The 65,237-nt window shown below is 36.1% G+C and overlaps 4 protein-coding genes and 1 pseudogene across 4 annotated transcripts; 4 read left to right on the plus strand and 1 right to left on the minus strand.

The window, feature by feature from the left end:
* Nucleotides 1-811: 811 nt before the first annotated feature.
* Nucleotides 812-2,814, plus strand: LOC143548846 (putative serine/threonine-protein kinase PBL7). Its single transcript, XM_077039912.1, has 4 exons — nucleotides 812-1,726; nucleotides 1,848-1,939; nucleotides 2,013-2,149; nucleotides 2,702-2,814. Exons 1-4 carry the CDS (start codon nucleotides 812-814, stop codon nucleotides 2,812-2,814), a joined length of 1,257 nt encoding a protein of 418 aa, XP_076896027.1.
* Nucleotides 2,811-3,626, plus strand: LOC143548847 (uncharacterized). The gene has a single exon (XM_077039913.1). It carries the CDS (start codon nucleotides 2,811-2,813, stop codon nucleotides 3,624-3,626), a length of 816 nt encoding a protein of 271 aa, XP_076896028.1.
* Nucleotides 3,627-9,142: 5,516 nt separating this feature from the next.
* On the plus strand, nucleotides 9,143-11,295 carry LOC143548848 (uncharacterized). The gene is made up of 3 exons (XM_077039914.1): nucleotides 9,143-9,151; nucleotides 9,195-10,395; nucleotides 10,973-11,295. The coding sequence occupies exons 1-3, from the start codon at nucleotides 9,143-9,145 to the stop codon at nucleotides 11,293-11,295; spliced, it is 1,533 nt and encodes a 510-aa protein (XP_076896029.1).
* Nucleotides 11,296-32,118: 20,823 nt separating this feature from the next.
* LOC143548850 (4-coumarate--CoA ligase-like 6) lies at nucleotides 32,119-35,522 on the plus strand (annotated as a pseudogene).
* Nucleotides 35,523-37,941: 2,419 nt separating this feature from the next.
* Nucleotides 37,942-55,257, minus strand: LOC143548827 (phosphoribulokinase, chloroplastic-like). The gene is made up of 6 exons (XM_077039898.1): nucleotides 54,660-55,257; nucleotides 52,402-52,486; nucleotides 52,128-52,212; nucleotides 51,605-51,849; nucleotides 50,498-50,533; nucleotides 37,942-38,333 (listed from the first exon to the last, which is right to left on the minus strand). Exons 1-6 carry the CDS (start codon nucleotides 55,202-55,204, stop codon nucleotides 38,133-38,135), a joined length of 1,197 nt encoding a protein of 398 aa, XP_076896013.1. The 5' UTR covers nucleotides 55,205-55,257; the 3' UTR covers nucleotides 37,942-38,132.
* Nucleotides 55,258-65,237: the final 9,980 nt, after the last annotated feature.

Genomic DNA, 65,237 nt, shown 5'->3' on the forward strand with positions numbered 1-65,237 from the left:
TTAACATATCCATAACTCACAATATCACATTGTATTCTCATATTTATTTAACACAATCATTTAAGACTGTTAATCGTTTCTCTCTTCATTTTAAAATATAATATATTTATATTTATCTTCTTACAAGAAAGCCTTAGTCTTTGTAAATTTAGTTTTTAAATATGTGACAACGTTTTGCTATAAGTATCATTTTTATACACACAATATTTAATATAACAATATTTATATGAATGTTTTATTTTAAATAAATCAAACATCAAGATTTGGTTTTCAACTTAAAATTACAGTGCATAATATATAAAAACATAATAAAAAAAGTCATAAATAAAAATTATTATATGAAACAATTGAATTTACGTATTACATATAATAACTTTTTATTTTTTATATTTTTCACATGTATGAAACACGGTTTAGTTAATAAAAAAGTTCAAGTTGTCGGACAGATGGTTGTCCCACGGTGCACCCAGTTTTTGTCTTCCCTACAACGTGAGTCATGTGGTCTTATGTGATAACGTGGGCCTCCATTCGTGTGAATTAACGTGTGGGTCAGTCGGTCTCTTGGCTGTGTGACAACCCCTTTCATGTGTCTTTCCATAACATTACTTGGCTCTTTCAAGCCCGATTTAAATATACAAGGTTAGCATTGCCTCCATCATCGTATTTTCTAAATTAGTTTCGTTGATTTTGACTATTGGAAATTTCCATTCAAGAAAGAGATGTACGAAGTTGAGTTGACCTTCCGAAGTGGTTTCTGAATCCAGTCCAACTCAGTCAGATATTCTTGTTATCCTGCCCTGATTAGCATTCCATGTCTTTCATGAAAGATTTTAATCACCTCAAAATTCAAATGAAAGATATCGTGTTGGCCACCAACAGCTTTGAAACAGCCAAGGTGATGGGAAGTGGTGGATTTGGGAGAGTGTATAAAGGAGAACTCTCATCTCCGGAGGGACTAAAGACTTTTGCTTTTAAGAAATTAGATCGTAGGCTAGGGCAAGGGAACATTGAGTTTTGGAAGGAGGTCATGATGCTTTCCAAATACAAACATGAAAATCTCATCTCCCTTATGCACTTCTGCATCGAGGGTGATGAAATGATCCTTGTATATGAGTATGCTTCTCGCGGAAGCCTTGATCGATATCTTAGTGATGCTAATACTCTCACTTGGATCCAACGCCTGAGGGTATGTGTCGGGGCTGCACGTGGATTGCATTTCTTAAGCGATCCTAAGGAGACGCAACAAAGGGTACTTCACCGGGACATTAAAAGCGCCAACATTCTTTTAGATGAGAACTGGATAGCTAAAGTTTCTGATTTTGGACTGTCAAAACTTGGCCCTGCTAACCAAGCACACACGTACCTTGTCTCACATGGTGTTGGCACACCTGGGTATTGTGATCCGTTATATATGGAGTTGGGTTACCTGTCAAAAGAGTCTGACGTTTACTCTTTTGGAGTGGTGTTGTTTGAAATTTTGTGTGGGAGATTATGCTACAAGTTTTGTAATCGTGAGCACACTAAAATTTTCGTTCCTAAGTGGAGACTGTGCTATGATGAGAAAAGGTTAGATGAGATTGTTCTCCCTGGTTTAGAAGAACAAATGGGTCCAGGATCTTTGAAATTATTTTCAGCCATTGCCTATCAATGTGTGAAGAAAACTCGTGAAGAGCGACCCACGATGGCTAAGATCATGAAAACACTTGTGTATTTACTCAAACAACAGGTAAGTTTAATATTCTTTTGTTTTTGAAAGCTTCCAAAGTTGCAACTCGCTAGTCTAAAACCAATTATTTAATGTTAATGAGATCATAATAAAATGGAGTTGACATAAAACATATTTACAGGAGAGTTTTGAAAACAGCCACAGAGAAAGGACTAGCTTGAGGCACAGAGGTCAAACGGTCGATGATGATCATCGCCAAATGTTTAAATCAAGGTCGATCTGTTATGTTTGATAATGAATCTCAAATGTATCTTTAATTTCTGATTTGTTAATTTTTTTTATTTAGTCAATTTGTTATGTTACTAGTCGCAAAGCAAGTTTATGACTATAGTATGGTGAATAATAGATTTCATGACCTGGATGATGGCGATTGCTCTCAATCATCGCCCGTCAGTGATAGCGAGGAATCTGATGACTCCGAAGGTAACACATGATTATTGGAAGTTATTTATCTATCCCATAAATTTTTTGATGTAAAAGAATAGAGGGTGACGGGATGAACTCGTTACGAGTAGAGGTGAAACTTATAACATGTTAACTAAAAGGTCATAATTGTGTTAGTGGATATGCCGGCAAAGACAATTCTTTGAAGGAACACCTCAACAGCGTCTTGTTTCTCAACCGTGGGTAGGGTCGTCTCGTGGGTAAGATAAATGAGGCATCCAGTTTTTTAGGCCTCGATCGTAAATAGGGGTTATGTATTATGGGTTTTTAAAAGTAGAGTTTTTTTAGAATTAGTAACTTATTGATGGGTCACAATTTTAGGAGGATTGTGTGACATCCATTATCATTGTGTTTCATCCATATTACATAATTCTTGGATACTCTCTAGTATAGACGCATAAAGAAAAGAAAAAAAAAAGTTCTCAACATTTTTGTTAGTTTTAGGCCTCCAAGGATGTTTAGCCGGCTCTAATTATGGAGACACCCAATTGAAATTTTAATATACTAATTTGAGTTTTGTGTCAAAAATAGAGGATTCGGAAAGGAGACAACGGAGAAGATCAATATTGTTGCCAAAGAAGCGATGGGACTATTACAATAGCCACACATGTCCAGAAGATCAGTTTAGAAAAGTTTTCGAATGAGTAAACCGACGTTTAATATGATCTGCGACGACTTAGATTCTGCTCTCACTGAAAAGGACACCATTTCCCGTTTGGCGATTCCAGTTCCTCAACAGGTTGCAGTCTGCTTATACCGTTTAGCAAACGGCCATCCTTGGCACACCATATCGTATTTATTTCAATTAAGTATCTCTGAAGGTCGCAAGCTAGTCCTTGAAGTCTGTGATGCAATCCGAACAGTCCTAATGCCCGAATTGTTCCAATGGCAAGAACGTCAAATCAAAACCGAATTCGGGTCAACCTCATGTATTTCTAGATCAATATACACTGCCCGCATCGGCATAATCCAACCGAACACCTACCTGGCTGCATACTTTAACAAAAAGGACTCCAAGCAATATAAAAGAGGATCTCACGTCCAAGGCGTGGTTGACTTCCGAGGCCGCTTCACAGACGTGTGCATTTTCAATGATGGTTCAATGACCATGGACATGCTTAGTCCCAAATTATGGATTCAACGTCCATTTAATGAGAAAATTGGTGAGATGCAAAAGATAGCAGACAATGCAGGTATGAGATTAAAAACAAGATGGGCATGTTTACAAAACATCGCTGAAACCCGGCGTCGAGATTTGCATGTGGTGGTAGAGGCATGCTGTGTTTTGCATAACATTTGTGAGATCAACGATGAGGCCATGGACACGGCCGACCCAATAGTAATGTGGGATAAAGCAAAGACCCCCGTTTTGTCAAAACACAGTTTGCATAAGCTTATGCGATTGAATTATCGTCTCGTTGATTCTGGTGAATATCACGATTTATTATATGCATGACTTCTTCCTATTAAGTTAAATTGATAATTTGTTTTTTTTTATTGATTTATGAATTAGCTTTTCCTCTTTTTTGAGTTATGTTTGTTGATTTGTTTTGTAAGTTTGTTAATTGGGTGACAAACTAAATTTACAAATGAATTGCAACAGGCTTTTTTATTCACTTTAATTTGATTACGAAATTAAAAAATTCCATCATGATGTTCCTTTTTAAATTCAATACAGTACTCCATAGATAGAACTAGTAAAAGTTTGTTTTAACATGAATTTGTGCTTGTTCAAACTTCAATTGGAGTTGATTCTGTTTTCTAGTTATTTTTACCTTTGTTTTTAATTTAGAAAGGATTTGTTTATAATCCTAGTTTCTTATTTAATACATTTGTTTATTGTGTTTCTTGTAAAAAGTGTATTAGTTTTGTTGGATAAGGAACTTATACATAACATGATATACACAACCAAAAATAATTTATTTGCCATGCTGACCCTACATAAGGAAACCTCAATTGATTCCACAAAATTCTATTTCAAAACAGGACAGAAATTGAAGAATTATGATCAAATGGGACATTAATTTATCTACTTAACCATGCCGGAAACAATCAATGGAATAATTGGAAGTTTGGTTGCATTTATCTCCTACACCTCCACACCGCTAATTCAGAATTGAAACTTGTTGGCGTGAGTTCAATTGATATCAGTGCCTTGCTATAGCAACCGAAAGAAAAAATCCATAAAATATAGTTATTATATGTCAAAAGGTACCAACACGTGTTCAGTTTTTGGTTTAACAAGTTTTAGAAGCAAATTCATCTTTTTAAGAAGCAAATTGTATATCCTCAGTTGACTTTAATGGCGACTTATGCGGAATTTGTCCAGCCAAAGCTAATTAAAGTGAATCGTTCAGACTCGTCTAATTTGCATCCATCTGGCTTGTACTTTGATGATGCATCTGTGAATATCTTGAATCTGTTACCATAAAAATCCAGATTCGCCATATTAACCAATCATGCTCATCAAATCATCATTAACAAACTTTTTGTCAGTTTTTCTTATTTTATACATTATTAATGCATCCAGTATGATAATTAATAACCCTAGTGTGTTGTTATTCAAGAGCTTGTATATGTAGCATTCCTCAAATTTCAAGTGATTTAAACTTTTATATTGTTGATAGGTAGCTATGTGATTATTGGTTAGTTAGGATCAATACACTTGACTAGGGTTTGAAGTTTATTTTGGCCCATCAAAAACTAAATGTCCAATCCAGCATAATTAAGCCTAACACAACCAATTAAGCCTAATTAAATTTAGTTGGCCCGGTAGCCAAGTTAGCCCAAACTAATTTAAACCAAACCCAAAAACACTAGCTGAATCCAAAATCATAATTAAACCCATCATCTCTACAACCTATTAATGTGCATAAAAAGTTAAAGGGAAGATAGTCTAAGATATGTTTTGGACTCTGATGCATAATTTGTTATGGTTTCTTCTCAATATACCGATCATCTTCTTATGTTTGTTATCAGAATTCAAAAATTGCCTGATTACCGAATTTGTGTCAAAAGTTGCACATGATTGGACTAAAACCTCAAACTTCAACTACAATTTAAAAATGTACGTTACCAGAATAATAGAAGTTAAGGCATTATAGCATTGTATGCCCTAGATTTGGAAGCAGTAGAATGTAGCAGTAATCACTAATCATCAAAAAGTACAAGGGTCATATTGTAATTAGTTAAAACTTTGTATAGCTATGTTTTAAACAAGTATGTAAAGTCTAGGGTTTAGAGTGTCATAATATAAAGTTTATAACAGGTCAAAACACGTGTCTGTATATGTACTGTCACACCCCAATTTAACGGCAGAACAGGCTGGGGCGCGACAATATCTGTATCATAACTCAAAAACACTAAAATAATATGAGTGTCAATATCTAATTTATTTCATTATATCAAAGCACACAAAGTATTTAAAATAAAAGAAATTACAACAATTGTTTTATTCTTGTTAATTATCTTAACGTCTAATCTAAGTTCTCCACTTCAAATCATCTGAAATAACAACCTATAATATGCATAAAAATAATTTGTCAACAACACATGTTGAGCGAGTAATTCACATTTTGCTGTAATATTAATAATAATATTGAGAAATAAAATAATTCCTTGCGTTAGTGAATAGCATCAATTAACACACTACTAGAAAATAAGCCTAATGCAACATTTTAGTAGCAACTTTTTTCGAATGACTTGCATTTGAATCTAATGCAACCTTGTTAAACATAAAGGTTGCACTAGATATTCTAATGCAACCTTTTTCATAAACAGTTGCAAAATTATACTGAATTTGCAACCTTTTTATTAAAAGGTTGCAAGTTTAACTAAGAATTGCAACTTTTTTTTTTTTGAAAAGTTGCAAATTTTATAAAAATTGCAAATTTTGTTAGAAAGGTTGCATTGAGAAATTTAAACGCAACTCTTATTTTCAAAAAGTTTTATTATTAAAATTAAACAAAAGTGGTTAAATTGATCTCATGAACCAAGCTTTGACTAATATGCTTTAAGAAGACAATATCAAGCATATTAACAAAGTGATGCAATTCCTGTGGCACCGCAGCATGGGTATGCTCTAGTTTTATAGGTTTTTTGACCTTTTTTTATCCCGGACATTGCTCATAGTATTTTGGCAAAGGCTGGTGACCATTACTGATGATTGGCTTAATTTCGATTTAAAAAAAGCTGCATTAACCTCACCGGTTACGGAAACGATTAACCTTTTTTGTTAAAATTTTTACAAAAAAGTAAAAGAACCCATGGGCCCAAGAATATATTCAAACTTGAATTTCCAAATTGATTAATAATTCACCAAACTGACACTTTCGAACCAGAATTTAGCTTTGCTATGCTTAATCAACCGGTAGTCTTTAAAATTACAACAAATATATAAAACTAATTGCATTAATTTATTGATACAATCACACATTCCTTTAATGACTTTTGGTTAACTCAGATCAAAATAGTTAATGTACACACAGAAAGTCAACATTCTTCAATTGAAAGTCAAAATTGACTAAAAAGTCAAATCTTGTACAAATCAACTAACATTTACGAATCCAACTAGTCAACTATGAACAAAAATTTTATGCATAACCATCCAATACACATCAACTATCTTTATTTCTTTTAACGCTTAGTAAAAAAAATAATATATATATATATATATGGTAAGGTTAAAATGAAAACCCACTTGAATTGTGACAACTCTAGAAATTCATTCTCAACCACATGTTTTTAATTAAAGTTTAAAATTGTGGTCCACAATTAAAGTGAATAAAAAATGTAAATATAAATATAACATTTTCTCTCTTCTGAAAACATATATTAAAATTAGTAAAAAAATGTTAAAAAATAGCAAAACATTTTTTTTATGTTTCGATGTTTTGTATTAAATGTTACAACATATATTACATGTAACAACTCTAGAAATTCATATATTACATATATTACATATATTACAACTCTAGAAATTCATTCTCAACCACATGTTTTTAATTAAAGTTTAAATCTTGTGGTCCACAATTAAAGTGAATAAAAAATGTAAATATAAATATAACATTTTCTCTCTTCTGAAAACATATATTAAAATTAGTAAAAAAATGTTAAAAAATAGCAAAACATTTTTTTTTATGTTTCGATGTTTTGTATTAAATGTTACAACATATATTACATGTAACAAAAAAAACGATGTTACATAGGGTTTTTACGGGTTTTCACAACTCAAGTGGGTTTTCATTTTATACTTTACCTATATATATATATATATATATATATATATATATATATATACCTTAGAAAGCACATCCATGTGGTTAAAGTAAAAGGAGTAATACTTAAAAAAAATAATAGGTAACAACAAGATTTGAACTCAAGACTTGAGGGTTTAATAGATAAAATGCAAACCAACATGCCAACAACTTTTTCTTCTTATTCTCAACCAGCATAAATAAATTCAATTCCAAGATTTTGTAACAGTTAGTTTTATTATTTACTAATCAAATGCATCATTCATATCGCTCTAGAGTTTCAGTTAAGGAGATAAAAGAAAAGATTAGAAGGAAATAAACAAATATGGTGTTAGACTTACAAACCAGGTTCGTATATCAATTCCATATTAAACCGTATCTAAAAGATGGCGGGTGTTTCTCCCACATCCCGCCATGTCTTCAACCACCTTCCATCATCATTCTTTCACAAATCATCATGTATCAAGAGAATTCAAGAAGTCGTGTCAACAATTTCATGCCTGAGTAATTGCTGAGGTAACACCAGCATTCGGATTCGTTTTAATTTGATGTTAATTTATACAATAATTAGTGTAATTTGATGTTTATTTTGTTGTTTGGTCACTGAGTTCATTTGAATTCAATCAATATGTTGTTGCAAATTTAATGATTCACCATCATGTACCTGTATCATCTAGTTCGGTTTTCGGATGATAATAGCACAACTGTACTAGTATACTTTGTTGGATCCTACGGTCCATATTTTGATATGATTATCTTGTAGAAGTGAAATAATTAAAACATTTCTAGTAGATTTGTTAATTGTTGTATTTATGAAATCGAATTACCTAAAGCCCGTATTGGAGTACTTCTACTTGTGTGTTCCTCCCAACTCGGGAACACATAAGATGTTTAATTTCCATTCTTTTTCTTTCCTTTCCATTAAACTTGGGAACATTAAATAAAATCAGGTACATAATTAAGTTCGATTAGTGATATGCTAGTATTGATCAATGGTTCATGATATAAGTTATGATTAATCTTCAAATCAAATTGATTGTTCCAACATTTTATTTGAAGTGTATAACTATCTGAATCTTGCCATTTTAATTTTAATTACCTTAAATCATAGCGTTTAGTAGTTTAGTTAATTGTTTTTGTATGTGAATCAAATTATTTTCTTATTGCATTCTAAAATTGATTATCAATAAAGTAGTGTTTGGTTCAACGCTTCTTCTGAATTCTATTAATGTTTTTTATATAGTACGTGAATGGTGGCCTCTTAATTACACGCTTTAGTTATTTTAGCTTATAATGGATCAATTCAATTTAAGGTTCCATAGCAGGTCAAATGGCCATTGTAATATATCGTCGGTTGGTTTAACATATATTATCATGATTGATCTTTATACTAATGATTTTGAATTTTTACCTCCTTGTTTCTATTAAATTCAGGATACAAGAGACATGGAAAATGTTAGAGATTGGATGTATGTGCCTAGACGATGACCTGAATTTGAAGCCGGAGTTATTGATTTCCTTAATGCTTCATTTGCTAAAGTAGCAAAAGGATCTCAAATTTGTTGTCCTTGCAAACGATGTAAAAACCATTATTGGTATCGAAGAGATGAAGTATTTGATCATTTAAAAGGACACGGATTTGTAGAAGATTACTATGTGTGGGTTTTTCATGGAGAAAGTCAATCACAAACAAGATTTAATGCTGGTATAGATGATAATGGGGATGGTATGCATGACAATTTTGATGAATTATTGCATGATAGGTTTAGAGATATTGTAAGGGAAACAAGTATGGTACAAGAGGGTTTAGTAAAGATGCCAATAAGTTCTATAAACTGGTAGAAGATGGAAAGGAAGAGTTGTACCCTGGGTGTAAAAGTTTTTTGAAACTATCTTCCATTGTCACACTTCTTCAGTACAAGAACCTTCACGGGCTTAGTAATGTGGCATTTGATGATCTTCTACAACTTTTAAAAAAGATGTTTCCAGAGGCAAAACTTCCAGCTAGTTTTACTAAAGCTAAAAAAGTAATAAAAGATTTAGGGCTGGATTATAAGAAAATTCCTGCATGCCCAAATGATTGTATGCTTTATTGGAAAGAGTATAAAGATGCTGAAGTGTGCCACATTTGCCATACCTCTAAGTGGAAACAACAAGATATTGAAAAACAACAGAATAAGAATAATATCGAGCATTCTAAAACATGTTCAAAAGTTCCGGCTAAAGTGGTGTGGCATTTTCCATTAAAACCAAGGCTCGAAAGTCTTTTCATGTGTACAGCTAAACATATGACATGGCATGATGAAGGACGTCCTAAAGATGGAAATTTACGACATCCTGCAGATGGGCAAAGCTGGAAGGAATTTGATTCTTTATATCCTCATTTTGCAAAAGAAACTAGAAATGTGAGGTTAGGGTTATCAAGTGATGGATTTAATCCGTTTGGAACAATGAGCATTACTCATCGCACTTGGCCTGTGGTGTTAATTAATTACAATTTGCCTTCATGGATGTCACTGAAACTCGAATACTTTATGTTATCTTTGTTAATTCCTAGACCCGAATCTACAGGTAATAACATAGATATTTACTTACAACCATTTGTTGAGGAGCTTAAAGATTTGTGGGTTAATGGGTTGGAGACATACGATAAATCTAAAGATGAGACCTTTAAATTGTATGCAGCTTTAATATGGACAATTAGTGATTTTCCAGGTTACTCAATGTTATCGGGGTGGAAAACTAAGGAAAATTTTGCATGTCCAAGTTGTAATCATGAGACTAGCTCACTTTACTTGAAGCATAGTAAGAAAACATGCTACATGGATCACCGCAGATTTTTAGATGGTGAAAACCCATGGCGACTTAACAAGAATGCCTTTAATGGGAAGACTGAGTCAAGGCTTTCTCTAAAACCTTTATCAGGTGTTGAAGCTCTGAGTGATCTATTTGGTTTTAACAATCTATTTGGTAAGACACACAAAAAAAAAGAAAAATGATAGTTCTTGCCCATGGAAGAAAAGGTCAATATTTTTTGACTTGCCGTACTGGCAATTCAATAAATGTTGGCATAATCTTGACGTGATGCACATTGAAAAAAAATATATGTGACAACGTGATTAGAACTTTGTTGGATATTGGCGGGAAGTCAAAAGATCACCCGAAAGCACGATTTGACCTTTTAGATCTTCGCATCAAAGAAAGTCTTCAGCCAAAACTTTTTGAAGATGGTGAGCATGTTATCATGCAAAAAGCATGCTTCTCAATGTCTTCAGAAGAGAAAGTTAAGTTTTGTCGTGTTCTGAAGGAAACAAAATTACCTTACGCGTGCGCGTCTAATATTGCGCGTTGTGTACATTCTTCGAAAAAGAAATTTTCAGATTACAAGAGTCATGATGCTCACATCTTTTTGCATTACTTGCTTCAAGTTGCTATCCGAAAATCTTTACCAAAGCATGTGCTATCCCTTTAATTAGGTTGGGTGTCTTTTTTCGGAGCTTGTGTGGCAAAGTAATTAAGCCTGGTGACCTTGACATATTACAACTAGAGATTACAGAAACGTTATGTGAATTTGAGAAAATATTCGTGCCAGCATTTTTTGACATAATGGTGCATTTACCTATCCACTTAGTAAATGAAGTTAGGCTTGGCGGACCTGTTCAGTATAGATGGATGTTTTTTATGGAGAGATACTTGTGCAAGTTGAAGTCATATGTGCGGAACAAGAGCCGGCCAGAAGGATCCATAGCAGAAGGATATTTGATTGAAGAATGCTTGAATTTTTGCTCACGTTATATGCAAGGAGACAATGAAACACCTAATAACGGTGCAGATGATACCGATGATTTAATGAAGGAAGGTGCCACATAAAGATAAAATATGGGAGTATGTTTTGGTAAGTTTTTAAGTAAGTTCATTTTATTTATTTGCTATACTTTATTTTTCATAACTAAATTATAACTTTTTTAAAGGAAAAATACGACGTGCCAGATGCTGCTAAAACTTGGGTTTTAATGACTATTGGACACTCGTATAAAGTACACAAATTCAGGTTTAAGAATAAACACTTCTATCAGTATAAGGACAACAAAACAAGATGGAAGAACATGCCTAAAAATATTCCAGGAGACGATTTCTCACAGTTGATGAGGTTATGGAATAATAAAGATGAGGCAGTAATTTTATAAACAATTTATTTATTACCAATATTTGTTATTTAGAGTTTTCTATTAGCTGAGGTGTTTATATAAATGCATATCCAGAAACGTTGTTTACGGGCTAAGGAAATACGCATGACTCAAAAGAACATGCACACAGCTGGCCCAAAAAGTTTTGCTAGAATTCGTGAACAGATGGTAAACATGTCTTTGTTTTTCTCATAATTTATGTTTTTTAACGTTCAAGATGCTAATTCTATTTTACTTATGTATGTTTTCATGAATGTAGAGAAATAAAGACCCAAACAAGGAATAACCCGGTTTAGCTAAATTATTTGAACACACACGTAAAAGAACGGAAGGGCGTGTATATCGTGATTCATATGATGACACTGCAATGAAAGTTGTAAGTTCTTTCTATTGTAGTACTTGTAGAAAAAAATAAGTAAAAACATCTTTGTAGTCATATTAAAACGTTTTCACAAATTCTGTAATTTTGACTCAAAACTAATGTTGACCTTTAGAAATCAATTTCCTTTAACCTCAAACAACAATAAATGCCATGTTATTGGAACCAAATTTCTCTAATCTTTATAAAATGTAATTAATACCATCAGTTAACAATATTCTAACCAAAATGCCCTTTGAGTTGATTAATTTGATGTGCGACTGATGCATAACAGTTTGACCTACCAGCTTGACTTTCAACCCCAAATTCTACAAAATTTTGATAAATCTAAACTTGTGTCTATTGTAAAAACATTTTATTTATTAATCATAATTCATAAGAAACTAATACTTCAAATTAGTACTCTAGTTGTAATTTGTGATATGCAATTTAATGACATGTAGCTTTAATTTTATTATTCCACATAACATGTTGCTAGTTTCTTTTGCATTTCATTGCACGGATGGTTCACCTTTATTTGGTTTTTTTACTGTACTTCATTATATATTATATGTGTGTATATATAATATTTTCTTATTATCTTTCCAAGGAAAAAATGAAGAACCACACAACCGCAAAAGATGGAAGTGCTTTGGTCGATCCTTATACGGTTGTAGAACAAGGAGCATGATGGCTACCTTCGACTTTATGGCAAAGGTGTGACTAAAAAAATGGTGACAAAGATAAATGCTGGTGAGGAATCATATACGATTCCGGGGGGGCTTACAGAATCATTAAAAGCAAACGTTGAAGTTGATAAAACACAATTGCTTGATATGCGAAAAGAAATGGAAGAGGACCATCAAAAGAAAGAAGATGAGCTAGAAGCTATGCGGAAAGACCTTGACCGCCAAAGAGCAAACTTGGAAGCCATGATGCAGAATATTATGGAAAAGCTACCTACTGGAGTTCAGGATCGTAGAGATGAGTAGGATTTTTTTAGTTACTTTTTTTATATTTTAGGTGACAACTTTATTTTGATTACGTTGTTATTTTGAGATTAAACATATGGTAAATTATGATATATTATTGTCTATTATATTTATGTTATTATTATATTGGTGTAAATGAGATACCATTGCATATTAATAGAATTTAGTATTTCAAACAAAGTTGCATTAGCTTTTAAAAAAAGGTTGCATTATTTGTAACTAAAAATCATAAAAAAGTGTTGCATTTGATGTAAAAAAAAGTTGCATTAAAGTGTGGCAAAGGTTGCTTTTGACATTGCAAATGTTGCGTTTGTGTGTTAGAAAAGTTACATTGAAAGTAAAAAAGTTGCATTAGCATATCAAAAAGGTTGCATACTAAAAAGGTTGCATTTGAGTAATAAATGCAACACTTTAAGAAAAAGTTGTGTTATCTAATAAAAATGTTGTATTAAATCTAATGCACTTCACCTAATGCAGCCCTTGATAAAAAGTTGCATTAGGCCTAATATAACTTTTTTTAAGCCTAGTGCAACTTTTTACTAGGGTTGCAATAGCTTCATTTTCTTGTAGTGTGTATATACAACAAATAGATGTATCTTTCAACACGCCACTAGATTCGGACATGATTACTCGGATAAGTTCGCAACCAATAAACAAATGTGTCTTTTCAAACATGCCACTAGATTCAGGCATGTTTACTCGAACGGCGTATGATCATACTATGAGGAAACGAATGAGGATGAGATACCAACCATAAATGCAGTAAACACATAAATCGTATAGCAATCAACAATTAATCGACCGATAATTACTTAGATCGTCGGATGGTCCGCATAATTCATCCCATCGTATGGGTTACAAAACGTTGCAAAACATAATTATGAGAGATAGCAAAAATTTTGATAAATTTAAATATAAAACCAGAAGACCATCAATGTATAAAACATTTCTAAAAATGAGCGTTTGAGTTGATTAATAAGACAATGAAATTTCTAAAACATCTTTTGTTTGTAAAAGTATAAATCTTAAAAATTGAAAAAGAATGGATTTCTTAAAGCATATATTGAAATGGATCGTGATGAACGAGAAAAGAAAATAAGTTAAGAGTAGAATATTATAAGAAATTAACCTTGATAAATAAAAGAAACTTTATTCATGAGATAAAATCACGCAAAGGATAAATAATCCAAATTGGAATTGCTCTTAATGCCGGCGATTGGTGGACCTATAGCGGTGGAGATGGCTTGGCGGGTGTGTCGGTGGCGGTGAAGGTGGAGATCGTTGGGCATATTAGTGATTTAGGTTTTCTTTAGATCAGAGGTTGTGGGAGTCGCATACATTAATGCACGATAGGGATTATTGTTTTCATTTTATACTTAGCCTATATATATATATATATATATATATATAGGCTAAGTATAAAATAAAAACTCACTTGAGTTGTGAAAACTCTAGAAACCCATTCTCAACCACATGTTTTTAATTAATATTTAAATCTTGTGGTACACAATTAAAGTGAATAAAAAATGTAAATATAAATATAACTTTTTCTCTCTCATGAAAACATATATAAAAATTAGTAAAAAAATGTTTAAAAATAGCAAAACATTTTTTTTTATGTTTTGATGTTTTGTATTAAATGTTACAACATATATTACATGTAACAAAAAAAACGATATTACATAGGATTTTCACGGGTTTTCACAACTCAAGTGAGTTTTCATTTTAACCTTACCCTATATCAATATATATATATAGGGTGGGTTCTAGTGAAAACTCCTCTTAAAGAGAAAATAAAAAAAACTCCTAAAAACTATTTTTAATTTTTTTTAAAACTTTTTTTTGAAGTTTCTTTTTTTTCTATTATTCTTATATGTTGTTATTGGTTCAAAAAAAAACTTGTCGGTAACCTCGTCGGTATAGTGCGCATGTGTAATAGTGTGCATTGCATATATGCAAAAGCATTTGTATTGCATAGAATACAACACTATTGCACATATTTGATACACACTATTGTATATATGCAATATAAGACTAATACACACATCGAATACACATTAGTATGTATGTGTAATACAACATACGCGCATGTGCACCACATCGACTTTTATTTTATTATTTTTTTCCATATAATACAACACTACTACACATATACAATTATTGAATATATGCAATAAAACATTATTAAACTCAAAAATACATAGTAATACACGTGTGTAATACAACGGTATCAAACAGTAATACGTATGTGCATTACAGCGGGGTTTTTTCTTATTTTTTTTATTTTATTTTTTATTTTTTTATATTTTTCGAGTGAAATATAAGAATAATGGCTAAAACAGAATTTTGAAAATATTTTTTTTATTTTTAATTAAAAATAATTCTTTAGGAGTTTTTAAGTTTTCTCTCTAAAGGTGAGTTTTCTCTTGATCCTATCCCTATTTTTAATTAAAAATATTTTTTTTATTTTTTTAAGTTTTCTATCTAAAGGTGAGTTTTCCTCGAAAAATATAAAAAATAAATAAAAAATAAAAAAAACGGACCCGCTGTAATGCACATACGTATTACTGTTCGATACCGTTGTATTACACATGTGTATTACTATGTATTTTTGAGTTTAATAGTGTTTTATTGCATATATTCAAGAATTGTATATGTGTAGTAGTGTTGTATTATATGGAAAAATAATAATAATAAAATAAAAGTTGATGTGGTGCACATGCGCGTTAATGTTGTATTACACATACGTACTAATGTGTATTTGATGTGTGTATTAGTCTTATATTGCATATATACAATAGTGTGTATCAAATATGTACACTAGTGTTGTATTCTATGCAATACAAATGCTTTTGCATATATGCAATGCACACTATTACACATGCGCACTATACCGACGAGGTTACCGACAAGTTTTTTTTTTTTTTTTTGAACCAATAACAACATATAAGAATAATGGGAAAAAAAAAAGAAACTTCAAAAAAAAAGTTAAAAATAGTTTTTTGAAGTTTTTAGGAGTTTTTAAGTTTTCTCTTTAAGAAAAGTTTTCACTAGAACCCACCCCTATATATATATAGGTGATGGATCTTGCGAGAAGTGAATCTGAACTATTGATTTGTTTAATCAATGGTCAACAAAAGAAATACAAATTCGTAAATACAAACACATGTTTATGACATATTTTTAATTAAAAAGGATGCATATGTCTTTTGTGATGTAGCCCTTTTTAAGCTAGATATTAATGCATTTAGCGGTTTCATTTTTTATACTTAATAAATGGTCAAGTGTCATATATAATTTTTACTATTTTATTTCTTTCATTAAGCTAGACATTAATGTATGTGAAAATTTTATAATTGTAGATTATTAGCATGATACGCTATTTATTATATATAGTTTAATATATATAAAAAAGAGTTTATTTTGTACTGTGTAAGTGGTATTTAACAGTTTCGTTTTTTTATGCTTAATCAATGGTCATAGTGTCATATATAATTTTTACTATTATATTTCTTTCATTAAGCTAGACATTGTTGTATGTGAAAATTTTGTAATTATAAGTTATTAGCATAATCCGCTATTTATTATATGTAGTTTAATATAAATAAAAGTTTAATTTGTACTGTGTAAGTGGTATTTTGAAATGTGTATGTGTAAACTTTATTGTGTGTAGCTTCATATATATACTGTGGAGGTGGTATTTCGAATTGTGTACGTGTAAATTTTGTCGTGTGTAAGTTCATATGTGTACTGTGTATGTGGTATTTCGAACTTTGTATGTGTAAATTTTATAACATATAGGATCATTTATATGTTATGTAGGCTTATATGTGGGTTGTGTAGATAACATTTTGAATTGTGTATTTGTAATTTTTATCCTCTGTAGGTTCATATATACTGTGTAAATGGTATTTTAAATTGTGTATGTGTAAATTTTAGCGTGTGTGGGTTCATATATGTACTGGGTATGTGGTATCTCAAATTATAAATACGTGTAAATTTTATCGTGTGTAGGATCATTTTATCTAATATGTAGGTGGTTTTACGAATTCGGTATAAATTTGAAAATATTTCTAGATATGGTTAAATTTGAAATATTATAACGAACGAATTAATCATAGATTAAAAAACAATTTAAAACATAACGTAGTTTGTTACTTGGTTATATTAGTTGATAAACTGGTATTCGAAATGCATCAATTATTTCATGGTAAATGGAACTAGTAAAAAAAGAAACAAAAATAAATTCATACTAACTAAAGGACATCTAGTGGTATAAATAAATTGTAACTTACAAATCATAAAGTCTGGATATTAATTATTTAAACTTTTATTTAGGGATAAATTAAAAAAATTAAATGATGAATTATTTTAATCTACCTATACTACCCTTTTATTTATTTTATTTTTTCTTAAATTTCATTAATTGCAATAAATGCAATACATTTTCGACCATTGATTAATAATCTAATGGTTGAGATCAATTCTCGCACTTCTCGCTATAAGAATTAGTTCTGAAATGAACCTAATCATATATATATATATATATATGTTGAAAATGGTAAATATACAAATATTTATATATTTTTAAACTTCATAGAATACATTTATATCCTTTTATAATACCAATTTAATAAAATTTAACAGTTTGTAAAATCTAAGAATTTATAATACCAATATATATATATATATATATATATATATATAAACTTCATAGATACATTTATATCCTTTTTATAACACCAATTTAAATCTAAAATATTTAGTACAGTAAATAATTTGGTTATAAGAAAAAATAAACGTAAAAGTTGGTATATGGGAAAAAGTGAAAATGCTTATGATGGATGATTACTAAAGAAAAGTTTGTGAGGGTGTTTACGTGTTTTTGTTTATGGATCTCAAGTAACTAGAATACTAGATACATTTATAAGGGTGTGTCTACCTTCTTAGATTGGAAGAGTGAAAAGGATCGATAAGGGACATTATCAATGGCTGATGAAGATTATGTTAGCACTCCTAATTTATAAAAGAAAAATTGAAAATAAATAATCTCATCTTTTGTGTATTGGCTGATAATCATCCCATCTTTAAAAATCATTAGCAAAGGTCTCAACTTTTAACTATTTTTGTCTCACTGGTCCTCCGTTAAAAAATACTTAGCGTCGTTATGTTTTTTTCCTAATTTCAAACCGATGTTTTAGGACTTTTGATCGGAAGAACGATATAAGTCGACTGATGTAAAACTTATCTCGAAACGGTGATTCAAATTGCTTAATTTTTGTTAATTGGAAATTCAAGCACCCGAATTGAAATGTTGTTTCGTCGTTTGGATCACCATTTCGAGATAAGTTTTACATCGGTCGACCCGTATCCTTCTTCCGATCAAAAGCCCTAAAACATCGGTTTGAAACTAGGGAAAAAACATAACGACGTTAAGTAAACGGAGAACCAGTGAGACAAAAATAGTTAAAAGGTGGGACCATTGCTAGCGATTTTCAAATGTGAGATTATTATCGGACAATAAACAAAAGGTGGGATTATTTATTTCCAATTTTTCTTTATAAAAAAATACTCTTAATGATATTCCTCAAAACTACCATTGCAATTAAAACAAATAATGAATGAATTCAATCAAAACTATTTACTTAATAAAATAAAAGTTAAAAGTTTTATATGTTTTTCTACAAGGCACATAATCTATCTTAACTAATATTGTAAAATTCAATATTTTTGTAAGAAGAATACTTTTTATCACCCGGATATCCTTGTGAGTTTGATTGATTTGATTATGTTTTTATTTTCCAATTCAAAGGGAAATTAATTGCTTTCACAAATTCATTTCTTCTCAACAATCCATGAATAATCAATTGTGTAGCTCATCTTTTGCTTTCTTATGCTTTTTGTATCGAGTAATGAAACCAAAAAAATCATAGCTTCTTTGGCTAGCGTAAGAGACCAACCTTTTTGGTTTTATGACCAAACTAAAAAATGTGACATGCCAACTCAAAATTGAGGAGCTTAGTATGCCAACTTTGGATTGTAAATGAACTCGATTCAGCTCGAGACTCATCAAATCAACTTGTTTTTCTTTCTTTCTTTCTTTTTTCTTTTTTTTTTAATTTTGTACTTTTTTTTACAAATTAAAGCACACAAAATATTTAACACACAAAGATTAGTTCACCGGTTTGATAGAGTAAATACAAGTCACAATGTGCTTATGTAAAATTATGGCCCAATGATAATTTTATAAATTTGAGTTATAATTTATATATATTAAACTTTGCTCTTTAATTTAAAGGAGCCAAACGAGTCAACTAATGAGTGATCCTACCTTGCTTCGCTCGGGAACAACTCGCTTACAACCTGTCACACCCCAATCTACGGCAGAAATGTCGGGGCGTGATCCAATTGCTCACAGCTCGAAGATACTATCAAGAATACAAATGACAATATCTATTTAATTATTTTATTTCAAGTGTACACACAATATCCAAGTATAACAAAATAATTCAAATAAATATATATAACAAATTTAAATCTATGTTTGTCTTCATTAAAATCTTAAGGTCTTTCTACATGTCCATACTTCAACTTCAATTCAATGACAACCTGCATATGCATAGAAAACAGAGTTTGTCAACAACACATGTTGAGTGAGAATATCACCAGTTTTGCATGTCAATATAAATAAGCATAACGTGATAAAAGCGGTAAATATAATCAAACCATAAACAAGTATGTAGACTGTTGCCAAGCGAATCGAGCGTTGGTTAATAGCATGAGAACCCAATACATGGGAGTGTGATGGACCCCTCCGAATATACGAATGAATGAATATTAACACAATATACGAATGAATGAATATTAACACAAGTAAGCATGTAGCACGTATATTTTATTAAGTCACTCACAATTACACGTATGCATTTGTTTGAATGTATATATAGTACAAAATATGGATAGGTACGCATATGTCCCCAAAACGTTTAGAAAATTTGGAAAAATAGGGGAATGATAAACTCACCTTTAGATTAATGACAAACGAATATAAACACGATTAAGCGAGTTAATGAATAAGTTAGTCGTCCACTACATGTCAAATGATATAAACAATTCAGAATCTGAGATTTTAGGATATTATAATATAAATAAAAACGAACTCGTTGCCACTAGAATCAATCCAAACAGACTTTTAGAATTCAAGTTATGTTTGTTTTAAGATTTAAGCGAGCTGGTACTGACCAGAATCCGAACAGCGAATTGGAAGTCGGGTTTTGGTAAATAGCCTTAAAATTACGTTACGAGAATAAAATTCTTCTGGGCCGAACGCTGAATCCGACCAGAAGTATGAGAAAATATTAAGTCAAACTTGTTGACTGATTTGTCCTTTAACGAGTTTTAGACGAATTGACCAGTCAACACCCTTCAACCACCGAAGTTGATTGAAGGTTATTGACTAGGGAATATATATATGAATGATTTATATGTTTACAAGTTACTCGGAAAGTGAAATAATCAACAGAAACGATGAGTCAAAGGTCCACGCGTAAGCAAAATCAAACGAACAAGCTTGTATCGTCAACAATAATGCAAAAACCGAAGGATTTTATGAGGCATAGAGAGAGGTGATGGCTGAGAATGCTTCTTAGGGTTTAGGTAAAGTTTGTGGCAGAGATTATGAGTCTTGTTTATATAAGAATATAAAAAACGAACAATATTTGGAAGATTTACTCGTTTAAGTAACTAAATACGATATTAATGACCAAATCAATGAAATAAGTTGTAGATTTCGTGCATGATCAATAATTTATAAATATGGACTTGTATTTTAGTTATAATCATTTTCTTTGACCTTAATTTACTCGATTTATGCCAAAAATAAGCGATTTGGATGCCAAAAACAAATTAGGAAACAAAATAAGCTATTTAATGAGAAAATCTAGTAAAATAACTAACAAAATTTGGTTTTGACACCAGGAAAACGAAATTGGACCAGCTATAACATTTCTTGGAGTTTAAGTTTCGTTAATTTAATCGAAAATAGGAAAGAATTGACAAAATTAGTCCCTGTAGTTCCCGAAAATGCGATTTTTAGCCGTTTTAAGCGATTTTAAATGTTTCTAAGGATTATTTGGCATTATTGAAAGTTATGGAATTATAAAATAAGTTAAACCAAGTTAAATACAAGTTTTAATCAATTCAAAAGATCCGAATTACATTCTCGAATCAGTTTAAACAAATACGAAAAATCCAAGATGTTACACAACCGAGCCGATTTCGCCCAATTTTTCAAATAGTCCTGTTCCCGCCATAACTTGAAAAAAATAGAGAATTAAATCAAATCTTGTTGTAAACCCCACTTTCTAGTGAGTAAATAATTAACCTTTCTCATGTTAGTTACAATTTACAGGTGAGGATATCCAAATATATATGACATTCTGTTACCGTTAAATTAGAAAATTAAACGTCACACGACTTTTTAAACTTTTTAAAATTAGGAATATAAGAATTCACCGATATTATTTTGTTAAAACAACAATATCCTTTCTTATAGTCAATTCGTTATACCGTCCCAACCCGACCCGTGTCATGTTCTTTTATATACCGTAGTATGGTGTGAACAATGAGCATGTGACTTGTACGAGGTACGGAAGTATCTGGTCCTATGTTAAACCTTTCTTCAACAAGTATTCAAAATCTTGCATTTTTCACGCCTAATGGCTGACTATCATTCTTCATCAAATATTATTATTTTGTTAAAACAATAGTATCCTTTTTTTATAGTCAATCAGTTACATCAACCCGATTCGACTCAAGCATGTTCTTTTTATACCACAGTGTGGAGGGAACATTAACAATGAGCGTGTTACTTGTACGAGGTACGGAATTATCTGGTCCTACTTTAAACCATTCTTCAACAACTATTCAAAATCTTGCATTTGTCACACCCAATGGCAGACTATCACTCTTCATCAAATATTTCCAATTTCAAACTTCAGACAAACCAAAACATGTCACATAATCTTTACTCCAACGAAACTGGAATCTACATCTGCAAACACCCATCAATTACCTTCCCACACGACCCAATTCTCGACATTGTTTCGTGCATATTCTCGCACAAACACGATGGCCAAACCGCACTCGTTAACGCCACATCCGGGGCCTCCATACCGTACACGGAACTCTAACCGTTAGTGAAGTCTGTTGCCAGTGGTTTCTAGGAGAGTGAAAGGTTGATGATGGTTTATGGGGGTTCCGACATTTGAAATGGCAGATCTCAGATAATATATAGACCTTATCATTTATTGTCTGGTAAGTTGGACAATGAGCTGGTGTTCCAACATTTGAAATGGCGGATATGATACATTTTTTGTGGGTTCCGCCATTTGCAATGGCGGATGTCAGTTTTTATGATCCGTCGGTTTAACTAGCAGTTGACGATTACCAAAGTAGCTTACCCCCTATATGTCAAAATACCTTTTGACAAACATCTGCCATTTGAAATGACAAGTATCTTCTTGGCATCCGTCATTTCAAATAGAAAGTGTGAATAGTGACAAGACTGATAGATCTGACTGATTAACAACTCAGTCTCATTTTTAATTAAAATTAAAATTGAAAACATATTAATGTTTTCAATAATACAAATTATTTTCTGATAATTATTAATTTCTTTTTATAAGCCGAGTACTATTACTTGTATAAATATATAAATCATATTATCTAATATGTATAAAACATAATTTTGATGCCACTAGGCAAACTGCTTGGCGGTTCGGTATATTAGGCCACACCAATATTATGTTTTTTTTTTGTTTTTTAGTTTCGATACCGTAGAAAACGAAAATGAAACTGATTAAATTCGCGTTGACTCACCACCATAATGCCCGAGACTGACAACACTCAGATTTTACCAGCTCACTACCGCAACACCCAGGTTTTACCGACCCTATTGTTTTGTTCAAATATCGTAACGAACATAACCGATACCGACAGGATTCGCGCCGACTTGCCGCCGCAACGCTCGGGACCAACAACGCTCCGAACTTTTTGTTTTAGTGCCGGTATCGTAATGAACGTAACTGAGACTGACCAAATTTGCGTTAACGTGAACCGCAACGCGCATGCTCTAAATGTTAACAGCTTATCCTAGATGTTTTGTTGTATGCATATCCAGATGTTGTATGCATATTAGCATACATTGTATCATCTTATGAAAAACATTGTAATAGTAATGTGTCTTTCATCTATACATAAACTTAAGCCGAAGATATGTATGGCCAGTATGAGTGAATTAAGAGTATACAATGAGTCATTCTAGAAAATAAAAATAGCGAAGTAAATATGTTGTATAACATATTATTCATGTTTTTGGTTGCAATCATGTTTCTATAACTAACTTGATTCTTTGAAAAAAAAAACAAAAAAATTTTGTCAGGATGGAACACCTAAAGTACTACATACATAACCTCCAATTCTAAAAAAGCTGCAGGGTACGGCACATGCTAGAATTGCTCAATCACCTACTTCACAATAATGTTAGCCAAAATATTTTCAACCATTTTGAGCCCTTGCTTCCAGTTAATGAACTTGACGGAAACCTGCAGAATTTTCATAAACTCAAGCCTCAAAACCTGGGTTCGACACGCCGGGTTTTACCAACGCTCAAGTTTTATTAACCGACGCCACCTGTTGGTCCACCTCAATTGTTATAATTTTTTATTTTATTTTTTGTTTTAGTTTGAGTACAATAACGCACGTAACCAAAGCCGACCCAATTCTCGTCACCGCCTCAACGCTTTGGGTCGACAATGCTTTGGTTTTACCAACGCTCGGGTTTTACTGACTTGCCCCGGCGCAACGTGCCGCGTGTAACACTAGTTAGTTAACATAAGTGGATCTCGAATACAATAGCTTTGTTATTGGTGGATTTACTGAGTACGATGATTATGATCATTATTAGTTAATATAAGAAATATGTAATTGCATAAAAATGTATATGTTATAATTATTTTTCTTTGAAATAATCCAATAATATGTTATAATTAAATTAAATTATTTTGCTTTGAAATAATCCAATAATTAAAAATTTTAATTATCCTATAACAAATAAGTACATATATTTGGTGTGTATTAATTATTTGTGGACACCTTCACACCCCTTAATACACCGTGTATAGGTCTATACGCGGCGTATAGTGTACTATCTAACATCTAGCCTGAACGACAGTCATAGGCTTGTTGTTGGTTGAATGGAGAGGGTGAGGTAGAAAAAAAAGAAAAAAAAAAGGATGGACAGGGAGGGGAGGGAGCCGGGCTCCAATAATATACAAACCCAATACGCCGCGTATAGACCTATACGCGACGTATAGGGTTTGTATATTATTGGAGCCCGGCTCCCTCCCCTCCCTGTCCATCCTTTTTTTTTTCTTTTTTTTCTACCTCACCCTCTCCATTCAACCAACAACAACAACCATTTATTTCCATAGTCGGACGAGGAGGAGCCGGGGTACGCCGCTAACGGTCATTCGGACTTAAACCAGGTTTCGTTTTATCTTTATTTAGTACATGTTACATGTTAGGACAGATATTTGGTGACTGGTTTAGTTTTGTTATGTGACTTTTGAAAAAGTAAACTATATTTTTAGGCACCGACCGTTATATTACACAATGCCTACTTACTATATAAACACCACGTATATGTTTTACGGTAACACTAGTTCGTCGGGCCGCTTAAACTAGGTCTCTCGTACTGTTATCGTTATTGTTTAAATTTTTATTATATTATTTCTATTAAAATATTAATATTATTATTAAAATGTTATTGGTATTAAATTTTATTGTTAATAAAATAAAATATTATTATTGTATTTATTAAAATATTATTATTATGATTATTAAAATAGTATCATTCTAGAGATATAATTATTATTAAAATAATAATTTTTATATTATTATTAGTATTAAAATATTCTTATTATTAGGTACCTGGTGTACGCCAGAGATTCAGATGCGGGTGTCAGGTCCCGACGCAAGACGTTCGGAAGTACGTTCTTATAGTGTAATGTAGAATATAAATAATAACATAAAAATATGTTATTATTATATTATATTATATCATATTATACTATGTTATATTATATTATTTAGGTTATATTATATTATATCAAACAGGTGCGGGTTATGTTGGGTGGGTGCTGGGTTTTCTAGAAAAGTCCACAAGTTTTGTCTTGTTATGGTTTTTTTTCTTTTCTTTTTTTTTTTTCTTTTCTTTTCTTTGAACTCCAACTGTCTTGACCGTCGGTCACCACTGACAACCGTAGTTGTGTTCACTCAAACACATATCAGTCGTCACTAAGCTTAAGCTTAGGCTTTTTATTGCTTTAATGTTTAGTTGTGGGTATTGTAAGTTGATCATGTCGTGTATGCTAAAAGAATTGTTGGCTTATATATACACATACATATATATAGTAGACGTGCGGTATAAGAACTCATTGCTCGGATAAAATCAGCACCATATCGAGATATTAGTTTGATGAGTTTGAATCTCTCGGATCTGCGGTATCCGCTAATGGCAGCGATAACCGGAGCCCATACTTTGGACAAGGAAGTGGAATTCGGTCATTGCTCTAACATAACGAGCAACGGATTGAGATATTAGTTAGGACTTACCTGAACAGGTTGGCACATATGCTGGCGTGGGTTTAGGTTCGGTGTTGACGATGACATTAACACGCTTGCTTAAAGCTTTCGTTATCTCCGGCATAATACACAATGAAGGCACAAACTCAAACAATAATCCATACAATAGAATTGTTGTTGTATGGATTGTTGTTTGAGTTTGTGCTTTTATTGTGTATTATGCCGGCAATAATGAAACCTGTAAGCAAACGTGTTAATGTCAGCGTCAACACCGAACCTAAATCAATGTCATCGTACGTGTCAACTGGTTCAGGTAAGTCTGGGATAATATCTCAATCCGTTGCTCGTTACGTTCTTAAAATGTATTGTATTGTTTAGTATAACGTTATATTATATTATATTATATTATATTATATTATATTATATTATATTATATTATATTACACATGTACCTACACAGGCTGATTGGATGTTCATCGCGGGTCGCAACCAGGGCGCGGAGCACTGCAGCTTGCGCAACCTGTTTTGTTTTAGGTGTCTGCTGACTCACACGCACTGCAACCTCGCTAGGGAGTTTGCAGACTATTTTGTCGGTTACCAGTTCAGGCAGGGACGAGGGTCCTTGATGGGTGGCGGGTACATCACCCAGCTTGCGATATCTCTGGGCCATGGAGCCCTGGTGGACGGCTTGCGTATCGCTCCGACCCCTCCGAGCGAGTTGGACCGCATCCGTTGCGGCGGCATGCACATTGTGCGTTCGTTCCCCCGGCCCAATGGCCCGTACGACCGACTGGTGTCCGGGGCGGGGGCACTTGTGCCTTACGTCCCGGCGCCTTTAGTCGAGCCTCCCCCAGTCGCAGCACCGGAGGTGGAGCTTGTCCATGAGCCTGTCGACGCGGGGGAGGGGGCCGACGGGGATTCGGACGACGGTGGTGACGGACGTGAGGATCCGGGCGCATCTCAGGTACATTTTAATATATTATCGTTTTATCGTTTCTTATAATTCGTCTTCGTATTAAACATATTTCTGTTGTTTTGTTGTTAGGGGCCGACGCAGCACGTTCCACGCACATATCGCGCGGTGCGTCTGGGTCCCGCCACCGACGCTAGGTTGCAGGCCCTTGAGTTGGGGATGAGGCAGATGTCGCGCCAGATCGACTGGCTTGTTAGCAATCGGGTAGCGGAGCTGTCTGGACAGCGGTACACCGTGCCACCGCCACCCTCTTCCAGTTTTGACCACGAGGCAAGCACGTCTGGCGTGAGACGCGGGCGGGGCGATGACGTAAATGCCGTGGACGGTTCGGGGGTGAGGCGCAGGGGAGAGGACGACTCCGATGTTGGCTACGCGTTCCGGGGCCTCGGGGGCCACGACAAGGGCATGGGCATGAGCATGGAGGACTTCCTGTAGATTTTTATGTTCTAGTTGTCGTATTTTCTTTCATTTGTACAGATTATCAATATGACAATGATTTTTGGTATATATATGTGGTAACTGTTTTTCACCGAAATAATATTAAATATTAAATAAATAATTAATATATAATGATAATAATAATAATAATAACAAAATAACAAAGAAAAAATAAAATAAAAAAAAACATAATAAGACTAAATTGGTGGTGTTTTCTAGAAACACCGATTCATACGTCGCGTTTAGGTCTATATAGGGTGGTGTTTTAGCAATTGGGGCGGTGTCTCTAAAATATCCGAATATTAACTTGTTAAGTATAATTATAGCTCACGTGGATGAATAGTAATCTCTATTCACTCTAACATAAAAGGTCTTCTATACATTATAAATATAAGAAAATGTAAAATATGTATTCGATAAAATATGAACTCTTGGCAAACAAATAAAAATCAAAATTGAGCCACTAGTTTTTTCTTAAATTTGATATTTATGAAAAAGAACGAAAAGTAGTGAACCCAATGATGTGAATTAAAATGATAGGTAATATAGTTGTCGAGATTTTTGATAGAAAGTTGGGTGCAATGGTTCTAGCAAACAAATCTACTTGAGTTCCAAACATTTATCTTTTTTGTTATTTTAAGGTTTCCCACATTCTTGTCTTCAAGTAGTTTGTGATCATACAATTTCTTTATAAACTATAGTATGATATTTATTTCACATGTATTATTATTGCAATTTTTATAAGGTCGTCATATACAGGCATATAGCATAACATTGTATACCATTTGTTATGCTTAGAGCACTGGGGGTGGTCCGTTATACACGGCCATCACCCGTGATGGCATCACGAACACCGCCGTCGGTCCTCCCATCACGCGTGATGGGGGGCCGGTCGTGATGGCCATCACGCATTCAAATCCAATGTTAACGTTAATGTGACCGTTGAGGAGATAAAAAAAAACTTAATTAACCTATATAAATATAATCAAATCCATCTTCAAATCCAACTTAAATCAAACTCAAATCTAACTCAAATCCTCTACTACAAACAACATTCTAACATCACACAAATAGAGGGTTCAAAGAAACGTGGCTCGGGTTTAAAGAAAACCCAATCCCGACCAAAGGTTTGACAAAATCTTGGCGAGTCGGCGAGATTCCGATTACAAGATGAACCCGATACAACCCAACCATTCCAACAACAACCTTTTTAACCACAACCTTTTCAACCACAACCGTTCCAAAACCAACCATTTCAATCTCAAACATTTAATTCACCGTTTTCATCGACACCGTATCAAAACCAACCGTTTATTCCACCTTTTTCTAGCCAAATATTTCAAAATAATCCTTTTGAAACGTTTCAATCTCAACCGTCACAAACGTCCATCGATTCTTTAGAGGATAACAATGTTATACATCAATTTGCACGTGCTTTTCGTGATGAAGACGACGATGTGGATGAAGATGAACCCGCGGAGGAGCCCGCAGAGGAGGATGCCATCGTCCGTAGACCTTGGTCGTCCGCGGAGGAGGTCGCCTTGACCAAGGCTTATTTACACACCTCTGAAACAAAAAAACACGGAAACCAACAAAAACGAGACTTGTTATAGAGACGTGTTATTGCACATTTCGAAAAATTTCCCGGTGCAACCGATCGAAACATGGATAAAATGACTTAAAAGTGGGGAGATTTGAATAGAAAAATATCAAAATTTAATGCTTGCTACATCTAATTGGTAATTATTTTTTTAAATTTATTAGTTAAATTTTTTTAATAATTTATTACTTTATTTTTACAATTTTGATATATATATATTTTTCGAAATGTTTTGTAGAGCCAAGATCCACAAAGCGGAGCGAGCGAGGCGACTATCATAAAGAACGCCTTGAGCAATTATATCAAGATTTTCCGATATAAATCTTTTCCCCACTTGGATGCGTGGGAGATTGCGAGACACCACCCGAAGTGGGAACCGGTTCCCGTGGTGGACATGGACGGACCGACGGCTCCAAGGAAAAAAGGATATTCTTCAAAAAGATCAAAAACTTCCGATTCCGGGAACTACACAACGTCTACCGACGGCTTGTCAAGCAACACGCCGAACATGAACTTGAACGATCAACCCGGAGACGATCCCGACGAAGACACACCCACACCCACACGGCCACATCGCAAGAAAAGTGGGGAATCGTCAAGATTAGGAAAGGAAACGGTGGCCGAGGACTTCAACTAATACAAGTCGGCTAAGTTGGCGGAAATGGTCGAGACGAAGGAGCGAAAGCAACTAGCTGTTGCTTCAAAATTAAAACGTGACGAGGCGTATATCAACCATTTGAATGAAAACCAAAAAAACGCTGATTTAACATTCATCGTACAACCGCACGAACATCTTAACGAACCCTTTAGATCGATCCTACTTCAATGCAAACGTGAGCTATGCGAGAAGTGGGGTTGGGAAGCGCCGTAGGTTTTTTTTTTGTCGGTTTTTTTAATTTATTTATCTTTGTAATATTTATTTAATCTTGTTTTATTTTTTATTTAATTTAACATTGTTTTAGTATTTATTGTAAAAAAAATAAAAAAATAAAAAAAAATTCCATCACACCACCACCCCCACCAAAATTCAATCATTAGTGATGGAAAGTGATAGGATGAGATAACACACCATGATTGATGAAAGCAAGTGATGGTTTTTAAACCACCCCCACCTCCTTATAATTTGAGTCTTTGACCCTTTGTGGTGGGTCTTCTTTTATTCAATTAAAATTGAGTTTTGTTAGGATACCCGACATTTTAATTTAATTTAGGTTCACCTTTTTACCTTAATATTTTTATCATTTAATTTCTTTGCACCAAAAGAAAAATGAGACCGAGTTGTCAATCAGTCAGATCTGGCCGTACTACTACTATTCATATATGTCATTTGATATGACGGAAGTCAAAAAGACACTTGTCATTTCAAATAGTAGATGTCTGTCAAAAGATATTTTGACATGTAGGGGTAAGCTACTTTGGTAAACGTCAACTGCCAGTCAAACTGGCGGATCATAAAAACTGGAATCCGTTATTTCAAACGACAGAACACTAAATTATTATCCAACTCACTAGACAAGAACTGACAAGCTTTATATATTATCCGAGATTCGCCATGTCAATTGGCAAAACTCCTATAAACCATCACCAACCTTTCACTATGATATAAACCATATCACTCTTCTATAATTTACCACTTCAAAAAAATTTCTTCCATACTACCATGCCCATTTCATATTACCATTTTTGGAATGTTTGGTTAGTTAATAAAATGGAATCACATATTACCATGTCCATTACATTCTATACACTTCAAATTCATTTCATTCTTTCCCTTATTTTTATTTCATTCCATTTATCCCCTTGTTTTTATTTCATTACATTCTCTCTTTCACACATCACCTCCACCACCCAGTTACTAGCACCACCACTATCATCGCCACCACCACCACCACCACCAACCAACCATCACTCAAGACCATTACCACAATCTTTCGCCGCCCACTAGCCCCCCCCCCCTTCCACAAGCACCCACCACACCACGAACCCCCCCCCCTACCGCCACCACCCATCCCCGCCGCCCACCACCGTTGTCGCCCGTCACCACCAGATATCCGCCCATCACCGTCACCCACCACCGCCACCACTACCCACGACCACCGACTATCATTACCGCCCACCACCACCATCGCCACTCACTACCATTTTTATTTTATTCTGTCATTTTCTACCTATCAAACAACACAATGTAATAATTTATTCAATTACCAAATGGTAAACAAACATCTTAATGGAATGATAATTACTGATTCATTCAATTAACTCGTCCATTTCGTTTAGTCATCCATTCTTTTCTCTCACCCATTTAATTACCAAATACCAAACAGAACCTAAATCGCCATTGATGTTAAACATAATACATTTTAATATCTTTTTTATTAATTTAAAACTTAAAAAATACTATTATTTTGGGCATAAACTGTAAGTACAATTTCATTGATTGTGAGAGTGAAGAAAATAAAGATAATTAACCGTGAATTTCTCTTTAACCAAACCAACAAAAAGTCAGGAACCTTCGCACGAGGGAAAACTGCTAAAGAACAAAACTACATCAAAGCATGCTTACACCATTTAGACCAACATCTCGAAAATCTTTTAGACCTATGTTTAAGTCACAACAAGCCCAACGATTGCATTCTTACTCCTTTTACACCACATCACCTCCATTTGTTAATATAAGGAAGATTATTGCTAATGAATAATGATATTCCTCAAAGCTGTTATTTCTACATTAAATTAATTCATATCATTACAAAATAAATTTAAAACATAGAATGAGACCACTCCCAACTATTGACTTAGTAACTTCAAATCAAGAAGTTTTATATGTTGATATAACTTGTTTATGGTATTAAGCATTTTATTTGATATATTTAGATTAGGTTGTTCTTTCCTATTCAAGGGGGAATTAGTTGCCCCACAAGTCGAATTCTTCTTAACAATTCAATTCCACGAAATATTCTTAAACATTTTACAAAGAAATCGTTAACTCAGTTATTTAAACTCATATATTCTTTTTCTTTTTTTTTTAATCTTTTTTTTAACTATGCTATATTAAAAAAATGTGACTTGCCAATTCAAAATTGAGGAGTTTAGCATGCCAACTTTGGATTTTAAATGAACTCGATTAAGCTCGAGACTCATTGAATCAACTCGTTTTTCTTTCTTTCTTTCTTTTTTCTTTTTTTTTTATTTTGTACTTTTTTACAAATTAAAGCACACAAAATTTTTAACACACAAAGATTAGTTCACCGGTTTGATAGAGTAAATATAAGTCATAATGTGCTGATGTAAAATTATGGCCTGATGATAATTTTATAAACTCGAGTTATAATTTATATATATTACATCAAATCAAATCTTGTTGTAAAAATAGGGAATTAAATAGTTCAAATAGTTCTATTTCGGCCATAACTTGAAAAAATTAGATAATTAAATAAAATCTTGTTGTAAACCCCGTTTTCTGGTGAGTAAATAACTCACCTCTCTCATGCTAAATATATATGATATTCTTCAATAACTATTCAAAATCTAGCATTTTTCATTCTTCATTCAAAACCTCACACAACAAAAGCATGGTCACACAATCTTTACTCCATCGAAACTGGAATCTACATCAGCAAACACCCACCAATCACCCTCCCACCCGACCCGATTCTCGACGTCGTTTCGCGCACAAACACGACGGCCGAACCGCACTCGTTGACGCGTCATCCGGGGCCTCCATACCGTACTCTGAACTCCAATCGCTAGTGAAGTCAGTTGCCGGTGGACTCCACCAAATGGGTGTGTCCAAAGGTGACGTCGTTTTGATCCTCTTACCAAATTCAATCTACTACCCCATTATTTTTTTAGCTGTTTTATACCTTGGTGCCATTGTCACAACAATGAATCCGCTAAGTAGTTTCTCCGAGGTTAAGAAACAAACACTCGGTTTGAATACACGTCTCGCCTTCACTGTTATCGATCGAGCCGACGAATTAAACATTATTGATATCCCATCCATCGTAGTACCCGAAAACCTGGGAAATACTGATTCAAACAAGGTTCAGTTTGCTACTTTTTATAACCTTTTTTCGGGTAATCGCGAATTTGTTTGTGAAACTACAATTATGCAAGATGACACTGCTGCTATACTTTATTCATCTGGTACCACTGGCTCTAGTAAAGGTGTGGTATTGAGTCATAGGAATTTAATATGTGGGGTGGAGTTATTTGTAAGATTTGAAGCTTCACAATATAAGTTGGAGCATCCTGAAGAGAATGTGTATTTGGGTGTGGTCCCATGTTTCATATTTATGGGCTTGTATTATTAAGCTTAGGGGTTTTGTCATTAGGGACTAAAATTGTGGTTATGAACAAGTTTAGTGTTGATGAGATGGTTCGGTGTATCGATAGGTTCGCGGTGACTCATTTTGCCGGTGTGCCGCCGTTGGTGACCGCGTTGATTAGGGCGGGTAAGGGTGGTGCTGGTGAGAGGTTGAAGAGCTTGAAGCAGGTTTCTTGTGGTGCTGCACCTGTGAGCACAAGGATTATAGATGACTTTGTGCATTATTTTCCTCATGTTGATTTTATTCAGGTATGGAAATGACTATTTTACCCTTGGTTGTTAAAGAGTCATCAAAAGTGGTTTGAGCTATTGATACGGCACTAAAACAACACAAATTCGCAGGTTTGCGTTTTTGTATCAACATGTTCGGATCAAAAATGTCTAGCTAAGTTGGTTGTGTCGGGGTCAACCCACCCGGTAAACCTGTTTAACTAAGTTGGTTGTCAACCTGGTGGTTCATGGGCTTACTTGTTGAAACTATTTTTTTCAAAAAAATATGTTTTATGTCATCACTTAAATTAGTTGGTATTTTATGTCAACAAATAAAACTTAAAATAGAAACTAATTAATGTAGACGTAAGATTTTAAAATTTTGTTTTATTTACATTTGTATTTTTTTTAAATTTGTAGTTTTAAAGGACTAGTATGTGAAAAAAAAAATGGTTTAAATGGGCAGTGTTCCTTTCAACCCACGAATATCCGTGCCGTGTTTGGGTTATGCGCATGTCCTATTTTTTGGTTCATGTCAATTTTTAAGGATTGTGACGGGTTAACTTGCTTAACCAATTTATTTTTTGTTTCATCTTTTGAAACATGGTTTATTTTTGTGTAACTTAAATTACTTGGTATTTTATGCAGAACAATAAAATGTCATATACATTTGTATTTTATGTTGTAAAATTTTAATTTTGAAATGCTAAAATGCGAAAAAATTAAAAACAAAATTAGCCCAAGCACTTCGAGTTCATATGTCAGACGTGATCTTCATGCTTGTGTTGGGATGCTCATTTAACACCCCGATTGAAAACGGTCATTTTTGCACAAGTTATACCGTTAAGTGCTTGTTTTCAGGGTTATGGCATGAGTGAATCAACAGCTGTGGGCACTCGAGGATTCAACACTCGCGAAGTGCATAATTACGGGTCGGTTGGACTATTGGCTCCAAATATGCAAGCCAAAGTGATAGACTGGGTTACCGGTTCACATCTCCCTCCAGGGAAAACTGGTGAACTTTGGTTGCGCGGGCCTGCTATAATGAAAGGTAGTTATAGCAGACATTTTTCTTTAAGATTCAAATACCCCACATATAATAATTTATAAAAGATTCTTTTTTTTGTAGTTTTAGTAGTTATAAATATTTCTTGATGTCTAACATACGTTTTGGGGCTAAATTTGGCAGAATATTTGAACAATGTGGAGGCGACATTAGCGACTGTTGATAAGGACGGTTGGCTGCATACAGGAGACATTGTTTATTTTGACAAGACGGGTATTTGTATATTGTTGATCGTGTTAAGGAGATAATAAAGTACAAAGGGTTTCAGGTAATCATATAAATGATTAAAGCTGGTTATTTAGATGAATATTATGATTGAATTTTGAATGATTGTAATGTAGATTGCTCCTGCTGATTTAGAGGATGTGTTCACATCTCATCCATCCATTCTTGATGCTGCATTGACATGGTGAGTTTAACTAATTTGTTCATAGCATTTTATTGTCTTGGTGACAATAATCTCATTACATATATAATAAGAATTTAAAGTTTATTTTTTTGTTTTTCATTTGGATTTGTGTATTACACAGAGTGAAGGATGAGGAAGCAGGAGAGGTTCCAGTGGCATTTGTTGCGATGAAGCCAAGAGTTGACGCTTCTGAGTCTAGCATCATTGACTTTGTAGCTAAACAGGTTTGAATCATTATCATCAATCTGAACAATCTTATAATGCTGAGGTCGCAAACAGGCAAGTTAGGCGGATGGGTGTTTTTGAGCCGGTTCAAGCCGACCCACAATCACTTTTTATCCATATTTTGATATTTTTAATGTTACTTATGTGTAAAATATGATTTCTAAAAGCTATATATTCGCCATCCCAAAAATCTCATAATGTTGGTGGCTGCAAGTCGAAATGGGCGGATCGTGCGGATGGGTAAACGGGTATGGTGTTTTTGGTGCGGGTCAAGCCGACCCAGAATCAACTTTATCCACTTTTTGATATATATTTTTAATGTATATTGCATAATATGATTGTAAAAACATTTTACAAAAATTATAACTTTTTCTTGAAAAAGATATGTAAGAGGTTTCTTATTGGCATATGAATGTCTTTCAACCCGTTTGACCCGCTTGATCTACATTTCATTTTCAGTCAAATCATTTAGCTTAACCTATTTATTCGCTTCGACGTCTAAATCATTAAAGTTTTTCTAGTCATTTGATTCTCATGATCCATAATGTGACAGGTGGCACCTTATAAGAAAGTGAGAAGAATAATGTTCACTAACATGATACCAAGATCTGTCGCAGGAAAGATTCTGAGGAGGAAATTGAAGGACCAAATAGATTCAAGACTTTAATGTTCCCACATATCTCTTGCATCAACAACGCGATGCTCATTTCAAGAAGCAATAAACAAACAATTAACTGGTATCTGATTCTGGCTTGTGCGGAATATTTTTTATTTTACCTAATACATTTTGTAAGAGCTCATTAGAGGCTTTAATTTTTTGTAATTTATTGGATCGGGGCGTGCCTGTTATTCGTGCAATTATGATTATTCTTATAGATTGTTTATGTTACTATGAAAGTTAATTGCAAAGATAGTTCTACAAGATCATTAAACACAAACGAAATGTGTCCATTAATTAATGTCTAATACGTACGTTTAAGAAAAATAGCGATCAACACCCAAATTTTATAAATCAAAAGGGTTTTTATAGAAATGGAACATATAAGAACAAAATAAATTTCACAAACATTATTATAAAGTTACAAGTTAAAGTTTATAAAATAGTTGCCTAAGTATTCAAATTCATTGGATGGGGAAATTTTTCTATAAGTGAGAGTGCTTTTGGTTCAATTTTAAGTAAATGAAAATTTTGCTAACGGATTTTAATTTGGAAAGAGTTTGGGTAACATAAACAATCATAAAGGAATCAGAGTCTATCACCAAAGTCATTGTCACGGACCTAGCACCCCTACACTGGCTTCTGCAACTCTGACACAACCACCTACTCCACCGTTGACGGTGGCAGTTCTAATGAGGGTGGTCATGATGGAGGGTGGGGGAAGGGGTTGGACAGGCGAAGTGGCGATGATGTGAGGATCACGGAGGTGGGAGAGGATCGCTATGGTGGGCTGAGCGGTGATGATAGTGAACATGAGCAGGGCCGTCTCCAAGAATTTATATGCCTAGGTTGAGCCGAAATAAAAAGACCCATAGACCCTAACGAGTAACGAAAAATAAGCAAAAAAAAAAAACAGGCTTTATGTAAATGGTTTTTTGTTTGGTTTAAACAATTAATTTTTTTAAATAGGCTTACTTGGTTATTATTAAGGTTGTGTAAAAAACTTTTTGTATAAAAATAAGCTTAAAAATATCTCAAGTGAGACTAGAACCTACAACCTTTTGGTTATGAGTCATATCCATTTGCTACTATACCAAACTAGTTATTGTATAGGGTAAAACATTAAATATACATATTTTTTTTCATAAAAATATTTTATATATGAAAAATATATATGTGTGTGTGTATAATATTCTCAATATTCGTTTCATGTAACATTCGTTAATTTCTGTTTTTATTCGAATTTGCATTCGCATTCGTTAAACATACCCGATTTGTCGTTTCAATGTATTCCTGTTTATCGTGCATCATTAATATTTCAATCTTGATGATTTACGCTTATCGATAGTTCATTTTCTATTCGTTTGTTCAATTCACGAAACTCCGAGATTAATTTCTTAATTAAACGATCTTCAAACAATACGAGTATAGTATAACAAAATATCCAAGTTTATAACTTATTATTACATTTTTATAATATTTCAAAGTGCACGGTTTAAATTGTAATTTTACTTTAATTTTCTTTCTTAAAACAATTTGATTTTGCAAGGGCCTTAAATGTAAAATATTTAAAATAATATATATATTTGTCTTTTACCCAGCCCAAACCCACCCGTCACCCCCTACCTCGATTTTCCGGCTCGCCGGAATCCGGCGAGAAAACTCCGGCGAACGTCAAAAACGTCGTAAAACGTAAGTTATAAATCAATTAAATCTCATAAAGCATTTAGACTATAACGGAGAAACATTAATCATCGTTCATTACGCGTTATAACAACATATTATGTGCGTTTCGATCCCGAACCCGTCAGAATTTTTATAAAATCACAATAATGATTTTAAAACTTATACGTTTCAATTAATTTTGTGCCCCTGAAAATTAAGTGACCCGGTCGGTTGCCTGCATTGCCCTATGCTCCGGCTGGCCCTGGACATGAGTGAAAGGGAGGGGGTATGTCAAAGGCAGCAAATGTGATAATAATAATAATAATAATAATAATAATAATAATAATAATAATAATAATAATAATAATAATAATAATAACAATAACGTGGTGGAGAACTTCATTCACTTCGGTTGAATTTCTTAACATTTTGAAAGAATGGTTGAATTCCTTTATGGAAAATTTTAGTAAATTAAATTCTACTTCGTTTCTCAACCATACACGTTTTCAATTAATCCAATAAACACCCAAAAGTCAAACACACCCAAGTCTTGTAACTTTCTTAACGCTTTCTAAACTACTTGCATGAAAGAGCTAACATTCTTCCCGGCATGGGTCAAGTTTTCATTCACCAGCCATGTAATTGAGTACTTTCTCAAATCAAGTGGTCATCATACATAAGTTATGCTTTTCTAAGTCATCATTTTCCAAAATATATGGTAGGGAAAACCCTTGAAAACATGGAACAAACGATTTATAAAACCAAAAGTTTGCAACGCGATAGGCACATGCAACTGTGTTCTCCATCAATATACCAATAGAATTAAAATCTATGCACGTAAGACCAGAATAATACAACTTTTTATGATGCTAGATAAGGTTTCATCTGTGAATTGATGTATATATATTACATATCTCCAATTATATACAAATGGATGCATATGGAATCACCACACTATAAGGCCTTAGCGGCTGAAATTTTTTCAAATAGTTCTCGGATCTTCAGCCCGACAATGGTTTGAAAAAATCCTGTACCGTTGTTGCTACCAGGGAAGTTAGACTGTTTTAACATTTGTTGGGTGATTTCACCATAAAACTTTGTTGAAATGTTGCTCAAATGGCTTTCAACATAGATGAGTTCATCTACTTTGTCAAACTTGTTAGGATTAAACGCACACACGAAACTGAACACGACACGAAAGCAATAAACGAACACGAGGATTTAACGTGGTTTGGTCTAAACTGACCTACGTCCACGGGTGGCAACTAGGTATTTCTTTATTGAGTGACCTAATATTACAAGTACATAATGTTGTTTATATAGAGACTGAACTAGAGTTAGTAAATTATTATGCAAGAAATCTAAACCGGGCTGGGCCCGACCGCCCACACCCGTCTCCTCTTTTGACTTCATATAATAAACCGGGCCAACAAGGCCTACGAACCCAACAATCTCCCACTCGGAGGCCTTGGGTACTCTCGTCTGCACTCCTGATTGTACTTCTGTAATCTGAACATTAAACTTCTTCTAGTTGCCACCGCCTTCTCATCAATTAACCTAAAGGCCCGTTGAAGCTCCCCGGAGCTCCAACACGTCAGTCATGGCTGAAACTGCCCTTGACCCGTTCTCTGTCCCTACCGGCTCCCACTGTAACGAACTACCGGATCCTGAGATAACCTGAGAACAAACACTCTCCATATTCAGCAAGTAATTCATTGGAGAGACTTTTACAGCTGGAATACTGGTTTTCTTAATCCACTGTTGACCTGGAACTGTAACTGAAACACGACCTGTGCTCCCACTGTCACGATGTCCCCCAACTGATTTAACCTTCCTAGCTCGTTCATCCTGAATCTTCACTTTGGCTCTGGGTTTGTTACTTGCAAAACGAACCTTCTTCTGCCCACGAGATTCTGTGAACCGGATTTTGTCTTTCACCAAAACTGGATCCACTCCTTTCGATGACATATCGACCATATACAACGAACCCATTTTCTTGCCACGAGCAACAGCGAGATTCCCTTTGACTACTTTCCACTGCCCATTCCCGAACTTAACATCGTGCCCTTGGTCATCCAACTGCCCAACTGATATCAAACGTTTCTTCAAACTTGGAATAACCCTCACGTCTTTCAAAGTCCAAGAAGTACCGGCTGAAGTTATCAAATCAACGTCTCCCATACCCGTAAGCTCTAAAATATCATCATTCGCTAGTCGAACCTTTCCAAAATCCCCAAATTTAAGATTCTTCATCGTTTCACTACAGTGAGTGGCATGAAACGATGCACCAGAATCCATCACCCAAGCATCAACGCTACTCTCAACACTACAAACCAAAGCCTCATCACTACTGACCCCGTCATCTGTATCGTCTTCTGTAACGTTCACCTCTTTCTTACCATTCGGACACTGATTCATTAAGTGTCCTTTCTCTTTACAACCCCAACATTCAATATCCTTACGAGTCTTAGACTGACTCCTGTTCCTGCTCCCACTGCCTCGCTGTTTTCCCCTACCTCTACCTTCTGTGACTAGCATATTGCCTGATGATTCACCTGAACTTCTGCGTCTTGAATCTTCTCCCAGAATCAGATCTCGAATCCCATCGAAAGTAATATTTGTAGACGAACTACAAACTGCAGTCACTGTTTGCGACCAACTGTCGGGCAAAGAGGATAATAACAAGAGGCCTTGAACTTCATCATCAAACTTAATGTCAACTGACACTAAGCGGGACAAGATCGAATTAAGATTATTGATATGAGTTGTAACTGACCCACCCTCTTTCATTCTTGTTGTCACTAGCTCTCGGATAAGATAGACTTTATGTGACATCTGCCCCGATCCGACCCGACCCAGGTACCCGTTTCCCTTATCCGATCTCTTTCTTTTATGATTTAATATTTATTTATACTTATATTTTACTTTTAATAATAATATATATTTTCCTTCCCGCCTTTTTCTCTCTCTTTCTTTCCGCCGTCCCCTCCCCCTTCCTTCTCTCTTTCCGCCTTCTTTTCCCTCTTGTCGCCGTCCCGCCCTTAAGCCTTGTTTCCCTCAACTCTTTGCTTGTCCTTTGGTTCTTCCCGCCTAAGGATGTCTGCAGCTCCACGCGCCAGACTCCTTACATGGAAGCCTGCGTGAAGACATCTTGTTCCTGCGATGCGTGAAGAGAACTCTTCTCGCAGCGCGCTAAGAATGCATGTTCTTCTCGCAGCGCGCTAAGAATGTATGTTCTTCCCGCGATGCGCTTAGAATTCTTGTTCTTCACGCAGCACGCTAAGGATTTGTGATTCTTCCCGCAGTACGCTAAGGATTGTTGTGCCAGCCTTCGCGCTCGCGCACTCAGCCTTCCCGCGCTTAACCCTTGTATCTTCTGTTTAAATCTAGCCGTTTGCTTTTGTGTTGTCTTATCTTTTGAGCCGTTGACCTGACCCATCTAATGTCTGAATAGTTACTTTCGGCGCAGCATGCGCACCAACCCCATTGGTTGACAGATAAAGTGACTGACATAATCTTTTGAGATCTGCTTTTGCCATGCTTGACCAGTACCTTTATCTGATCCGCCCATGCTTTTTACTGTTCCCTGTCAGCTTTATCTTGCCCCCTGCAGCTGCCATATCTTTTGATATCTTTACTTTTCAGAACTTTTTACCGTTGATATCTTTTCTTTTACTTTTTGAGATCTTTTCCCCTTTTTCTAGGGTTTGTGTCTCCTAGGGTTTTCCTATAAATAATAATAATATTTTCATAACACTTCACACGCAAAACACTTAATCTCTCCTGTTCTCTTGCTCCTTGCTCTCTCTGCCGTCTTCCTCTCCTGCCTCCGTCTTCCTCCCTGTTCTTCCCTGCTTTTCCGGTAATATATATATATTATATATAATAATTTACTTATTAATTATGCTAACTTATAATCAAGACTTAAAACAGATCATTAAAACAATAATCTTATTTATAGGTTAACTTGTGCTTGTTTAAAGTTGGTTCTTGCTTTATCTTACATCGCATCGTTTATCAAGTGAGTTATCTCGTATCTAATCCCTTTTTATTTTAAATGCTTTGGGATGTTCATGTGTTCATACAAAACTTGAGTCTTAAACTATTTATGAACTTTAGTCGCGCAGTATCCCATGTGTTGAGGACGTAGACTTGGCTGTTTATTTGTATGTGTGGATCATTAACCGTATGGACGGTCTATTCCGCAGTTTTCATGGTACCATTAGATGAACACGGGAGAACATTCGTTTATGATTTTCTCTTTTGTTTACACATGCACAGTTAGTCTTGTTTGTGAGCTCAATTGTGAGCACTGGCAGTCTTGTCTCTTAGAGTTGGTCCCGATCAGATTATACCCTTGTTGAAAACCAGACATACACATGTTGCGCGCAGATTTATTGTTATCTATGTATTGTATTAAACTTGATTTCTCACCAACACGCAAGTGTTTGACGTTTATTTTAACACATGTTCAGGTTTGCAGTAGCCGTTTTGGGAGCTTAAGGACACGTAGGAAGTTCTTTATTTTGGACCTAGATTAAAATGTATCAAGACAAGTTTTTGCTGTTCGAATATTATGATTTATAATATATTGATTTATGTTGGTTTATTTATATCTTATGTATACGTTGCGCATGCGTGAATGAATATATTTATTAAATATTGACACCCAATAGTGTCACGAGTAATGAAACAATATGTGGCGCCCCGATGTATAATCCGCCTTTGGTCGGGGTGTTACAGATTGGTATCAGAGCTCGTTGACTTTAGGATAGGTGGTTAGACGTAACGGCCTAGAATACCTAAGAGTCCCTTCTCGCGCATGAGAGAAATCTCATGTTTGCGCGCTTATTGTTAATTACTCGTTATTTATGAATATGCTCGCGCTTGCGCAGTATATGGTTTTATGTTTTATTCCGCGATATTTCGATTTTTGTGAATTTCGATTTTTATTGATTTTACTTACATATTCGTTTGTTGGGATTGAAAATCCGAAAAGTCATGGTGATACATGAATAGTTGATTTTCAATTTCCATTTACGATTATGTTCTGAGGTTGGAGACTTGAAAAGTCATGGTGATACATGAATTGTCAACCTCCAATACTCATTTTCTTGTATATTTTATATTGAAGATTGGAAAGTCATGGTGATACATGAATCGTCAATCTCCAATACTCGTTTACTCGTATATTTTAAATTGGGAATTCGGAAAGTCATGGTGATACATGAATTGTCGATTTCTGATTCGAATTTGTTACCCTTATTAAGTCTGCATTTAGGGTCATTTAATCTACTTTAACTTTTGATAGCATCTAACTCCGTGAAACCAAGCTTTATAAGATTAAAACTTTGCGATAAAAACCAAGATATTAACTAAAATTAAAATTTTTATAGAATGCCTCCGCTATCTCGCCGATTTCAGAGAAGAGAAGCCTCGCGCATGCGTAGACAGCAACGTTCCCAGGAAATGGCCGCCGCAATAGCCCAAGCTTTGAGCCAAAACAATACCAACACCTCGAGTTATAACATTAAGTCCTTTAATGCGGGTAACCCTCCGAAGTTCACAGGTCTTGAAGGAGCCACCGTGATGCTCCAATGGCTTGAGAAGATTGAAAACACCTTCCTCCACACCCAATGCCCCTCAGACAGACGAACCCTATATGCTTCCAGTGTCCTGGAATCCAGAGCGCTTACATGGTGGAATGGAGTAGCTCATGCGCGTGGCGCAGAGGCTGCTTCTAGCATGACATGGGAGGAATTCAAGGAAATTCTTACGCGAGAATTCTGCCCTCCCAACGAAGTAAAGCGCCTGGAGGAAGAATTTTGGAACCTGAAGCAATACAGTGGAGAAGCGCGCGAGTACGCGACGCGCTTCCATGAACTAAGCCTGCTTGTCCCTCACCTTGTTACCCCTTCCCGCCGAGCCATAGAGAAATTCCTTGGGGGTCTCCCCATGGAAATTCAAGATTCTGTATGGGCCAGAAACCCAGTAACCCTCCCTGACGCTATTGAGTTGGCCGCTGTGCTCAGCGACAACCATGTCAGAACAGGAACTCTGTTCCTGCGGGGAACTGAGAAGACCAAAACCACCAAAACTGTCCCTGAACCCGCAGAAACCAAACCAGAACCCTCAAACCGTAACAACCTCAAGCGCAGGCGCAAGGCCTATGCGCTTACCAACCCGTCCATTGTCCAGCAACCCGTTTACCAACCCCCAGTTTACGCGCCTAACCCACTGTCAACCTACCCAGCACCTCCTGTAGTCCATAACTATGCCTTAACCAATCCAGCACTCCCTGCCCCGCCAACTAAGAAACCTTACACAGGAAACCATCCCTTTTGCCCAACCTGTAGATTTCACCACCCAACCCAAACCCCGTGTCGACTTTGTAACCGATGTGGCCGTACTGGTCACACTGCTGAGAACTGTAGAGTCCTTTTCGCCAATCCAATTGCGCCAACACCACCAGTCTACCCGCAGAATCCACAACCAACCTACCAAAACCCACGACCCAGATCGTGCTTTAACTGCGGTGATCCCAGTCATTTCCGGAACGCGTGCCCGAGACTACAAGTGCAAATCACACAAGCGAATCCGGTGAACCAGATTTCGAACCAAGTGACGCGTGGACGAGCTTTTAATATAACCGCGCACCAAGCGCAAGCGAATAATGACGTAGTTAATGGTACATTTTTACTTAACGGATTTTATGCTTCTGTACTTTTTGATACTGGCGCCGATCGAAGCTTTATCTCTCGCGCCTTCGAGCAGAAGCTTGCGCGACCGCGCAACGATTTAAAAGAAGATTTTTCAGTTGAATTGGCTAATGGTGAAATTATTTTAATTAACTCAGTGATTAAAGATTGTACGCTTAATCTTAACGAAAACGATTTTCTGATCGACCTCATCCCTATGCCTCTTGGAAGCTTTGATGTTATCATTGGTATGGACTGGCTCTCGAATAATCGCGCCGAAGTTATTTGCGCCAAGAAGTTGATTCGCATTCCTCGAGAAAACGGTGATCTTCACATCTACGGCGAAAAACCCTCCAGTGGTCTTAAACTTATGTCTTGCGCCGAAGCCCAAAGACTCATGCGGAAGAAGTGTATTGCATTTCTAGCCCATGTGGTTAAACCCGATGAAGGAAAGAAGCTTCGCGATATCCCTGTTGTGCGTGATTTTCCTGAAGTTTTTCCTGATGATCTTCCTGGTATCCCTCCCGCTCGTGAAGTCGAGTTTCGTATTGATCTTGTCCCTGGTGCTTCCCCCGTGGCTAAATCTCCTTACCGTCTTGCACCCGCTGAGATGCAAGAATTGGCCAGCCAACTTCAAGAGTTGACTGCTAAAGGATTCATTCGCCCTAGCTCTTCGCCCTGGGGTGCTCCGGTGTTGTTCGTTAAAAAGAAAGATGGATCGTTTCGCATGTGTATTGATTACCGCGAGTTGAACAAACTCACCATTAAAAACCGGTATCCCTTACCGCGTATTGACGACCTCTTTGATCAACTCCAAGGTGCCTCTTGTTTCTCGAAGATTGATCTCCGCTCTGGCTATCATCAGTTGCGTATCCGCGATGAAGATATTCCGAAGACTGCTTTTCGAACTCGTTATGGCCATTTTGAATTCTTGGTCATGTCCTTCGGTCTAACCAACGCACCCGCCGTTTTCATGGATCTAATGAATCGGGTGTGTAGGCCTTTCTTGGATAAATTCGTGATCGTGTTTATCGATGATGTTCTGGTGTATTCTAAGACCAAGGCCGAGCATGAGCAACATCTCCGATTGGTATTGCAAAAGCTTAAAGCTGAGCAACTCTATGCTAAGCTTTCCAAGTGTGAATTCTGGTCTGATGAAGTACAGTTTCTTGGTCATGTTGTAAACAAGATGGGTATTCATGTCGACCCATCCAAGATTGAAGCAATCAAGAACTGGATTACGCCATCCTCTCCTTCTGAGATCCGTTCCTTTCTAGGCTTAGCTGGTTATTACCGGCGCTTTATTTCGAACTTCTCGAAGATCGCTTTGCCTTTAACAGCTCTGACGCACAAAGGCAAACCGTATATTTGGGGCTCGAAGCAAGAAGCCTTTCTGACGCTCAAGCGTTTGTTGTGTGAAGCTCCTGTTCTTGCGCTACCTGAGGGTAATGATGATTTTGTCGTGTACTGCGATGCATCCAACCAAGGTCTCGGTTGTGTTCTTATGCAAAGAGGCAAGGTTATCGCTTACGCATCAAGGCAACTTAAGATTCACGAAAAGAATTATACAACTCACGACCTCGAACTTGGTGCAGTTGTTTTTGCCTTGAAGATCTGGAGACACTACCTTTATGGTACTAAATGCATCCTCTACACTGACCATAAAAGCCTTCAGCATATCTTTGATCAAAAGGAACTTAACATGAGGCAACGCCGATGGAACGAACTCATCAGCGATTACGATTGTGAGATCCGGTATCATCCTGGTAAGGCTAATGTGGTAGCCGATGCGCTCAGCCGAAAACCCTGCCAACTTAACTGTATCTTGCCGCGCACCCAGCTTCACTTCGCGCCGATTCAAAGCAACCTTGAATCGCGTATTCGTGACGCGCAGCGCGCATCCATCAGTAATGGTAACCTTCGCGCCGAGTTAGCGTGTGGCGCGGAAGCACTCTTTGTCCCTAATCTGAGTGGAATTCTCTGCTATCTTAATCGCATCTGGATCCCTTGTGATGAGAATCTTCGCGCTGATATCCTTTGTGAAGCACACAAATCTCGGTATTCTATTCATCCCGGCGCTGATAAGATGTACAAGGATTTGCGCATAACTTATTGGTGGCCCGGTATGAAGAAGGATATTGCTGTGTTCGTAGCCAAGTGCCTGACTTGTTCTAAAGTTAAAGCTGAACACCAACGCCCATCTGGTTTGCTCGAACAACCAGAAATTCCTACATGGAAATGGGAATGTGTAGCGATGGACTTTATTACCAAGTTACCTTTGACAGCAAGCAAGCATGATAGCATTTGGGTAATAGTGGATCGATTGACTAAGTCTGCTCACTTTCTGCCCATTCGTGAAAACTACCGTGTTGAGCAACTCGCGCAGCTTTATGTCAAGGAAATTGTCTGCCGCCATGGTACTCCTTTGAGCATCATATCCGATCGCGATGGCCGTTTTATATCTCGCTTTTGGAAATCTCTCCAATCTGCGCTAGGAACTCGCTTGGACATGAGTACGGCATATCATCCTCAGACTGACGGTCAGTCTGAGCGAACTATTCAAACTCTTGAGGATATGCTCCGATCTTGTGTTCTTGATTTTGGAGGTAATTGGGATTCGCACCTGCCTTTGATCGAGTTCTCTTATAATAACAGCTATCATTCCAGTATCGGTATGGCCCCATTTGAAGCACTTTACGGTCGTAAGTGCCGCTCCCCGATTTGTTGGAGCGAAGTGGGTGAAACTCAAATCACAGGACCCGAACTTGTTCAAGAGACAACCGATAAAATCGCCAAGATCCGTGATCATCTGCTGACTGCCAGAAGCCGACAGAAGAGTTACGCAGATCGTAGGCGAAAGCCTCTCGAATTTCAAGTTGGTGATCTTGTTCTCCTCAAAGTGTCGCCCTGGAAAGGTGTTGTCCGCTTTGGGAAGAAGGGTAAGCTTGCTCCTCGTTATGTTGGTCCATTCAAGATTCTCGCGCGTGTGGGAAAAGTTGCCTACAGACTTGACCTGCCGCTCGCGCTCAGTAATGTGCATCCAACGTTCCATGTTTCCAATCTCAAGAAGTGTTTAGCTGACGAGAACCTTCACATTCCACTTGATGAAGTTCAAGTTGATGAAACTATGCATTTCGTTGAGAAGCCTGTTGAGATTATGGATCGTGAGGTTAAGCAAACCAAGCGCAGTCGTATCCCTATCGTGAAAGTTCGCTGGGAGTCCAAGCGCGGAGCCGAGTTTACATGGGAAAGGGAAGATCAAATGAAGATCAAGTACCCGCACCTGTTCTCTGCGCAACCTACTTCGAGATAAATTTCGGGACGAAATTTCTTAAAGTAGGGGAGACTGTGACATCTGCCCCGATCCGACCCGACCCAGGTACCCGTTTCCCTTATCCGATCTCTTTCTTTTATGATTTAATATTTATTTATACTTATATTTTACTTTTAATAATAATATATATTTTCCTTCCCGCCTTTTTCTCTCTCTTTCTTTCTTTCCGCCGTCCCCTCCCCCTTCCTTCTCTCTTTCCGCCTTCTTTTCCCTCTTGTCGCCGTCCCGCCCTTAAGCCTTGTTTCCCTCAACTCTTTGCTTGTCCTTTGGTTCTTCCCGCCTAAGGATGTCTGCAGCTCCACGCGCCAGACTCCTTACATGGAAGCCTGCGTGAAGACATCTTGTTCCTGCGATGCGTGAAGAGAACTCTTCTCGCAGCGCGCTAAGAATGCATGTTCTTCTCGCAGCGCGCTAAGAATGTATGTTCTTCCCGCGATGCGCTTAGAATTCTTGTTCTTCACGCAGCACGCTAAGGATTTGTGATTCTTCCCGCAGTACGCTAAGGATTGTTGTGCCAGCCTTCGCGCTCGCGCACTCAGCCTTCCCGCGCTTAACCCTTGTATCTTCTGTTTAAATCTAGCCGTTTGCTTTTGTGTTGTCTTATCTTTTGAGCCGTTGACCTGACCCATCTAATGTCTGAATAGTTACTTTCGGCGCAGCATGCGCACCAACCCCATTGGTTGACAGATAAAGTGACTGACATAATCTTTTGAGATCTGCTTTTGCCATGCTTGACCAGTACCTTTATCTGATCCGCCCATGCTTTTTACTGTTCCCTGTCAGCTTTATCTTGCCCCCTGCAGCTGCCATATCTTTTGATATCTTTACTTTTCAGAACTTTTTACCGTTGATATCTTTTCTTTTACTTTTTGAGATCTTTTCCCCTTTTTCTAGGGTTTGTGTCTCCTAGGGTTTTCCTATAAATAATAATAATATTTTCATAACACTTCACACACAAAACACTTAATCTCTCCTGTTCTCTTGCTCCTTGCTCTCTCTGCCGTCTTCCTCTCCTGCCTCCGTCTTCCTCCCTGTTCTTCCCTGCTTTTCCGGTAATATATATATATTATATATAATAATTTACTTATTAATTATGCTAACTTATAATCAAGACTTAAAACAGATCATTAAAACAATAATCTTATTTATAGGTTAACTTGTGCTTGTTTAAAGTTGGTTCTTGCTTTATCTTACACCGCATCGTTTATCAAGTGAGTTATCTCGTATCTAATCCCTTTTTATTTTAAATGCTTTGGGATGTTCATGTGTTCATACAAAACTTGAGTCTTAAACTATTTATGAACTTTAGTCGCGCAGTATCCCATGTGTTGAGGACGTAGACTTGGCTGTTTATTTGTATGTGTGGATCATTAACCGTATGGACGGTCTATTCCGCAGTTTTCATGGTACCATTAGATGAACACGGGAGAACATTCGTTTATGATTTTCTCTTTTGTTTACACATGCACAGTTAGTCTTGTTTGTGAGCTCAATTGTGAGCACTGGCAGTCTTGTCTCTTAGAGTTGGTCCCGATCAGATTACACCCTTGTTGAAAACCAGACATACACATGTTGCGCGCAGATTTATTGTTATCTATGTATTGTATTAAACTTGATTTCTCACCAACACGCAAGTGTTTGACGTTTATTTTAACACATGTTCAGGTTTGCAGTAGCCGTTTTGGGAGCTTAAGGACACGTAGGAAGTTCTTTATTTTGGACCTAGATTAAAATGTATCAAGACAAGTTTTTGCTGTTCGAATATTATGATTTATAATATATTGATTTATGTTGGTTTATTTATATCTTATGTATACGTTGCGCATGCGTGAATGAATATATTTATTAAATATTGACACCCAATAGTGTCACGAGTAATGAAACAATATGTGGCGCCCCGATGTATAATCCGCCTTTGGTCGGGGTGTTACACTTTATTCGCTGCCGAAGGCTTCTCATACATGTTGGATAGCGCCTCCATCATACCACGTGCTGTGGTTTCTTTCATGATGTTAAACGCCACATCTTCCGACAACGACAAAGTAATACAAGCCCTAGCTTTCTTGTCTAACTTCTTCCAATCTGCTTCTGACAGCTTTTCTGGTTTTTCATCCTCAAGCACTACATCCAAGTCTTTCTGACAAAGTAGTGCCTCAATCTGCATCTTCCACCAACCAAACTTCTGTCCGTCAAACTTCTGTATCGAAACCTTTCCGTCTTCTGCCATAACAATGACTAAAACGAAAAACTGGATAAAAAACAGAGACAGACACAGCAATGGCACGAGCCTGAACTTAACGGCTGTTCTACTGAACTCTGTTAAAAATCAACCTATTTAAACCGCAGCGGAAATACGAACTGTAAATCAGAAACCGAAACTTTAAACTGAAACGATAAACCTGACAAACGCGGTTGGCACTGGTTCTAAGTTTCTTTAAATTTCTTCTGACTTGAAACTGTTCTTCAACGAAAATAGGATCTTGATTCGCTGGTTCTCGCCAAATCAAAACTGGTTAAAGCCCACGAGATTTTCGGCCCACACAAAAAAATATAATTTGATCTAGACTTAAATTTGCAACTAGGAAAAAAAGATCTGCCAATATCAAGGCCCAATATTCCTTTTTTATTTGACAAAACAAAAAGGTACGAATGCCCAAAGTCTAACAAATTTACTACTGCTCACGTGCTTCTTCTTCTGCTTCTATTTTTTGTGTTTTCAGCAAAACCTAGTTTGCTATCTCTGCCGTATCTACTTCAATGGCACTGCCTCTAGCGGCGGGTATGATAAAATTGCTTTAAAAAAAAAATAACAGAACCTGAACAAATTCCAACCGTCACGCGGGTTGCGGCTGAGACAAATTAGTGCGGCGGCGGCGGTTGTCTGCCGGCGGAACCCTAAAACTAACTGTCGGCTGCCGTATATCGACCTACTGGTGCGGTGGCGACGGGAGGGTTCTGCGCGTTCTTCGTGTGATCCGAACCTAAGCTCTAGATACCACTTGTTAGGATTAAACGCACACACGAAACTGAACACGACACGAAAGCAATAAACGAACACGAGGATTTAACGTGGTTCGGTCTAAACTGACCTACGTCCACGGGTGGCAACTAGGTATTTCTTTATTGAGTGACCTAATATTACAAGTACATAATGTTGTTTATATAGAGACTGAACTAGGGTTAGTAAATTATTATGCAAGAAATCTAAACCGGGCCGGGCCCGACCGCCCACACCCGTCTCCTCTTTTGACTTCATATAATAAACCGGGCCAACAAGGCCTACGAACCCAACAAAACTGTCCATCCATCTCCATTATAGAAACCTGCAAATTAAGAGGTGAAGCTTCATGTCAAAACTTTCTTCTTTTGGAGATGTATAATGGTTGGAATATAGTGCAAAAGCTAACATGAAGTTTGTGGGTGATTTTAGCGTGATTAAACTATTTTAATAAATGAAAAGTCACAATAAATGTTGGCACGAACTAAGAGTAAGCATTTGTCTAAGACTATTGCAATTTATGTATTAAGGAATCTCTACGGCAGTAGGGGCGATCGAAACCCCTAGATCATGGAAGTTTCAAGAGAGCGCCACTCTAGCAAGGTCAAGAGGGTAACCCTTTGTGGGTTAAAGGGGCAACGACCACCCTGGTTGCCTAAAACTTGCACGGAAATTATCTTTAAAAGTTACTAGAAATAAGTAACAGATTTCTACTAATTGGTAGAAATTTAAGGTCAGTAGCCCGGGAACACCATAAGGTTGGTGGCAATTGGAGCTTCGTAGCAACTTTCTATAGCAATTGCAACTAAGACTTGGTAACAACTGGACGTGGTGCCAAATGTGCTTTGGCAACAACTGGGCTCGTAAGTTGCTACTAGATTATGTTTCTTCCAGATGTTAAAAACAATTTGGTTATGAATGCTTATTAACAAACCAAACACTATGGTTCATTCATTACTATATAAGGGATTTATCTGGTCTAATTTCAGCGTTGAATTTCATACTTCAATTTCAAAGAAAGGAACTTCTTTCTCTATGAAGAATCATTTTCTGTCTTAATTGATTATTGATTTGTTTGAAGCAAAATTAATACTTTAATCTAAAAGTGACTCGATCATTGCATATTTCATAAAGTTATCCTAGAAATACAAAATCCAAAACCTAAGTTGACTCGATAATTGTAGTTCGATTTTCAAGACAATTATATTTTCTTCTTTCTTCAAGTTTGTTTGTAATATATTATTGAGGTTAATCATTATAGTCCTTGTTGGAAGTAAATTTATGTTCAAACTCAAGATAGAGTTATTTAATATGTTATTCATTGTTGCTAGAATTGTTTCAATTTCGCTATTCGATCACTTTCAGCAATATTTTGTTGTGTATGGTACAGATTTACCTCATGGCCTAAATAAGCGTCTGGACCATAGGCGAATTTGATTCCCGGATAGGAGTAAGTGAGCTTTCTTCTACATGGGATCCATGAAATTGTGGAACCTTCATCGAATAAGTAAACCGGGTTGAAGCATTTAACTCCTTCTTTCATGATTAGCTTCACTTTCAACACTTTCCCCTCAGTATCATCGGGAATCAGCTGAGTGGGCCAAACTTCAATAACTACATCCGCATATTGCTTTTGCGGGTCTATATTTTTCACCATCAATACATATCATAAATATAAAACATGTCAAATGGGTTGAATGTTGTTGGAACACTTATTCATTTATACAAATTATAGACATTTTATTATAAAACAGAGTGTGTTTCAGCTTGATGCATTTTGGCTAGTACACAATAGCATGCATGTTTATTAGACCTATTACCCAACATGTTTACCATATCTCATCACATAGCTCGCAAGACGTAATCAAGAATATATTTTGGGTAGATGTAAATTCTGAAGTAGGGTTTTAGAAGATTACCGATATAAGCTTCAAAGTCTGGTTTTCTAGCCTCAATGCTAGCTTTAATGCTTTCAAGACTGTGTCCCCTCTCAGCCATCTCTCTCTACAATTCAGAGATAGAGTCATTTGCTCGGACAATTGTCATTCTTATGGATTAAAATATGCTTTGTTTTATGCATATGTGTCTATGTGTTAATATATAATAGACGGATATAACTAATTTCAATTGTAAACTTCAAAAATCGCATAAGCACTTGTCCTGTATGTCCAATAGTCAGTTTGTAGTTCATACCTGAAGTTTCCATGCTAACTTAACCTCGTTACTGATGTCTAAGTAATTACTGAAGTCCAAGAGCTCGCTTACTCTCTGATCAAACCTACATATATTCAAAAACATATGTGATCGTAAGTAAAATTCTGACCATAAGCATATGTGTACACTTTGTTAAATGAATATATCTAATCTACTTTAAAGAAATTACGGAGAATATGAAAACCGAAAAACTTTAACCAGAAGTTACCAGTAGGATGTGGTTCCATGGTGCATGCTTTCGCTGAAGATATTGTGTTAGTTGCGAAAACTAAAAAAGCCTGAATATGAAAATAGAGTGGCGAGCAATTTTAGAAACAAAGGTTTATGAATTATTCACTCTAAGACTGAGTATCTTTACTTTAATGCCAATAGTGCAAATGACTAGGAGGATGCCCTAGTCACCATTGAAGGCCAAGTGGTTCCACAATCAACTAAGGTCAAGTATTCATAATCGTTTGTTCATAGTGATGCAAACATAGATAAGGACGCAACCCGTCGCGTCCAGGTAGTTTAGTGTAGGTGAAAATCAGCCATAAGGGTATGGTGTGACAAAAGATTCCATACTAATTTAATAGGTAATTTTATGGAGTTGCAGTGCTCATCCAGCTATGTTATACAAAACATGTTACTAGACTATCAAGAAGACATATGCGCATAAGCTAGAGGTGGAAGAGATCAAATTGCTTATGTAGATGTGTGGGCACACAAGGCTAAACCAGATAAGAAATAATGTTTTTTCGGGAAAGACTAAGGATGCCTAATATTTCATAAAAAATAATGACAAGATTGAGATGGTTTGAATATTTGAAGACTGAAACAGATGATGACACTAGTTATAGACGTGGAAACACTCACCATGGAGGGATGAACAAATAAAAGTATACCTAAACTAACTTAGGATGAGTAGATTATGAATGACTTGCTAGGCTTACACCTCTCTAAGGACATAAGGACATGTTCGAAGATACACTTCGTAGTGATGTAGGATTAAGGATTTAAGGTTATAGACTTTTAGAGGGTTGGTATAGATTTGTTTTAACTTGTTGTTTGGGGCTTAGCTATCTTTAATTTTGGTGGCCTTTCATGTTGCTTTCTTGTCTTCGTGTCTCTATTATGTTTGATCTATTCTTAGTATACTTTTCATATATATTTTTTTTGTTATCGTTAGCTTTCTTATATTATATATTTTAGCACGTTTTATTTTCTGCTGTATAGGTTTCATGACAAGCACTCTTTGTTTCTAACATACTTTTCATGTTCACATATGTTTTTGTAGTCAGGTGGTTCTCTAGAATCAACATTTCTATCCTCTAGTATAAATGTATGGTTTGTCTGTATCACATTCTTTCAGAACTCTACGAGTAGCATAGCTATAGGTAGGATTTTACCAACAGTTGCACTACTGTGTACACACAGGACGATGCTCCCGATCCACCGCTCTCTTCCTTCCCGATTCTCGCTCTCGTGGGTCCTGATTTCTTCTTAGCTTCCTCTCAATCGATGGCTATCGGGATGCATTTTCCAATTAGACTTGGTTTTGCGGTACAGAGAGGTGGGTTGGGGGGGGGGGGGCTCTTACATGGTATCTTTTTGTCACGTTAACCTATCCTGAAGCTTGCCACTTCCATTCCGTGTGGCCTAAGCGAACTAGGCAACAGACAGCGAACCGATTGGAAGTACAGTTGGTTTCAAAACACCGTAGAAGTACCAGCCACGTGCTAATTAATACAAAAAAATTCTTTAGGTGATGTTCTTGAAACTTGTTCATCTTACCAAAATAAAGCCAAGCTAGACTTATTAGTGTTTGATATGCACTCAACTGAGAAGTAATAACCAAAAAAATGGTGACTTATTATGTACTTTATTTAGTTCTTCTTTTGCTAAAGTGGGTTTGGGGAATCAATAATTTAGTGTGTAGGGTTAGAACCGTAAAGTAAAAGCCAAATTTCCACATGAACCACCTTTGATATCTTCTCCCCAAACAAACGCAAATCACATGCATGCTTCCTACACATCTAGATTCTAAAATGGAACTCCATCTTACTAAAATCTAACAAAGATCATCAAACTGCAGCTAGGGTGTACCTGCATGGTTCAATTTATGTCTGTTATTTCGCTTCACTTTTGTCGGTTATTTCGGTTAATCAGGCTTTTTTTCTCACCCCTAATTGCACCAACACAAACTAATAATTAACTGAAATCTTACCAATATAATGCATGAAAAAAAAAATGCTTACATTGGATGCAAACCTTCAATAACAAGAATCTTGGGCGGTTTGATGAGCTCAGGAGGGTCCAAAAGACCAGAAACATGGTTATAAATAGGCTTCTCAACAGCCACACCATCTTTAAGCGCCTTAACCTGATGATACATAAGATCAAAGTCATTGGCCCGTGGGTCAAGTGCAGTCACACCCTTTTCTTTCCTTCCGTTTCGATCCAAAGAATGATAATCATCTAGGCATATAACCGTGGTTGTGTCACTTATAAGTGTGTTTGAGTCCGGGTTCCCACCCTTTGGTGGGGAGGCTGCACCACCAAACACACTGGTTAACCTTCTCATGAAGGTGCTCTTTCCACACCCAGAATCTGCTGCTAGTCCAATCACTATTGTGCCCCCTGAACATGTGATACTATTGCCACCTCTAAACCTAAGACTACTGGTGTTTCTACCACTATTAATGAAGAAAAAAGCCTGCTTTTTGTTGAATCTGATGTGGGTTTTTGTAGGTGTTGAGATTGAGAATGATGTGTTGAGAGTTTGGACTGTGGACACTGCCATTGTTTCTCTCTCTTGTTTTCTGGAGCTTTAGAATGTGTACTTCAAGATTTAAGTGTGCTTGTCTTCTTAAAGGATAAAGGGGTTATACCATTTATGTCTATGTACTTCAAGGTTTTATTTGGCGAGCAAACGGGTTTGGTTTTGAAAAGTAGTTCGGGACTGATTTGTTCGTATTGTTCCAACGGCCTGGAGCAAGGGGATTGGACAAGCGGGTTCAATTTAGAGTTTGTTTTATAGGGTTTAAACAAGTTATGTTTTGACCAAGTTTTTGATTTGAAAGATATGCTCGTGTTTTGATTCGGGAACATAAGAAGATCAAGAAGACTGATGTTCGTCGATTAGATGACAAGAATCGCAGCTAAATGAGTGGATATGTGTGTTCATACGGCCGAGTGAATGGCCGGGGACAAGGTCATAGAGGTAGTCGAGTTCGGGAGAGCCGGAAGAACAAAGTCACGGATCAAGAGAAGTTCCAAGAAGTCAAGACCAGGATGAAAAGGACCAAGATGGTTGTGAAAGCCGAGAATGTCAAGATCGTGGTTCAAATCATACAGGACAAAAGAGACATGATCGGAGTTGAAGAGCCACCTATTCGAGTCAGAAATTAGGGGGTGATTGTTGAAAGTAATTTCGGACTCCAAGTCGCAAGTCGGTGAACTTGAGGGACCAATGTTGACAAGCTAGTCATAGTTGGTTATGTTTCCTAGTTGTATTGTAATTATAATAGGTAATGTCTTGGTTAGCAAGTTAGATTAGTCTATATAAACCAAGTTATGGTTAGACATTAAATTGTGAAGTTGGTGCAACAAAGTTAGGGTTTATCAAGAGTCAAACCGAGTTAGGGTTTGAGGTATTGTAATCAGTTTTTTGAGTTATATTTTCTGATTAATATAAACGAGAGTTATTCGTTTACTTAGTGTTGGTGTTTGATTATCGATCCGGGGCTTGAAACTTTGGCTAGGTGAGCCCTAATGTGCTTGTTGTGTTCACTTGTGTTCGAGCTTGTAAATTGTATATATACATGCATTACACTTTTATACAGAGTATTATATGGACATATATGTCACTTTTATAGATACCCTTATATTTAGTTATGTTGAGTATTAACTGTTTTATTATTGTTAACAATAGCATTAATACTTGCTATTATATTTTCAAACGGTATTTTATTCTGAGTCGTTCACGATAATGGTTAAAGATGTCTAAGAATTGTTAAAAGATAAGAGAAAAAAATTTTCGACCTTAAATATTTAATAATATTATTATTGGGTTTAAACAATTAAATTTTTAAATAGGTTTAGGGTATGTTTGACAAAACTAGCTGAAAGCTAAAAGCTGGTAGCTGTAGCTTTTTAGATATATTTAGGTGTTTGGCAGAGTAGCTGGAGCTTTTTAGATATATTTAGGTATTTGGCAGAGTAGCTGGAGCTTTTAATAAAATTAATTGGGTGCCAGCGCGGTGCAGCGAAGTGCGCACGCAACCTGAGATCAACCGCATAATCAGTGTCAGTACGTGATTCACTTGATATTAGTGCACGCATAACCCGAATGCAAACGTATATTTCGTGTAAAGACAGCAAGCGTGTAATCGTGGCGAAAATTAAGAAACAAAACTAAAATATACAGTAATTTCAAATAGAAAGTTTTTTTAAAACAACCTCTTTGATTTGAAACCCTTTCCGACCCGACACCGTTTTTAATCTGAAACATGTTCTGGCCTGGCCCCTTTTGACCCAAAACCGTATCGACACGAACTAAACTAAATTAATCCTTTTTTATCGACTCGTTGCGACCCTAATTTGGTCTTACACATGACCCGAGCTCTTCTGACTCGACTTGTTGCCAATCGTAACCGGTAAAGAAGTATATCAATATCATACTCAAATTAAAGAGAATAAAATGCTTTTTTTTATGATGTAATGTATTTAAAAAAAATATTAACGTGTGAAAAAGTTATGGACTTTTAAAGAGTCATGGGGGTAGTTAGTTTTAAATAAGGGTAAAATATGTAACTATTATACAAATTAACAAAAATTGATGAAAGTTCAAGTACCAAAATTGTAAATTCAATTGTAAAAGCTTGTAGCTTTTTCTCAAACGCTAGTAGTAGTAGCGTTTAGAAAAAGAGCTTTTTCTCCTAATACAAAAACTTCAAGCCCATTGAACCAAACAAGGCTTTTTATTAGATAGAAGTTTTTTCTCAGAAGCTTGAAGCCCCTAAAAGCTTCTTGCCAAACACACCCTTATTGGGTTATGACTTGAGTTGTGCATTTTATTTATATACTAGACGAGTGCCCGCACGATGCGGCAGGTAGTTGAACATAGATCATGGTGATCACTTAACAATTATGGCTGGTTTTCATGGTTCGGTTTAAACCCATAAAACCGGACATTGGTTTGGTTTCATTGTTTGGTTTTCAACGGTCAGAAACATGTTACTAACGGTTGGGCTCATAGGTTCTGCATAGGACCGTCAAAACCGACTGTGACCACCCATATGAAACGTATTAATTTTGTTTCATTTATAAAACTATTGCAATATCATACTCAAATTAAAGTGAATAAAATGTTCGTTTTTATAGTGCCACCTTTTTGAAAAATAGTAACGTACGCAAAACTTATGGTGCTTTAAAAATCATGGGGAAAGTTGGTTTAAAATTGAAATCTAAGCTAATATATGGTTAAAGATTATGAGGTAAACTTATAATTATTTTTAATTTGACAAAAGTTGACTAAAGTTGAAGGTGCAAAAATGTAAATATTCTAAAAAGTTGATAATTAATTGTAACTATAAATTGTGTTTGAAAGACAAGTTTGTCATTTTTCACATGTACCTTGTACATTATTGTTTGTGAAACTATTAGAACCAAGTGCCTTAATTTGTCATTGTCTCCTCCACTATATATAGTATAGATAAACATGGCTTAAATTACATATCTTTTTCGAAAAAAAATATATATATAAAAAATTTTCATGCCAGAAATAATTTTATTGTTACATATAATTTTATTACGATCGACATCACCTTCATATTCAACACAACGACAGCCAAATCAAATCGTCTATATTTGGCATGTTTCAGTGACCAATTTAACCGATAAAAAATCATTTTTGGTGACCCGATCCAGTTAGAACACCTCCAAATACATATGTATGTCAAAATATTGTGAAATAAGTCAAAATATTCCTGTCTCCTCGTCTAAGTTCTTTGGAAACAAAAATGAATGATGGATGGTACATTTAATAGGGTTTGAGTTCATCAAAACTATATAAGAAAAAGAGATGAAATTATTGGAATGAGATGAGCAGGTGAGTGTCATTTGTTTTATTGATTTCTATCACTAGCCTTAGGTTTGGACAAAAGTGGAGTCAATTTTAAGGCCGGGATAGATAAGTCAAACTTGTGGAATCTCCAAGAGCATATTTGTCATTTGAGTTGAACTAGTGATTTACCCGCGCATTGCAGCGGCGAGTCAATGCGAATTTAGTCGCTATTAGATATGTTTGTTTCGGTACTGGACCTAAAACAAAATGAAATGAAAAATTAAAAATAAAAATTGAGGTGAGCTAATGGGGTGGCGTCGGCCGGTCCCGGATGACAGTGATAAGTCAACGCTAATTCAGTCAGTATTAGGTACGTTCGTTACGGTACTTGAACTAAAACAAAATGAAAACAAAAAATAAAAATAAAATTTGAGGTGGGCCAATAGGGTGACGTCAGTTGGTCCCAAATGCTGAGGCAGTGACTTTACGAAACTCGTATAACATATAATAAATTATTTGTTAGCATGTTTAAAACAATATTTATTTGGTCGGTAAACCCAGGCATTGGTAAAACCCGATCGTTGCAGTGGCGAGTCGACTCGTATTCAGGCGTTGGGGGCGATGGTAAAAATCCGAGCTTTCCGGTGGTGGATCAACGCGAATTTCGTCGATTTCGTTTACATTTGTTACGGTACCGTAACTTAAATGAAGTCCAATAAAACCCGGGCGCGGGTAAAACTCAGCGTTGTCGGTACTAGACGTTGTGCGGTGAGTCGATAATACCTGATCATTGTCAGTCCCGGGCGTTATGACAATGAGTCTACATGAACTTGATCGGTTTCCATCACTTCAAAACAAAAACAAAAAAAGAGGACAAAATGGCTGGACGAATGTGGTGCCTCCACTTGGCGCAATCAGGGTCTTGCGGAATCGGTTGGTTTGTGTAAAACAAAAAAGTCAGTAAAACCCGGTCGTTGGTAACGTTGTCGGTCCTGGGCGTGGCGGCGGTAAGTCGATACGAATAACCGTTTAGTTGTCAAATTTAAAACAATAAAAAAAAACAGAAAAAAAAAGTTACTCGGCCCACTCACGCGTTGCCATATGAACCAATCATCTTGTTGCGTCGCCAAGTTTCAACTTTACTATATATAGATAATAATAAGGTGATGAAGTAGCTGATATGAAAAAAAAATGTGGGAAAATGATAAAAGTGGTTATTTTTACCCAGCAAATTCTTTGATCAACCACAAACTAAAAATTGGCCAGTTTAAACGATAGGTACCAACATATAAGAACTGACAGTAGGGATGAGATCGGTACCATACCGGTACGGATCAGTCCCGGATTCAAAAATTCCGGTTCCGAAAATCGCAAATTGTTTGTACCAGTACCAAAGTTAAAAAATTCGGGAAATACCGATACCTGTCCCGATACCGAAACTCAAAACTTTGGCACTACCAAATCGGTACCGATTTCGGTACCCGTACCGGTACGGTACCGTTACCAACCGGTACCTGTATCGAATTTGCTAATCCCTAACTGACACCCAACTGATCTATCTAACATCATTCTGTTTTTTAACCAACCACGTCTAGACACGTATACATTTAAACGGTAGGGCCTAACCATTTTTTATAAAACCTACCGTTTAGTTATGGGGCCGACCATTTATTACACAATCTGTCTGACCGGTTAACAACCTTTAAACAGAATAAACGGTCGGTTTGACTATTTAATAAGCGATCGGCCAACGGATTTATTCTGTTGAGCCTTCGTATATTAACTGTCGGGCGTTCATATCAATAGGCTTATGTGTTACCCATGTTGAGGTTTTGTGAATCGTCGCAAACCACCCAAATGTATACCTTTTTAATTTTACGATCTACCGAAATGTATGAGTTGCTACCCTTAGCCCTTAACAGTTTCCGTAAAATTAAGATAATGTTTAGATTATCTGGATTTTTTATTATTAATTATTTAATAAATTTAAACACTTATGATGCTTATGAAAAATATGAAGACCCGACATAATAGATATGAAGGCCCGACGGTGTAGATATGAACGCCCGATGGAATATATATGAAGGCTCGACGGAATAGATATAAACATCCGACGGAGTAGATCCCTTGGCCGATCGTTTATTAAACAGTTAGACCAATCGTTAAAGGTTGTTAAACAGTCGTCCTGATTGTTTAATAAATGGTCGGCCCCATAACTAAACGATCGGTTTTTTAAAGCAGTCGGGCCCGACCGTTTAAGTGTAACGTGTCTAAATGTGGTTAGTTCAAAAACATAATGGTGTTACATAGATCGGTCAGGTATTAGTTCTAACTTATTGAATCCTACCGTTTAGAAAGTGGCCATTTTAGGTACTTTTTATTTGAGGGCTGGTTTGATCATTTTCGAAAATATATATATAGGCAAGGACGGTTTTTGGCATGACGGTGACAATATCATGCTACTGGCTTGTTAAAGAAGAGGGTGATGATGTGTGGAGAGTGTCGGGATTATTCTTCTTCTTATTTAACGTCGTATTGCTTTTTAGGAATTAGAAAACGAAGAAAGTAATCATTTTTTGAACAAATAATCAAGTTTTTTCTTAACAAATTATTATTATTATTATTATTATTATTATTATTATTATTATTATTATTATTATTTCTGTTTTGTATTTACTATCTTTTATGTAGTTATATGAATTGAGGCTTATTTTATTGTTTTGTCATTAATTAAATTTGATCTCTCATACTCTCATCATTTGAAAATTCAAAACTTTATTTTAACATCTTTATGCCACTTAAACAACGGCCCTTTGTTTTTTTTCTTTTCTTTTTTCTTTTTATTTTCAAATAGGTCATTTATTTTTGAGAAAATTATTGTTTTCGTCCCTATGGTCTTAGGGCGGAGTCACATTGAGTCCCCGAATAAAAAATTGAACTGGTTGAATCCCTGTGGTTCCAAAAGTGAACAGGATGAGTCCCTCCGTTATCTTTCCGTTAATAACACCGTTAAAATGTTGGGCAAAGGTGTCTTTTCACCAAATAAAATAAATTCCGACGGTTTCCACGTTGTCACCACAATCAGTCAATCACCTTCACCACGCCACGATTTCACCCAACCTACAACAACAATTCGATTCCAATCAACACGGCTGTAAAACACCGTTAAATCTCAACACCAACCAACGACACCGCAAATGATACATTCGCCGATTCCAATTCAATCGTCCCTATATATACACCAAACAAGCTTGAATCATACCTTTGATGTTGTTGTACTCGAGCAGTGAAATGTAGGCGCATATCTCGCTCATGCTTTTGACTTGAATCATGACAGCCACGTCCACGTCAGGAAACCAGGCTTCGTACATACAGCAATCTAGATCTGGGGATTGGAAGCCATGAGTGAGATGGGTTTTCAGGGCTTCCAAGAGTGAGATGGGTTTTCAGGGGATTGGAAGCCATGAGTGAAATGGGTTTTGTCGGAAAGTGTGAATCGGAGATGGGTTTGGTCGGTGAAGAGCCTACCCATGAGATGGACCTCATGAGCAGGCTCCAGCCTAGTAACAACAAGCCCAATAGTTCGAACGAGGCCTAATGAAGACAGGCCCAATAGCACAAGAGATTTTAGAAGATGGTTTGGAGGGAAACCCTTTGCGAAGGAAACTCCATATAGCATGTCCGATCTAATGGGTGGCCCGAGGCACGCATAATCCGGGATAGGAGACAAGAACCAGGAGGTAAAGATCTTCAAGCCAGCAAGGCCCGAAGGAAATGAGGCCGGACCAAAGGACCTAGCCGGAATAGATAAACCGATATACAATATGTATTAATATATCTTCTCATATAAATAAAGGAGAGATGGACAATGTATATTCATTCACATTGAAGACCAAACACCTTTACTATATACTCTCATTTGATCTCCATTCTAGTAATTGTTAGGGACCTTCCGCCTCACTCGGAATAAGTTCCAACATTGGCGCCATCCATGGGACCTCTTGATCACGGTTCTCATTTAAACCTCTAAAAAAATGGTCGATCAAATCCGTTATCACCACCGTTGTCTCACCATCGAAAGGTCTTGGTTTTGTCCGTCCACTGTTTCGGTAAACAAGCAGCAACCTAGTTCAAATTCTCCGGTGTTATTTCTGTCGTCGGAATCTTTTCCCGACTCTTCGGAATTTTTCGTGAAGTCAAAAGAAATATTCTCCGGTGAGTCTTGAGAAGTCGGACATGACGATTGCTTTCAACCAACAAGACACATGCTCGTTTTCTTTTACTAATTCCAGCCACTCCGGCGATTGGCCACCGCAACCGCCACCCCCAGTTCCATCGTAACTAGCACCGTTGCTAAGTCCATAGTGCCCACAAGTGCACATCCATACCGGGAAAGATATAAAGAACACCGATGGACCCGTTTGGTTCGAAAATGAAGACGATATGGAGGTTGAAGACATTACGGCCGAAAGGCCCAAGATAACCTCGGAGTTCATACGAACTCACCGAGACGCTTAGCAAGCGTTGAAGAGCAAGAGTATGAAGAAAACTTCAAGTGTCTACATGATATTTAGATCTACACATGTTTAGTAGAAATGGGGGAGTAAATAAGCTCAATTTGAGCCCATTCTGCCCATGTTCACATCATTTCAATTCAGTTTGGAGCCTCCATCCGCTCAAGTTCAAGCCTATTTAGTTTAGGACAGCAAGTATTCTAGTTGGACTATGTCCAAAGGGACAGAAAAGCCTTGCGATATTGCGGAACGATTTTTATTACGGTGACGCCAGAGACACCTAGCAGGTACCTCCACTCCTAACGAAAGTAATCGGTTTGGCCTCTTCATCTTGTTTAAGTTACTTTAACACACCATATAGGTTAAAAGAATTTTTTTTTACTATCATTAAATCTTGACGTTCCACCAGATCCAAAGTATGAATTTCTATATGAAAAAAAAATGTGTGTCTAAATATAAAAAGTAAAAGAATAAAGAAGGAAAGAAAAGTGATGTCAAATCATACATTTACCTACTTTGTAAAGTATTTGTTATTATAAAAGGTTGGCAAGTCACTTTTGTAAAGTATTAATTTAATATTAATATGTTGCCAAAGAGGAGACATGGTCACATGAGGAGGCATGTATGTTTGACTCTTCAAACACAAACTTCACGTTTAACAAGGAAGGATGATGGGAAATTTGCCTTTTAAAAAGTTGATGTGACTTAACCCACAAGCATACATCTTTTTAGATAATCCTTACCTGCCCCATACATTATTGAACTTTATTTGTATACTGAACATTGTTAAAGTTTGAAGGCGAGCCCCTTCTTAGGGGGTGTCCTGGGCCATTACTTTAATATGAATGCCCTTCTGAAAAAAGTCTCTTACTTAACAATTCCTTTAGATTGTCAAGTGAACAATCTTTTTTATTTTTATCAAAAAAAATAAAAATAAAAAAAAAGGAAGAGATAAGGTCTGAAATAAGGTCGTAAAAGTTTTGCATATTATAAGACTTATAGTGCATACTTAGATATCCCATATGGGAGACAATTTCTTGAGTTTGCTATGCAGGAAATCTTGAAACGTTAATGAACAAATTATTACATATTTGAAAGTATTTATCAACAAGAAAGAATCTCTCCTGGGGTACTGCGAGTAAAGAAGGGAACAACACCCTCCCTAAGGGATCAGGAATTTGAAAAGTCCCTTCCAGAAAAGGGAAGCCATATCACTATCCACCGTCAAAGGTGCACCACCAACTTTAGTTAAGTAAGACCGACTCCAAGAAACCACATTTAACCTTGATGGGAATACTTGGGATATATGATCATTGAAGCATCAAGATGACAACTTTCGTTCTAAAGAACTCGGTCAAACAAGACAAGCACCAAATTATTGGGCATAATATAAAGCTCATAAGTAATAAAGGAAGTTTCAGATATGGAAAGTAACTTCAAGAGGTGTTAATCTGTTAGTACCGTCTCAAAGAAGTAAAGACCACGTCGAAACAAAGCTTCACGAACATCATAATGTCTCGCGTTTTTGGTGCTCTCCCAAGAAGAAGAGCCCCCTTCCATAAGACAGGGTGAATGAAAAAGTTATTTCCACAAAGAAGGAACCTTATTCCTACTGCAATGTTCCATATTACAAGAATTCTCTCCAAAAGAATCCCCTCTCATGAGAGGGCATGCTTAAAAGTTCCTTCCATAAAAGAGGAAAAGCCTTCGACAGTAACACTTATCATTTCAAAAGTTTCTTATGATGAAGAAACCTTTATATCCGTATTATCTTAATGGAAGAGAGAGAGAGAGAGTCCCCTTCAAAACATTCTTTCATAACAAAGCCCCCATTCAAGACAAGCAAGGCATAACAGAGCCCCTTCCAAGAAGGAATCCTCCTTTCAAAACAATACATTCATAACGATGCTTCTCCCAAAACAATCCCTTCATTACAAACACTTCTCCCAGGAAACCCATACTGAAGCCCCTTGTCATATTACAAGAACCTTTTCAAAAAAGAAGATGCCCTTTCCAAGGGATGAGGTGTTCAAAAATTCCCCCTAGAAAGAAAAAATATTATTTGTACAAGAATTCTCTGAAAACATCCCTTTCCAATGAAGGAAGTATAGAAAAGATCCTCCCATTAGGAATGAGAGCCTTCTATAGAAACATCTCTTATTACAAGATCTTCCACTCATGAAGAATAATCCATTCTATTGGACGACGTATTCGAGAAGCCCCTTTCGTGAGAAAGAGGGCATTCTACATCAACT

This window comes from Bidens hawaiensis, unplaced genomic scaffold (assembly GCF_021521415.1).
Source record: "Bidens hawaiensis isolate Kalapana, Puna unplaced genomic scaffold, B.hawaiensis_p1.1 tig00015256_1, whole genome shotgun sequence".
NCBI lineage: Eukaryota > Viridiplantae > Streptophyta > Magnoliopsida > Asterales > Asteraceae > Bidens > Bidens hawaiensis.

Excerpts from the sequence above, each read along its gene's own strand:
- LOC143548848 (XM_077039914.1), top strand. Across the intron at positions 10,396-10,972 it reads TGGTTTTAACAATCTATTTG|AGATTACAGAAACGTTATGT; the intron begins GTAAGACACACA and ends TATTACAACTAG.
- LOC143548846 (XM_077039912.1), top strand. The coding sequence starts at position 812 with ATGTCTTTCATGAAAGATTTTAATCACCTCAAAATTCAAATGAAAGAT. Across the intron at positions 1,727-1,847 it reads TGTATTTACTCAAACAACAG|GAGAGTTTTGAAAACAGCCA; the intron begins GTAAGTTTAATA and ends ACATATTTACAG. Across the intron at positions 1,940-2,012 it reads CGCCAAATGTTTAAATCAAG|TCAATTTGTTATGTTACTAG; the intron begins GTCGATCTGTTA and ends TTTTTTATTTAG.
- LOC143548827 (XM_077039898.1), bottom strand. The coding sequence starts at position 55,204 with ATGGCAGTGTCCACAGTCCAAACTCTCAACACATCATTCTCAATCTCA. Across the intron at positions 52,213-52,401 it reads AGTTAGCATGGAAACTTCAG|AGAGAGATGGCTGAGAGGGG; the intron begins GTATGAACTACA and ends TCTGAATTGTAG. Across the intron at positions 51,850-52,127 it reads AGACTTTGAAGCTTATATCG|ACCCGCAAAAGCAATATGCG; the intron begins GTAATCTTCTAA and ends TGAAAAATATAG.
- LOC143548847 (XM_077039913.1), top strand. The coding sequence starts at position 2,811 with ATGAGTAAACCGACGTTTAATATGATCTGCGACGACTTAGATTCTGCT.